Below are 72,089 nucleotides of genomic sequence, written 5' to 3'. Positions count from 1 at the left end.
AGAGACTCTCAATAGGACTTGGAGGACCCCCTATTGTAACTCTTTATAGAGTAGCAAAGTGTGATGTAATTTACACATCCGACCTGGTTCGCGTTTTTCTTCCCCCATTCTGAATTACCATAGACCTTTTTCATATTGCGTCATATAAGAACTGTCAGCAGTTTGACTCATAGATATGAAGAATCAACTGATGGTGAGAAAATGCTAATGTTACTGTCGCCGAATTAGCAAAATTTTTGCTAAAAACAGGCCTTATCAAATATGAATGACTGACTATCAGAAACCACACAGAGCCACCTCACCGACAATATGGCAAAGACTGTTTGTTTATTTTTGGACCGCAATGCTTATATGAGACCATTTTAAGATGATATCAATGTTATTCTCCATTATTCCTTAGAACCGGGGGATGAGCGAGTGACATCATGACTTTGTTACTCTATAAGAGCAACAACAGGGGGTCCTCCCAAATCTTTTTATGATATAAGCTTTTTTTCCACTCCTTTTTCTTTATTAAAACATGAACCCCACTGTCCATATTCTGAAAACTTTAGCCAAAAATAGCAGATGGGGGTCCCTGCTTCATCTCTCTCTCTCTCTCTCGACTAAGGGGTCCTTGGCCTGAAAACCCCTGGTATTAACACCAAGAATGTTCCTAATAGCCTAATTTAAGTACAGTGAGTACTTTTTCAAGTGTTGTTCTTGCATTAAGAACCACAGCTTAAAGTAAAATAGACCTGCTCTATTAATACAATTCTTAGCCAAATAGTCAATCTACAGGCTCTCACATTTTGCAGTTTTTTTTAATTGAAAATCTGATACTTGGGGTTAGTGTTTACCTGAGAATAGGGATGCTAGGGTTCAAGTGGTTAATCAATGAAAAGGAATGGATTCACACAAATAAGTGGAGAGACCCCCCTGTTGTAACTTTGGGGACCACCCCATGGGTTCCAGAAACGCTATTCGACACCCATTATGTTAATGTGTTAGCCTGTGTTGAAGATATAATGTGTTTTAATAGTGTATCATTTATCAATATGTCATCTTATCGAATAATGAAGACCAGAATGGGGAAGTTAGTTAGTAAGGACAATGGAGAAGCATTTAATTAATACATGTTTTTTTCCCCCTTTCTTTTCCCCTCCATTTCAGACCCCCAATTCCTACTGCCCAAGAATGCTTGGATATAGTTGCAGATGTACTTGAATCAGTTGGACGACAACTGTGTGAACAATCAGCAACACTGGATATGGAAAGCAATGACCGAGCCATGGACATTGTGGAGAACATCATTCAGTTGTTGTCAGGCTTTCCAGACCTAGGAAACGATGAACAGATATTTAGAAAGTTAAATGAAGCCCTTGACATATTGAGAGAGAATGCAAATGGGGTCAGATGTGTGACATTTTACACAAATGAAAACGGCAGACAGGCGTTCCACATACCAGAAGAACTACTACAATACTTCATAGAGTGTCGTTTCAGTGTTCCAGAAATTGCCCGCATGTTAGACGTGAGTGTCCGAACCATTCGCAGACGTATGACAGAGTATGGCTTAAAAATCAGAGACAATTACACAGACATAACGGACGAAGATTTAAGAAGGGAGATAGCAGACTTTCATGTCTATTTTCCAACTACAGGATATAGGGTCACGAAAGGCTATTTACTGTCCAAAGGCATAAGGTGATTATTGCTACGCACTCTCATACAAGTAAGCTGTTAAATGAATGTAAAATGATCTTTCATTGTAAATTAGATCCCTTGTTATATGTTAAGTAAGTTCTTTATATTCAGTGTTTCTGGTGTGAGTTCTTTCAATGTCTAAACCAAACAGAAGAGCAGGGAACACTTATAGACAATATTGATAGGACCTACAGACTGTTCCAACGTTGTGGTGTTGTTGGTTTTCTACAGTGTTGGGCATCATAATTATTAGTATATTATTTAGAGCTGGGATGCAATTTAAAGCAAATTAATTACAGGCTTTGGAATTAATCGCATATCAACATTTAACCTTAAAAGTGAAAAGCATTTTTTATGCATTTTGGTATACGAGTGAATCAATTGATAGTGAATACATAATCTTAAGCAACATAACATTGGTTATTTTCTTAATCAAAGTGGTTCAAGGCCAACAGATCAGTGCATTTTTTTGCCTTATAGTGCAGCAATTTTAGGAACATACCAGTAGTTCCCACTAAGGAAAGCAGGCTTTCAACATCTTAAAACTGTCTTTGTTTTGGTGAGAGTGAATGTGTACTGCCTTTTTTTCGCCTTTTTTTTGTTAGACGAGGGACCCTCAGTCTGACATGCATTAGGCTACGGACCCCCATTTAATGGCATTACTATCTCTGGGACCCCAATTCGTTAAATCAATGTTAATTTAACACTGCATGTACAAATGGAACCCAAATGGACATTGGGGTCCATTTGGTTCCATTTGTACACTGTCTCCGAGATTACAGAAAGCTTAAATGGTCCATTTGGTTCCTAACTATCCCCACTCCCCGGACCACACTTTGAGAACCAATGTCATAACATAAAGGAGGAGGACTACTAAAACTGAAACATAATAGATTACTCTTGATTCCAATGTATAACTTATGTAGTAATTGCAGGCGCCCACCAAATGGAACATAAAAAGACTGTAGAACAGGAAACAACCAGAAAGTGTTAAAGAAAATATGGCATATGACTGCTAAATTCCTTTTTTAATTGTATTACAGGGTACAACGGTTCAGAATTATGGATGGCCTGAGAGCAGTGGATCCTTTGGGGGCAGTTGTGCGTGGACTGAAGGAAAGAATCATCCCACGACGAGAATATAAAGTTCGTGCTCCGCTCTCCCTTTGGCATATTGATGGGAACCACAAGTTGATACGGTAAGCACTGTCTGTTTTAACTTTGTTTGCGAGGTACTTGAGTATGTATTGAGAATCTTCAATTCAAAGTGAAGCTATGGTGGTCTATTAGGGATGCAGAGATTAATCGATACATATCGTAATCGCGCTACAAACATGCGCGATACAAGTGAAACGGTTCATTCAGTGTGTATCGTACAATGACGGCTGAAATCGTGTTGGATCGTTCCGTGAGTGTCTGGATCGGTAAATTCCACGGCTGTATCGGTTTTTCATTCTATCTTGTGTTTCCGAGGCGCCTTGAATGCACCATCCACCAGGCCCCTCCCCCAAAGCCAGTTTCGACTCAGAGTCTTGGACATTCTCTGTAGGGCAGGCGCAGGCATAGTGCAGCGTAGTGCGTGAGAATCAACAACCATGGGCGGAGAAGTTTCAATATGCAGCTGGGTGCCTGTCTTTGACCCCGCCCCAGTTGAAGACATGTACTAATATGACATAGGCCTACTATACAGTATGATTAGTTATCAAACAATTCTACAATAGACAGCAGCTTTGTGTTCTCCCACAATACTATGTTGGGTTGTTAGACAGAGCTAGTAGTGAAACAATAAATTGCCTTGAATTTAAATGTAACATATTTTTAGTAGCTACATGTTTTGTGAAATTAATGTGGGATGTGGGCTTGAATCGTGGTGAATCGCATCGTATCGGGAACAGGGGTGAATCGTGATACATCGCATCGTCAGGATTTCAATGTATCGCAAATATATCGTATGATGTACAGTATTTTGTGGTAGTTTAAAAAAGGGTGTCTGTCTTTAATATTCATTTTAGTTACATAACATGCAACACATTAATTGTGCCATTATGCACTTTATGCCCCCCCCACCCTCTTCTCCTTTATGATGTAATTCTGTTTTTAAACTGCATTGTGAGCCTGCATAATTAAGAATTTCACCACACTAATCATGTTGATTGATAATGATCATATTCTTTTAAACCCATAGGTGGAGAATAGTCATACACGGCGGCATCGATGGCTACAGGTAATCCATGCCCTCATTTCATCACGACTTGACTACTGCAACTCCCTCTACTCCGGTCTCAGCAAAAAAAAACTATCCCGCCTACAGTTAATTCAAAACTCTGCTGCTAGATTACTCACAAATACAAAAAAACGCGATATTGGCTTCTCATCACTGGTTACCTGTGAGCTCTAGATGTGATTTTAAAGTACTATTAATCACTTATAAAGCCTTACATGGATTGGCCCCTACCTATATTTTAGATATGCTGCCCTCTTATGAGCCAGGGCGCACCCTTAGATCATCAGAGAAGGCCCTTTTGAAAGGCCACAATACAAACCTAGTTACCCGAGGTGATCGGGCTTTTGCCGCCCGAGCAGCACCCAAGCTATGGAATGCACTGCCAGTGCACCTTAGGTTAGCAACTTCCCTGCCATTATTGAAATCATTGCTTAAAACATACTTATTCACAAAATCTTTTTCTTAATTGTAGTGATGTGATAGTACACATTTTTAATTTATGATTTGTGTAAAATTGCTACTCAGAAGGAACTGGTTTCTAGGGTTAGGACCCGCCGCAGTGGTGTCCGGTAAGAACTTAACCGAGATGCCTTGAATCGTATGAGAGGCTCTGAAGTCTTGCTGGGAGAACTAGCTGAGTATCTTGAGGTGGTTGGAGGTGATGATAAGCTATAAGCTTAGGTGATCCTGGCGATAAGGTCTGAGTCGAAGAATGCTTCTGGCTTCTCCGGTGTCAAAGGCTCCTATTTATAGGGCTTGTTTGTTTATGAAGGTGACATCAGCATGATGTCATCCTGATGAGGTCACTAACTAGACATTTCCATATATGGGCCGCTCCTTTGTGTACGATGTGATATCAGCGTGATGGGTGACATCAGCATGATGTCATCCTGATGAGGTCACTAACTAGACATTTCCATATATGGGCCGCTCCTTTGTGTACGATGTGATATCACCCTGATGAAGTCAGCAGCTAGATATCTCCATATATGGAGATATCGAATGTGAGGTGAGGTGAGATACGTCAGTCATCTCCATATATGGTGATTCAACTTCAAGGCGCAATCATGTCAACTGTCAACCGCCGGTATGACGTGAGAGCAATTGAGAGCCTTCGCAACAATTTGTGTTTCAATTTGTATTGTGTTTTTGCTGTGTTTTTATGTTTTTTGCATTGTTATATGATGTTTTTATTCCTGCCTTGTGCAGCACTTTGTGACTTTGTTTTGAAAAGTGCTATATAAATAAAATTCATTATCATTATCATTACAGCAGAAAGATAATGTTCTTAAAAGCAAGCACCGACAACAAGGCTTCGACGGTTTTACGTGCCTTCTTGGGAGCTGTCCAGGAATATGGTTTGCCATGTCGTACCAGGACGGACAAAGGTATGCTATGAATTTAGTACACAATGCAAAAATGGCCATCTGGGCCTTTAGTGTTATGCCATTAGCAAAAACTTGAATATGATATCTGCGACGCCTGCTAATAAAGTATTCAATCTTAAAGGTGGAGAGAACAGGGATGTTGCACGTTACATGTTGGAGCACCCAGACAGAGGACCAGGTAGGGCTATTATTTATGTTGTCAGGCAGAAACCTTCTCCATATTTCAACTTAATTTTTTTTTGTTGTAAAAGAATGCCATACTTTATCAAATTGGAGTTAAGCTCTAAAACATTGAATATAGCAGATCTAGAAGTTCACAATGCCTCCCGATGTAAGTGTAACAGAGTTGAAAGTTAATGTTTGTCCACTATTGAGCAGTACCAGACAATATTTGTTGTATTAAAGTAATTTGTATAGTACTTTGGGTCACAGCATATCGTACTGTGTCCCTCATTCGACAGGTCACAGTTAACATCAAAACCTCCACCGGCTGTCAGTCACGTCACATCAGACTTTCCCCGACTCATATCTGGTCTCTCAATGGTTCAGAAATAAATCAGCCGGTTTAAATTGCGAGATAGCGAAAATGATGTTGGTGTTATTTCCTCTTGTTCATAGTTCTGCTGTAGAGAGTGGATGGTATGCAGTGGCCTACTCACAGACGAATACTGTATTAGTTTATTTCTCACAGATTCAACTGACAAAAGTGGTTCCTGCTCTCATAATTGCCTTCCAAGGTGTTTCGGTTACATTAGGCACTATGAGCTTGTGGATCGCCTGTTATTTTGTTACATGATCTAAGGGAAATGCTTTGGAACTATAGATGTGCTTATTGATCCCAAGAAAAGGCTCTGTGTATAGTCTTGCCTTTCAGGGCTGTACACATTTACAGTTTGTATACACATTCGTTTGATTGGCTTCAGAGGAGGAAAAAGGGAGAGAAATGTGGCAAAGGGCGTCAGGACCGGGAATTGAGCCGGCGACGCCAGCAGGCATCATAGCCTATGTGCTATCTGCCTGGACCAGTAGGCCAGCGGGCACTTAACATGAAAATCTTTCGTAAACTACAATTAATGTATTTGAGTCTATGAAAATAACCAATATAATTGAATTACTATGGCCAGATAAGTTTGTCCTTTTTTCCTTTCTTTCTACACAGAAAGAAGGAGCCACCTCACAGGAAAGAGTGTGCATAATCAGCGAATCGAACGTCTATGGAGAGATTTATGGTGCATTGTCTGCGGGAATTACTACACTGCATTCCGCCACCTGGAAGCCATCGGTGCTCTGGATCCTGATAATATAATGACGTGGATCTTATTTGCTTACACTATGTTATGCTGTGCAGAATCAACACGCACCTTGACCTCTTTCGAGTTAGCTGGGACAATCATCCTTTGTCGTCTGAGAGGAACAAGTCTCCCGAACAGCTGTGGGTGTCCGGTCTCATGATGCATCAAGGATCTCTTGAGGTAAAGTGAGATTATGACAATAATGTTGTGCGTTGTGTAGGGCTGACCCAAACAAATTAAATATTCAAAGCTTCGTTCGCAAACACAGTATTCGGTTTTGAAAAAGATATTAGAATAATCGGCCGCGGCCGTTTTGTCCTTTGGGGGGGCCGCGTGCCTTAGTTTAGCTTGCTCCACTTCAGCGTGATAGCGTCACCTCCTTCTCGCACACGTGTTCGCAGATGAAAAGAAAAGAGCGCGCTGTCACAGATAAATCCCCAGACACCAGTGTCTGAGTAATATCACCCAATGCAACTATGCGATGCAGTCACACATTTCTGTGTCAAACCAGTGTCTGTGTAGCATCCATGCATGCTGTCGGTTGCTGTCTTCCACACTTTGAAAGGAAAACATCAGGAAACAAACATCGATCGTCTTAAAAGAGGGTTACGTTGTGGTGTTGATGATGACAGGTTTATATCGGATCTGCAAGCTCAGAACTATCGTGACCGCCTAATTGTCTGAGCCTGACTGTCAGCTTTCGGTTAATGAGTGGAACGTTAAATCAGACACACTGCAGTGCAATTATTTACTATAAAATCTACTATTACATATGCGTGTACAGTACACATAGGGACTTGGGAGTTATCTGTTATACAGTATAGGGCTCTTGAGTCACGCTGCTGCTGTTGACTGTTGCAGCCGCAATGTGTTACATTACAGACATGATGTGACTATGTTAATCCTACTGTACTGCAAAAAAAAACCTCTATATTATAGAAAACATTTGTATCATAGCCTATTCTTCTTCCTCGTATTGTTGTTTTAATGTAGTGAAAATAGGGAGCTTTATTATGAGGAAAAACAGGTGTTTCCCCCCCCCCCAGTCGCCGTCACCGAAGCTTCGAATTTCGCTGGATTTTGGGCGAACGAGCTTCGATTTTAATAATTGCAATCGAAGGTCAGCCCTAGCGTTGTGTAACTTGGTGGATCATGTTTTTGGAATTATCACATGAATGCAATTACCAGGTATAAACCGCTTATGAATAGACCGCTTATAGACATATTTAGAGATGTTGGACAGTGTTTGCATAACACCATCGTATTGGACCAGGAATGCATGTGTAGGTGGTTTGAAGACTAAAAAAAACAAAATCTAATGTCATTACAGGAAGCTGAAGATGAACACCTCAGGATCGATTATGACGGACCACCAGCTGATGCATTCGATCCAGTCACTGTCCCTGTCCCGGAATTGACACTGAAGGCTGCGATAGAGACAAGACTGAGAGAGACGGTCGATCCGAATCAGCAAAGCTCATGTTTTGGGTGTGACTTGTACATTCAGGCTAAACAGGAAGCGCTGTCAGTTATTGGACCTTTTCGTTAGTGGGAACACACACATGGCATTTAAACAAAGACCTGGGGCAGTTCCCACAAATGATTTGTAATGTATTATTATGAACATATAGGTGTCATACAGGTGTCAACAAAGACAACGTCAAGCCTCTTTTTGGGGTTGAATGTTTTTCTTTTAAAAGCCCTCAGGGAAGAACCCAAGATGTCACTTCTGTTCACGTTAACACAGTTTCCAGGTGGTGGGGTAGATTTAAAATCGACATTGGCCTGGAGTGTCCTCAATGCGTTTTTGAGTTCCTCTTGGGGGTCTGGTAGCGCACTAGAGAGAGAAGCTGACGGCTCTGGTACAGAGAGAGGAGACACTGAGTCAGGAGACGACACTGGCTCGTCTTGGGGCTCTGGTAGCAAACTGGCTGTAGTAGGAGCAGACACGGAAACAACTGGCCGATCCGAATCAGCAGAGCTCTTGTTTTGGGTGTGACTTGTACATCCAGGCTAAACAGGAAGCGCAGTCAGTTATTGGACCTTTTCGTTAGTGGGAACACACACATGGCATTTAAACAAAGACCTGGGGCAGATTCCTCAAATGATTTGTAATGTATTATTATGAACATATATTGAAAGGATAACCCCTTGAGATGTATCCACTTATTTTCTAGAGCAGGGGACTTCAACGTTTTCAGGTAAAGGACCCCTTAGCTGAGAGAACGATGAAGCAGGGACCCCCACTTCATTTTCATAGATTCCATATAGTTTAATTGTTTGACAGCATTGTCAGTTTATTTTGGATTCATATCAGTTTGTGTTTTCAAATATTTAACCACTTGAACGGTCAATACATAATAAACTTGACCTTTCACTCTTTACTTAGTCTGCTCTTTTTCCCCTTTGCACTAAACCTCTTTGCCGAAAATAGCTGATCTACAATCTTAAAACGTCTCGCAGCACGAGGCATTGTGAGTTTATAGATCTGGTATTTTTGGCTTTATCAGAATATAGATACTGTGGTTCAGATCTTCTAGCTTCTATCATGCAAAGATTTAGAGGACCCCCTAGGGGAACCAGACCGGGGAAAGGATGAGCTTTTCTTTGTAAGCTTCTCTTGACATTCTTTAAGATGATTAACTGTATGTTCTTCCTTTGTTTTAAGACATATTGGGGGAACAACCCTTACTTTGTAGAATGGCAATACACTTGAATGAGAAGCTGTGTGTTATTTATCAAGGATGTACTGATGATAAAATCTCTTTGTACCAGGACTACTATTTGTCACGAGAGTTCTCGATTCTTATGTTTTCTGACTTGTCTTCTTATTTCATCCTTTGAACTCCACATTTCCTTTTTTTATACTACACATTACATATTACGTGTTTCTGCTTTTTGCTGTTGGAAGCACACTGTATCTATAACAAGACGAGCAACATATTTGGGAAGTTAGCTATTATGAATGTAGCTATAATGCATTTATATAACACATGTAAACAGTTGTTGAAAAGGATTGCCGTTCTTTTCTTTTTTTTTTTCATTTTGATGGTGGCTTTCCTTATCTTGTTCGCTATGTAAAGCTCTCATATACAGAACACTTTAATTACAGATGTGACTACATATTTTATTGTGGCTACGATATCATCTCTTAAGACTGTTTCATCATGGTCTTCAAACTTATGTTAGTCAACAAGCCTGAGGGTGTAAAGAACTGTGTTAATATTCACACTTCATAGTATGACAAAGAACTGCTTATTTTAACCACTTGTGTCATGATGAACCAATAGGCTTTCCTTCCAGGACCGTGAATATGTCCTCTAAGGACTTGTGAACCTCCTCTCGTCCCCATTACCAAAATAAAGAGAATGCAATTGACGGAACAATACAAAACTAGTTATTAGTTCTCAAACTGTCATGTCAAGGACCCCCAAATTGAAATATGCATGACATACTCACCGTTTATAACCATGCCCCGCCATCATCACACTGCTCTCGATGTGTGATATTTTCTTTTACAGCAAAATGTGAGTCAGTGAGGTTGTACAGAATATAAATAAATGTAACAGACTTTGGGGCTATATGTACAAAAATGTATTTGATACATATGTGTGTGTAAATGTACTGAGGAAATTGTATGCTCAACAAACGTATGCCTGATGCTTGGTTAGAAGTCAGCCCATAGGACATGTTTGTAGGTTTCTCATCCTGGAAGGAAACACCCATGCTGCTGCTGATAGATGAGGTACAGATGTTGGCCTACAAAGCAGCCAAAGGTATGGCATCCCCATATCTTCAAAGTCTGATCCAACTCTTCAACCCCTCCCACAGATGGAAGCTGGCTGAACCAATGTATAATAACATCAGGAACAGTGCTCAACACACCACAGACTCTTCTCCCTTATGGATCGGAACTGGAGACTCATTCACAATCTTCTGTGGTAATCTAGAACACAGAAAATGTCATTTAGATAGCTAGGGGTTCTGGGACCCCTAGTAAGATCATTCTTTTAAATTAAAAACTTGAACTCTCGCATCCCTATTCTGAGGGGACCTTTAGTCAAAAACAGCAGATCTACAAGCGCTCAACGCCTTGCTGAGAGCTTGTAGATCGCCTATTTTTGGCAAATAAGTTTGGTGTAGAGGGAAAAAAAGAGCAGACCCAGTACAGAGTGAAAGGTCAAGTTGACTAAAAAACGTAATCCAACCTAGAATGACAGTGCTGACAAACAAGTCCAGATGAAATGGATACATTTATACAATAGAGATAGAGGGGGTCCCTGCTTCATCTCTCTCTCAGCTATGGGGTCCTTGGCCTGAAAACGTTGAAGACCCCTGATATAGGCGGATGCTGTTGTTGACTTGGCATCCTATAGTGCAGTATTTTTCAATGCTTTTCATCTCAAGTTCCATTCTTTTTTTCAGAAACTGGGCCAAGGAGTACTGTTTGATGAGATTTACCTTAGTATCATTAGGCATGAAACGTGTATTAGTGTATTGCTATTATTGTATTGTATTATCTTTTTATGAAATCCATAGATTTGATATAATAAATAAAGAATACACCAAACATTTGTATTTGTTATTGTATGACCTGACCCTCCATCCATTTGACCCACATTTTGGCACACTGGCACCATCTACTGGAATACATGCAATTGAAACATTCAGAACAGTGAAGTCATAAAGTAGAAGAAATTAACTATTTTGGTGAAGTTTAATGTAACTTATACAATATGGTTGGCTCGTTTTGTCTCCCTGCTCTTCTGAGACATTAAGATGTAGGCTAACAGATTGTGTCTCAGGACAAAGAACTCACAATGTCTTGTGATACCCCAGCAGGTCTAATACAGATCTAGCAAGTCTGGCCGTATTATTATGTGACATTGCCCCCCACTGTTCATATTAGAGCAGTGCAGTTTGTTTATAAAGAAAGGTGTATTGATGGATGGATGGATTAGCTATTAAAATGATTTTATTTCATCAGTATTTATTGAATAATGGTGGGGCGGGGGTTTGATAATAATCAGATTAATTTAATCACAACAGAGTAAAATATATTTAAAAGCTTAGATCTGCATTGTTAAATGCAGAAACAGAACGGGCAACAATAGTGGATGGTAATGGCATAGAATTGAATGGTTTGGTCTGTATTTGAACTGGAATGAGTTACTGCTTAAAAAGAATACAATGAAAAAAATGATATAAGAATCACAGGAGGCGTGACGCGTACCAAAGACGCGCATGGCATCGTTACAGGAGGCGTGACGCGTACCAAAGACGCGCATGGCATCGTTACAGGAGGCGTGACGCGTACCAAAGACGCGATGCGTCCAGCGCAATCGTGTGCCCTGGAGTGCCACTGGAGCACAACTAACGCATGCATGCACGCACGCATATGTAAACAAAAAGCCATGCGGCACCCGTGCGTCGCTTCGCTTTGCTGGCACGGAAAAGCCGCCATAGTGTGTGTGGGTGTTTGTGTGTTTGTGTGTGTGTGTGTGTGTGTGTGTGTGTGTGTGTGTGTGTGTGTGTGTGTGTGTCAGTATAATGGTGCGTGCATGTGATTGTGTGCAGGGCATATTCTTGCGAGCAACCTCATTCCTTTTCCTTAAACTTATTTGCCATTTTTTACTATTTTGAAAATCATTTTAGAATAGCTCAAATAACCGATTTACAAGCTCACACCGTGTCAATGTAGATCTGTTAGTTTAACTATTTTTTAAATGCTTTTAAGCCGTGACATCATTTTGTAGTCAGACCTCCAAGCAGATTTATTGTCAATATCTGTCCTTCGCTATTTAAACAGATCCGAGACAAAAATAACGACTAAAGTATAATTCTACCACTTTCCTTTCAACAACAAAGAGAAGAAAAATTAGTAAATAGTAAAAATAGTAAAAGGATTCGCTTTTTTGGGGGGCAAAAGTTCTCCTCTGCCTACAAAATGATGTCAGACTTAACAGCCCCTATGGGATAAGGGGTAAGGCGGCTAGCAAGATGGGGCCCATATACAGTATACACAGTATAGTCCTAAATGGAAAATTCTCTATCAGTCGATCGGTGAATATGGCCAACGGTAGTAATATCAATGACAATAGTGTTTCTGACTCTGGAATTGAAAATAGAAATGAATAAAAACGTACCATCCACATAGGAAGCTCCTTCCACTGATGATAACAAAGCAGGCTTCAGGACCACTTTCTATAAGACAAGTTCTTACAGTTATTAAAACTAACAGACAGTGGGAACCACCTTAGGAAGTTATTAACACTAACATACAGTACACCACAGGAGCATCTGAGGAAATGATTTCTAATGATCATTAACTTCTAAAGTCTACTGCACTTCATTTCCTTCATAACATTTAAGGGATAAGACTATTTCACCTTGAAAGAAACCTTTGGTAATTTTATCGTCTAATCAGACCGTGTTGTTTTTTTTTTTTTTTTTTTTTTTTTATATAATTCTTTGGCAAAATGGGAAAAAAAATTAAATACAATAAAATATTATTCAAAATAAATGAAAAACATTATCGGAAAAACACGACCAGCTCATGTACTGTATTAGGAGGGTAGTATGAGTAACCATAAAAAAATAATGGGTGCTTTTAGTTTTAATGTATCTGTCATGGTTAACATTTGAAGTTACAATGGGTGTGTATGGGGAAAGGTCCTGGAGGAGGAGGGCCTGGTAACATTTACATCAAATATCTAAATACTGAATGAAGCAAATTACATCTGTCCAGGTTGTTCATAAAAGCCTGATTAGACGATAAAATGACCAAAAGTTTATTTTTTAAGTGAAATAAGACCGGGAAGACCCATTCATAAGACCAGGTCTGTGTCACGTAACCACTTTAACCATTATTTTGTATACTTTGACTATAAAATATCAGATATACAAGCTTGTATATCTACAATCTCTTACGAGCTTGTAGATATACAAGCTTGTAGATCTGATATTGTTTAAGACAAAAGATTGAAAAATTGTGCAAATCTTTGAATATATATTCTTTAAGTCGAACATTTTAACTGAAATGTTGCTTCTGGGGGGAGTCCCTGGAAGAAAATATTTTGAGATGGGGGTCCGAGGACAAAAACATATAATTCTAGGGGCCCTTGACATTAAAAGCTTTGAGAACCACAGATAAAAAATATTTTTCTAACTAAATAACGCCGTTTTGACGCACGTCATCTGCAGTCGATGTGTTATTTTCCCCTTTACAAAGCACGGATACAATACCCAGCACCAAGTGCTGTTCAGACAGGATGTAAAGGACTTTATAGTAAACCCAGATGGGTTTGGCATCACTACATCATAGTGGGAACACAAAATAGACCTTGATGTGTCAACACATCATATGGAGCCGTGTCCCGCACCCCATTGAATTCCACATCCTCCTGGAACGGGCTTTAATACATGTTACAATTGGATGACGTACTGTAAGGGTCCTGCTTAGCTTTGCACTGTCAGGTGTTTTCCCCCAGCACAGACACTTCTGACTCCAGACTTCATAACAATACTGTATATCGATGGCCAGAACGCAAAACCTCCCATCTGAAAAAATCACTTTGTTGGGAAAATGAAAAAGAAAATGTGTGTTCAACACCAAAACCTCCCATCTACAATCTCTTGTCGACAACATGCAGATAAGAGGTTTTTACCTAGATATAGTTAGGCTATTTCTTTGTTAAATAGCACTTTTTATCCAGACATTCTACAGGTCAGTTACAAGTATTACCATTACATTTTTTTTATCAAAAGTTTCACCACCTGAGTGACCTGACACCAATCATTAGCAATCAATAAGGCAATGCAGATAGGAGGTTTTGAGCTTCATCATTTTGCCTCTTTTCCAAACCTGTCAAAAATAATGTCATGTTCTAGTCACATGAAATTTTTGGCAAAATGAGGGGCAGAAGGATCTTGCAGACAGACTGACCATGTGCAGCATAGCCTGTTGTCCTCATTTCAAGTGAAATCCAAAAATCATGACATTTGCAGAAAGGAGCTTTTGCGTTTTGGCCATCGAAATTATGACAATTGACTTAAAAATTATAGTTATGTTATGTAACATAAGAGGATTAAATAGGATTAAACCTGACTGCCAAATTATTTACTGATTTAAATGCATCATGTTTTTCTTCAGCATAGAACTGTGTTATGAGTCTGTCATTCAATGTTAATTAGAGTAAAAACTAAAATATCTCAATGTAAACAAGCCATGTGCTTTCCTGAGCTTATCCTTTTAATTGGCCTTGCACCAGTGCTGTCGTGAAACTGTTTCCTATGCAAACTACTAATAAATACTGCGATCAATCAATCAAAACACATATTCCAGACTTTGGTAATTTTATGGGCCTAAGGCATAATGGTTTTGTGACTTCATTACCTTCATATCAGTGATGGTCGTTGCGTGAATTTAATGATAAATGATAATTTACTGTACTTCCAGAGTGCACTGTAATCATTACCTTTGTGGTGGAATTCAGATAAATCAATAATCATGAGAAACAGAGGAGACAAGACAATTCAGGCTTTTGCAAATCCCGCCCCATTCTGCCCTGTTACTATGGTGGGACATTTGACCCTGGGCAGATTGTTTTTATAGTGGCAGTGAATGGGATTTTTTTATTTTTTCATAGCCTCATTACAGCTATATAAAGTACCAAAAAAAACACATCTACGTGATATTAATAAAAAGGGAAGAAACAGGTACAGTAATTACATAGCAAAACAGTAGTTTTCCCCCGAAAATATATGTTTTAATTAGTTTAATCCTCTGATAGAAAGAGAAAGCGCATTGCATCTTGGGTAGGAAGAGGACAGCCAGATTATAGTTCTCCTCACATAATAGGCTGGCTTTTCGTAATTCTGCCCATTTAAAATATATGTACCCAATCCTGACTCTTAGTTACATTGATAAGGTCCATGTGAACTAGTTTGTTGAAGCTTATTCATTATGATGAGCGAGATCGCTCTCACCTCCCGCGGCCGTACTGGACGAACGCTGTGTCGCGCAGAGCGGACAGTTGTTGAAAGCCTGAAGCAACATTCTCCACTGCACAAACTCCACCCCCGATAGCAAAAAGTGAATGTTGTTTTCTGGTTGGCCAGTCAGGGAGTCTCAGGGACCAATCAGAAGGCTGACAAACGGAGAATTATATTAGGCGGTGGTGTGGTCAAGTTTATATAACATGATATCATGGACAGAAGTACAATTAACACTCTGGGCAGTGGTAAGGTAGTTCTGCCAAGAAGAATGGTCCGACACTAGAGTTATGCTGTGTGGCTTCAATGCCTCTGGAAAGAGCTGTACCTTTTGGCTTTACCAAAACAATAGTTACTGAGGCCCACTGAAGGCCTCTCTACTCCTAACTATCAGGTATTAGTATCATCATAAAGACCTGATCTACTCTATAACGTCACACATAATCAATCAAAACTCTAATCTACGACACCTTCATATCAGCGATGGTGGTTCCATGGATATACCGGTAATGATCGTTTACTTCTAGAGTGTACTTCATTACCTTCATGTTAGTGAAGGTCGTTACATGGATTTAACCCATTTAGGCCTAGAATAATTGAATGCTTTAACTATCGGTGCCGCGCTGCGAGCTTGTATATCAGCTATGTTTGAAAAAGTTGTGAAAATGTGTGCAAATCTTTGAATATATTGAGCGCAGGAAGTCATGACGTAGCTAGTTCAAGAGGGGCGAGCTAAGGGTTGACAGCGCGCCGGGGGGGCGGGGGCCAGCGGCCTCAGCCCCCCCCTCTTACCCAGAGTACATTAGACCTAGCTGCACAGCTATAGTCAGTTGCTAAGCTCAACGCTGCCACGGAGGTCGCTGCTACGAGAGCTAACCGCTACAAACTTGCCACGTCGTCGGGAGCTGCTACCAGGCTAGCCAGCCTGCGCGGTCGCTGATCAGTAGATCAATGAGGTTCGCTTTCTATTTTGTCTATTACTTATTACTTCTTAGTCTACTCACCATGTCGGGCAGTTCTCAGTCGGATCCGGAAGAGCCCCAGGGTGAGGGAGAGGAAGTCGAGATGATCCCGGACTCCGGGGTCCCACCAGCTCAGCAGGAGGAACCAGCTACTCCTCGCAGAAGCCCTAGGCTGCATCAGTCGCTGAACCCATCGGATTGGCCAGTACATAGGATTCTGGATGAGCTGTATGTGAACGGGTTGTCACCCCCGATGGGGCTCGGCCACGAGGGGTTGTTCCAGTTTATGTGCGCGGCGCGCAAATCAGCCGGCGAAGAGCCCCCGGCGGGCAAGGGGAAAGGGCAAGGCAAGGGGAAGAGGCCTGCAAAAGCCGACACCCAGGCTCCACCGAAAAAGAAGAAAGGCGGTGTACCCAGCGGCGTACCCGGAGGCAGCGGCGTACCCAGCGGCAGCGGCGCACTCAGCGGCAGCGGCGCACCCAGCGGCAGCACTCCTGTCCCCGCCGGCGGCGAGGACGGCTTCGGGGGCAAAGGCGCGAGCGTGGAGGTGCTCCTAGCGCTGGCGGACCTGAAGTCCACCCTGTCGGGGATGAACCAGCGCATCCAGCTGCTGGAATACAGCGGCGCAGGCCCGTCCAACGGAGGTTCAGGTCCAACGGCGCCAGCAGCGGGGTCTCCGTTCATCTCCCCGGCGGCTGCCATCCCCGATGCGCTGAGAAGCCAGATTCTCGCAGGTAAATAGCACCGCTTGTTTGGCTCTATTGCTGGCTGGGGTTAAACCACCGCTAAATATGCTCTAAATGTGTTGGCAGGTCAGGATGTGAATCTGGTCAAGATTCTCTTATGCGCCGCTGAATCCTCGGCAGAGAGGTTCCTCGACTGCGGGGACTTTTCAGTTATTCTGAAGGACAACGATCCTAGATTGTCTAAATCACTGACATTGGCGGAGTTTAATGTGGCCTTTGGGGTTTATCGTGATACTATGTGCGAGTTCTATCAGGAGCGCAGGGCCGAGTTGGACACCTACATGTCCATAATTTCCGACTTAGCTTACACTTATGGGGGAGGACTCTTCTATGAGTATCACAAGAGTTTCTCCTCGAAGGCAGCGATGCACATTCAGCGCTTCAACCAGCGCATCGATTGGTCTGTTCAAGACCTTAGTTTGATTAGCCGACATTTCACGGCGCACCCGCCGCTGTCATGCTCGGTCTGTGACTCACACAGCCACAGGACCGATTTATGCCCCAAGACCGGTGCCCAGAATCCGGCAAGTAAGCCCAAATCCTTCCCGCCCGCTAATCAGCACCCGCAGATGGGGTACGGGCAGTCAGCGAACCCAAGACAGCAGGTGCCGTATGGTCCTACTCGCAATATTCCTTTGTGTATACAGTTCAATGAGAATGTCTGTACATTCCCTAAATGCAGATATTTGCATACTTGCAGCTGGTGCGGGGACAGCCACCCCAAATCTGTGTGTCCCAGGAGGACGAGGCTGGAGTCCAAGAGTGGGAAAAAATAAAAAAGATGCATCCCTCAACTCCAGTGGACGTGCCGGCTCTCTCTGCTGCCTTATCAGATCATCCGAACAAATGCTGGGTTAAATATCTGGTTACGGGTCTGACTCAGGGGTTTCTAGCGGGGCTTTGCTGGTTGCCAAATGTGTCTCATGTGTGCAGAAATCTCAAGTCAGCCCTCGCGGAGCCATCCATTGTGGATTCTCTCCCGGCGAAAGAGATGGGAAAGGGGCATTTAATAGGTCCGTTCGACAAAGCGCCGTTCGGCGTGTTCAGAGTTAGCCCCATAGGGCTAGCCACTCGGAAATACTCGGGGAAAAAACGCCTTATTTTCGACCTCTCCGCCCCGCATAGTGGCACCATACCCAGCATTAACAGTTTAATACCGCTGCCACCGTTTTCTCTCTTTTACGCTTCCGTAGATCAGGCCGCTCAGATGATAAAATCCGCGGGGCCAGGAGCCTGGCTGGCTAAAGCGGACATTGTGGACGCGTTTAAAGTTATGCCTTTACACCCTTCGCAATGGCACCTGTTTGGCATTCAATGGCGTTCCAAACTGTATTTTGCGGTAAAGCTAACGTTCGGGTGCCGCAGCAGCCCCCGCATTTTCGACACGCTGTCGGAAGCGTTATGCTGGATCTTGTATAACACGTTTAAACTCCCCTTCGTTCTCCATTTGTTAGATGACTTTCTAACTATTGATTTTGCTAATGCACCGCCCGCTAGAGGTATTGCTACAGTGCGCAAAGTGTTCAATGATCTCGGAGTGCCGCTCTCCAAAGAAAAAACAGTCGGTCCCTTAACTAGGATCGAATTCTTGGGAATCATGCTGGATAGTGTTCTAATGCAGGCCGCCTTGCCGTTAGAGAAACTCCTAAGAATTAGAGAGATTATTAAGGAAACAGCGGAGGCGCCAGCCGTTTCAAAAAGGGCGCTGCTATCCTTGCTAGGTCACCTTAACTTTGCGATGCGCATTATTCCCCACGGGCGCTCGTTTGTGTCCAGATTAATCGACCTATCAAAGGGGAAAAAGGATCTCTCAGATAATATTGAATTAGACGAGGGGAGCCGGTCAGATCTCAAGTTCTGGTCATTGTTTCTGGCGCAATGGAACGGAATCTCCTTCTTCTACAATGAGGAAGAGGAGGCCTCCGAAGCCATGCAGTTCTTTACGGACGCGGCCCCCTCCGTTGGGTTCGGGGGATTCTTTAAAGGGGAATGGTTTGCCAGTGCATGGCCAAATGAAATGCAAATGCTACCTCGAGAATGTAAATCTATTGCATTATTTGAACTGTACCCCATTGTTGTAGCTGCCTTTCTATGGGGAGACAAGTGGGCCCGGAGAAAAATCTCAGTTAGATGCGACAACGAAGCAACAGTTCAAGTAATTAATAGGGCGCTCTTCAATTAGCATTATTAATAAATTCGTAAGACGCCTTACCTGGCTAGGCTTGCGGGCAGAGTTCATTCCAGGCAAACAAAATCGTATTGCTGACGCTCTGTCCCGTTTAAAGTTCCAGGAATTCCGCACGCTATGTCCGGAGGCCGCAGCCAGAGGCCTGGCAGTTCCACCGTTCGCGGAGATGTCGCTGGATTAATCCCGGAAAGGCCCCTGGTCTCCTTATGGGAGGCCGCAGAGAATTACATGCGTAATGGCCTCGCCCCAAGCACCATTAAATCCTATGACTCAGCATGGTGGTTTTTCTGCAATTTTTGTGAGCGTTTTGCATGTCCCTTGCTTCCCCTCAATATCCCAATGGTGTGCGCGTTTATAGTTCATGCTTTCGAATGCAGAAAGTTACAGGCCGGGTCCATTAAAGCAATTATTTCGGGCATTCAATTCCATCTCCGTTGCCGTGACCCGACGGTACCAAGCATTCTAAGCAACCCAGCCATTCACCTGTTGCTCAACGGCATCAAGAAGGAGCGAACTCAAGGCAATGATAGCCGCTTACCTATCACTATAGCGGTGCTTCACAGGCTGGTGGGGAAATTAAGGGGAGGCCTATTTGCATGGCACATTAATGTCATGTTGGAAGCGGTTCTATTATTCGCCTTCTATGCTTTCCTACGTTGCGGGGAATACACGGCGAGCTCCCTGGCTTTCGACCCATCTGAGGGCCTTTGCTTTTCTGATTTAGTAATGGAAGATACGCATTATACTGTTTTGCTAAAAAAGTGTAAAACTGATAAATTTAGCGCAGGCACGCCGGTAGTGGTGGCAAAAACTAACTCACTTTTTTGTCCTTTCACTTCTATGGCGAGATACTTGGCGGTCCGGCCGATGTCAGCTCCTAATGATCCACTGTTTCGCACCATCGAGGGGAGGCCCATGACAAGAGCCTGGTTCGCCGATAAGCTGAAGGCGTTGTGCCAGAGCGAAGGCCTGGCGCCGGCCCTCTACACGCCGCACTCCTTGCGTATCGGAGCAGCTACTTCAGCAGCCCTTCTGGTGCCTTCGGCTACAATCCAGTCCCTGGGTCGATGGTCATCGGCAGCTATGTCCGTTACATCAGGTTCAGCAGGCCAGAGATTCTCCAAGCTCAGAGGCTCATGAGCAGCCAGGCGACGCTGGAGTGATCGAAGCAGCGGCCGATTAAAGACTGATTGTGCCAAGCTGCGAGTAATCAAGGCGCGTCAGGCGGAGCCATGTATGCTGTGTGAAGTTTTCTTCTCTCGCAAAGCAAGGTGGTCGGGGGTGGTAAAATATTAAATTGGGCTGCATAAATCATGTAAAATATATTTATATAAAAAAAAAAAAAAAAAATTAAATAAAGTATTCTGGGTGCTGGGCGCAAATGTAATGGATGCTTAGATAGGTTAGTTTAGTTATATGCGCTTCTGGTCACAGCAGTGTCCAAGCTGTTAGGTATGCGGAAACAAATCATCCTCACCGTTGATTGGGAGTATTATGGATTCTAAAGCATTGCGTGTTTTGGGGGGGGACCCGCGTGGGTCCTTCTTTTGGGGGTATCGGATCATGTTACCGCGGTGAGCTTAATTCACGATATAGCGTAATATATATCGTGGCCCGCGGTACATTGATTCGATGGTAGAATCCATATGCCACTCTCAGGTTCCGCTTGTAGTTTAGATATTGCTGCATGTATCCATGCTTGCTGCTTATTCTATTATATGCTATCTGCTGCTCATGTCATCAGTTGCTGCTGTAATTGCTGCTTATCTTGCTGCTGTAATTGCTGCTTATCTCTATGTGTTATCTTGCTGCTTGTATGCTTTCATTCTTGTCAATAAAGCCCATTCAACCTAATGGTCGTCCCTCCTGAAATTGAGCGCAGGAAGTCATGACGTAGCTAGTTCAAGAGGGGCGAGCTAAGGGTTGACAGCGCGCCGGGGGGGCGGGGGCCAGCGGCCTCAGCCCCCCCCTCTTACCCAGAGTACATTAGACCTAGCTGCACAGCTATAGTCAGTTGCTAAGCTCAACGCTGCCCCACCGCCATCCCCAGCGTCCACCTCCATGGATTATGCTTATCCCCGCTGGGGGTATCGGATCATGTTACCGCGGTGAGCTTAATTCACGATATAGCGTAATATATATCGTGGCCCGCGGTACATTGATTCGATGGTAGAATCCATATGCCACTCTCAGGTTCCGCTTGTAGTTTAGATATTGCTGCATTTATCCATGAATGCTGCTTATTCTATTATATGCTATCTGCTGCTCATGTCATCAGTTGCTGCTGTAATTGCTGCTTATCTTGCTGCTGTAATTGCTGCTTATCTCTATGTGTTATCTTGCTGCTTGTATGCTTTCATTCTTGTCAATAAAGCCCATTCAACCTAATGGTCGTCCCTCCTGAAATGTATTTTTAAAGCAAATGTTTGTAACTAAAATTTTGCTTCTGGGTGGTCCCTGGAACTAAATATTTTGAGATGGGGGTTCGTGGCCAAATAAATATCATTTTGGGGGGCCTTCACATGAAAAGGTTTGAGAACCACTGACATAGTAGTCTCTCAAGAACAGACTAACTGAGCTCCATTTAAGTGAAAAGGACCTTTTCTTTGACGATGGCTAGCCAGATTGCTGACATAGAAGACACTTATAGAATCAAACAATTTTTCAAAAATAGCAGATCTACAAGCTCGCAGCGCGGCACTCGGTGCCGCGCTGTGAGCTTGTAAATCTGCTATTTTTCAATAGTTAAAGCATAAAATAATGATACACAATAATGTGTACCTGTTCTAAATGGATTTAATGATAAATGATAATGTACTGTACTCATTACCTTCATATCAGCGATGGTGGTTCCATGTATTTGTTCCATCTGTTTTGCCAAATCCTGCATCATGCAGTTAAACGGCTGGCTGTAGTCGTATGAACTGTAGTGCTGCAGAGTGGAGGGATGCCATGTGTTCTGGAAACACACAGCACAGAGGTCAGTGTAGTCAATGGTAAATGGTGCATTTACATAGCGCCTTTATCCAAGGCACTCACAGATTGTGCATTACATTCACCCATTCACACACACATTCATACACCAGTCACAGTGGAAACCATGCAAGGCACCAACCTGCCTTGCAACCTGCCTATGTGCACCAAGTGCAGATAGTGAAGTTACAATGTAGCGATGGAGGTGATATAAGCATAGTGAACTTACAATGTAGCGATGGAGGTGATATAAGCATAGTGAACTTAACTTACAATGTCGCAGTGGAGGTGATAGAACAGAGTGTAGTGAACTTACAATGTAGTGGTGGAGGTGATTATTAGTGAACTTACAATGTAGCGATGGAGGTGATAGAACAGACCATAGTGAACTTACAATGTAGTGATGGAGGTGATATAAGCATAGTGAACTTACAATGTAGTGATGGAGGTGATATAAGCATAGTGAACTTACAATGTAGTGATGGAGGTGATAGAAGCACATAGTGAACTTACAATGTAGTGATGGAGGTGATAGAACAGACCATAGTGAACTTATACAATGTAGCGATGGAGGTGATATAAGCATAGTGAACTTACAATGTAGTGATGGAGGTGATATAAGCATAGTGAACTTACAATGTAGTGATGGAGGTGATAGAAGCACATAGTGAACTTTCAATGTAGTGATGGAGGTGATAGAACAGACCATAGTGAACTTATACAATGTAGCGATGGAGGTGATAAAAGCACATATTAGTGAACTTACATTTAGTGATGGGACGATATGAAAATGTCATATCACGATTATTGTGTCAAAATAAATCGCGATTTACGATATTATCGCGATAATCCAAATCCATTATCCTGGGGCCGAACATTTTGCCAAAAAAAGACGATCTACAAGCTCACAACGCGCCGCAGTGCGACGCGTTGTGAGCTTGTAGATTGGCTATTTTTTGGCAAAGACATTTGATAGAGTGAAAAAAAAAGACTGTATCAAGTATGTATATTATATTAAGTACCTTTTACCAGTTATAGAGGGTTTAAGTGGTATCAGATGCTGCTCGGCAAATAAAAGGTGAATTGATCCCAGTGCTTGACGGAGGACGATATCCCAATAAATTAAATCTCCACGATACGATTATCGTGAGTGTTTTTTATCACAATATACGATAATATCGCGTATCGTCCCATCCCTACTTACAATGTAGCGATGGAGGTGGTGGAAGCTGAGCAGATGTTTGATGATCTTATCGTGGCTCAGAGTCAGTTTACAGACGGTGCAGAGATAGAATCGTCTGTCAGTCTGATCCTCACAGCTGCATTCCACCAGGTGCTCCAGGCCTGCAGGGAGGAAAAGGTACAACGGAGTAATAAGAAAGGGAACGCATTATTACTTTAACCATTATGTAATGCTTTATCTATTGAAAAATAGCAGATATACAAGCTCACAGCATGTTTATGTCAGTGTTTCTCAAACCTTTTTCAAGTCAAATACCCCCCAAATTAAGTATTTGGCCGCGGACCCCATCTCAAAATATTTAGTTCCAGGGAAAATTTCAGATAACAGTTAAGTATTGATTCATTGATTGATTGAAGGAAGGAAGACTATAAGAAGTTTGCAAAGGAAAACTGCACAGTTTCAAGTAAAAGGATTTCTCAAAAAGATGTTGGGCTTGTTTCAATCGGGGTCCTTTTTTAACTCATATAACATTGAATGACAGACAAATAAAACACAATATGCAGAAAAAAAAAATATATACAGGTATATAAAAAAAATTGTGATTATGTTGCCTTCAGACAGTCTTATTATTCTGAGACTACAAAGCACTGACCTAGAAGAGGATGCTTCCTGTCGGGGGTCCCCAGGTAGGTCTGTGCGCTCATCCTGGTGGTCCTTGCATCTGTAGACACATGGGTGACACATATTGGAGTTGTGACGACCCGATAAAGCAGGGGTTTTCCAACTGGAATGCTTTGGAAGACTCGCAAAGCATTCCCGTGTTAGGGCATTCACCAGATATTCGAATATTCGAATATTAAAGTCACTATTCAACGTTGTTCACTGAAGTTAAATATTCGCTTTTTTTTCCCTCTTTAAAAAATCTATAGTTTATAAAGCTCGGCTAGATAGGAAGTCATAAGAATGAGTTGTCAATGCCCCTGGTGGATGAATTTGTTAATGCTCTATACCAGGGGTTCTCAAACCTTTTTAGCCTGTGACCCCCAAAATAAACATATTTGAACTGGGGACCCCCACCCTGACAAGCACTTGGAATTGTAGGTATTACATTTAATGTGACTCGGTTCCGCAGATTAATATTGTGAAAATAGCCGATCTACATGCTCACAACGCCTCGCAACAATGTTCGCCTCTTGCTTACTCGATATTTGACAGTTTGGCCAGTCCTGTCAAATATTCGACTATTCGAATACTCTGTTGTCGAATCATTCGAATACTAAAAATCACTATTCGTGAATGCCCTATCACGTGTTAGTTATTCTGAGTGTGCAGGCTGGGTTATGGGTTTGGATCAAGTCCTGATTTTTAAGAGTGTGCCATCACACCCTTGACTGCCGTGTAAGGCCAACACCAGGGCTGTGTACAGTATGACCGGAAGCCAACGAGGGGAACAGAAAACATAGCTAAATGATGAGGGGACCCATGGAAAAGCCAGAGTGTTCTTCAATTGACCTGTGGTCCTCTTCAGTCTCTTCAGGCAGGGGGTGTGACTCAGAGTTTGCATCGCTGTCAGAGAGAGAAGAATGGTGAATATGTGTATCGCTGTCAGAGAGAGAAGAATGGTGAATATGTGACAGAGTGTATCGCTGTCAGAGAGAGTAGAGAGAAGAATGGTGAATATGTCCACTCAAGAATTCAGGTTTGGGTTCTGTAATTAATATAGGCCTGTCCTCTAAAAATCGGCGCGTCGTTTTAAGCCCCGGGAATCGACGCCAATTGTTTGAGTCGAGGAGTCGAAAATATATATTTTTTTATATCACCAGTTAGCCTACTACTGCGGTGCACTGCTAGACTGGTGTCATGTACTTCCAATTGAGAGATGTAGCAATTGGCGAACAGTTATTTATTGTCTCGCACCAGCATAGGGGTGAAAGTGAGACGGAACGGCCAGAACCGCCGCTTCGTTAAAACATTCGGAGCCAGGAGGGTGTTCCGTTAACTTTTTTGGTGCCATGATTTTTTCTCTTCAATGTCCCGCGATGCCATGGTCTCCATAGACTTCCATGTAATTTATAGTGCACGGATCGTGCACGCCCATGCCTAGATGATGCACCACGTGTGTGCCCAGCTTTCAAACAAAAAAATGGAAATCCGTTCAGGCATTCATGATTTATCAGCCATTATGTTTTCTTCAGATGTAAACAAACATGGCTGCCATGTTTGAAAGAATGGGTTGGTATGGGGGTTAAACATGCAATTTCGCGATCGCGATCATGCCTAACACATTTCTGGAGGTCCAAAAAAAAGAAAAAAAAACGTTTTTTTTTTTTTTTTTTTCAAAAACGGCCCAAACTCGGGAAACTCGGGGTTGGCACAGCGGTGGTACCAATACAAACTCGGGAAACTCGGGGTTGGCACCATATGTGTTAAGAGGAGAAGCACGCTGTCAAAATCCCATATTAAATAACCTGCCACAGCACACACGCACGTCCACAAAGTAATTAAACAATCTACTAAAGTCAAATTAACATACACAAGTGTAGGCTACTTGTTACATTTTCTAATTAAAGTGCTTCTGAATTGTTCCAGTGTTGTAAGTAATCCATGATGATGTTTGTAGTTTGTTTCGCTGTGTTTGCGTCCATGACATGTCCACCCCACTGAGCACGTCTATTAGACCACTTTTAGACGGCGTGCTCAGTGGGTACACTGAGGGCTCTTAGCTGGGAGCTGTGCCTCCAGCTATTTATGATCCGTTTCTGAAATGAATCCGTTCTCGACACCGACTCATTACTCTGTCAGTGCTCGGTGTCCCGCGACTGCGCACTGGATCCCATTGTTCATTTAAAAGAGCCGTTCAAGAGAGCGGAATCGTTCGCGAATGTCTCATCTCTACTGCACGGCAGTGGATGCTGCCGAGACGGAGCAGAGTTGATCAGCGGAGATGTTTTATTTGTTTTAACGGTGTGTTGTACATTGCTATGCAGATAATGTTTGTGCGCGCGCACCGATATCACCGAAAACACTGTACATTCAATTCATCTTAATGTATTATTGTGTTGTGTTGATGAGGACGTTTAAAGCAACACTTTTCTTTTTTTTTTTTTTTTACACAAAGTAGACTATAAATTATAAAACGATTCGTCGACGCGTCGGAATGAACCCCTCGACTCGAGTCGATTTCAAAAATCCCGAGTCGAGGACAGCCCTAGTAATTAACATGTCACAGTGTAAACTAATCCATTTGGCCAGATATCTTGTTCCATTGTGCCGTTTTTTTTATTTATTAATAATCAAAAAATCACTGTACAAAAAATGTGCACAGTGAAACGGCTCTTTTTTTTCATAATGAAAATTCTCAACTGATTCAGCCATTTGTGTGAGCAAAGTGAGCTTGAGCTTTAACATTTAAGTAATTTGAAGTGGAAATCTGAGATGTGTGTTCTAAATAACTTTAGACAGTCGTGCCAAAATGATGTACAGTAGGCCCGCGAAATGAAATATGCATGTATTTTACAGTTATGCAGTTTCTGACAACGTCTTGTTGCGTTCCATAATATCCTAGGTCACTAAAGTATGCTTTTTTGGTAAGGACTTCCCCATAGAGGTAAAGTAAATCATAAAACAGAGGGGCAGCAGCAACAGCACAGTACCTTTGACATAACTGCTTCCTTTCACCTTTTCAAACAAATCTGGAGGGAGGTCCAGAGCCTGCACAAAGAGAAGATGGAATAAAACAGCTCATATACTGTATATTAAAAGCCTAATCCACCCTGTTCCTTCTGGTTACAACATGATGGGCGAAAATACATTGAAAAGTATTTTGATACAAAATACAAATACTGGGTCAAAAAATGTATCAAAATACAAAATATAAATACAGGCCAGAGAAATGTATTTGAGATTCAAATATGTATTTCGTATTTTGAAAATACATGAAAATACATTTTATAAAAATGTATGCAATGATTAGTAATTAAGTGTGCCTGCTATGCAATAGCAGAACACTTATTGTAATCCGCCATACTTAAGTCAGTCAGTCAGTCAGTCAGTAAGTAATGTTCTACCACTTTTTCGAGTCACGTGTTCAAATACTGGATTCTGATTGGCTAAATTCCGGAGGTTATGAGACAACAACTGCCGCAAAGTTGTCACATTTTCCAAGATCACTCCGCACATCCGGGTACTTTGTTTCCTTCCCCGGTAAGGAAACAAAGTACCCGGATGTGCGGAACACCTTTCAAACCCAGTGCCACAACGACAACAACAATGAGTGACTTCACGATTAACTTTGATTTACTCGGTGGATTATCTATGGATGAGTGGTTGGATTTACAAGATGAAGAGAAACCCAGTGCCAGTAAGAGACACTCGGATATATCCGAGAAGGAATTAGATGCGCTCGAGTTATGTCGTAGTGAGCCCGGTACCGTCAAACAAACTAACTGGAGTACGCGGTGTTTCCAGACCTGGTGCACACAGAAGAAAATTGTCACCGATTTGACAACCATCGGCAAAGAAGATTTAAATAAGATACTACGAGAATTCTACGCTACAGTCAGAAACGCTAAAGGTGATGAATATAGTGTCAGTAGTTACGCTGGTCTGCGAGCAGGAATGAATCGTTACATGAATGATCCGCCGTTGTCCCGAGGCTGGAGTATAATATCTGACAGTGAGTTCAGTAGCAGCAATTCTGTTTTTGTCGCTGTGATGAAGAAACTGCGTAAGGAAGGAAAAGATACCTCGACCCACCATCCATCCATAACAGAAGCAGACTTTAATAAAATCAAACAATCCAGTGCTCTGTCTCCTGCAACACCCCATGGATTGTTACATAAAGTGTGGTTCGATATACAGCTACATATGGGGCGACGCGCAAATGAGGTTTGTTTATTATTATTATTTGTATTATTACTTTACTACTGACTTGTGTATGCACCTTGTGGGACTGGCTCTAATCTCGTTGTTCACTGAACCTGTTCTGTGTAATAATGACAATAAAACTATCTATCTATCTATCTATCTATCTAGGGAAACCGTGCGCTGAAACCAGAGTCATTCGTCATACGTAGAGATGAACAGGGTCTTAAGTATGCAACGCTGACGTTCAATGAAGAGACCAAGAATCACAAAGGTAAGGTAGTTATAACAGCCCCTGAACTGTAGTGTAGTGCAGAATAAGGCCACGCAGCATACTGAGATCACGTAGAGTTGTTTTATTTGCCCCACGGGACCACGTGAAAACTGTAAATGAATTCACATAACAAACACACATATTTTTAAACAAGAAATTATAAACATGAAATCTTTTTAACATCATCGTCCTTGTCTTTTTAAATGTCCGTTTTTAGTGTTCTTTTTAATGTCCATCAACCATAAAATGAGTGAATGAAATGTCCAGATCACAATGAACTTCAAGGTCACATAAACATAGAAATGAAATTAAAACAGTACAAACAAACAAACAGGTGGGTAACATACCGTGTTCGCCTTCTGCCAGAACACATTCAGGAGTGTTAGTTCTTCTTTTATTATTTTAAATTATTATAGAGAGACCCCCTCGCGGGACAGACTCCCTTCCTCTTCTGCAAACAGAGCAGTTCTGACAAACCCAGAGGCCGACAGGTGGAATAAGTAAGCACTGATTGAGTAAGCAGTGATTAGGGCACCTGGTCTGCACCCCACAGACCAGTGCACCTACAGATGGCACTATTTCACAGACAGTTACCCATAAAATAAACAACAATGAATAACACATCAGAACCTTATTCAAAAGGTAAATAAAAATACCAAAACCACAACAGCCTTACAGCGACCGTTACAGTAGTTACAACTGTGTTTTCTTTCGTGTATATGGTAGATGTGGTAGAACTATCTATCTATCTATCTATCTATCTATCTATCTATCTATCTATCTATCTATCTATCAAAGATTACTCTGAGAAAAACAAAGAAAGGCTGCGTGGATTCATGTATGAAGAAGCCGGAAACCCACTGTGTCCAGTGGCTTCTCTGGAGAAATATCTTTCACTGTTGCCACCTGGAGCGCCTGCGTTCTACCTTCATCCAAAGAAGGATTATTCCAAGGGTCCATGGTAAGTTCATTGCCTTAATTTGTCTATGCTGTTTTTTATAAATAGTCCAGTTTTTCACTGCCCTCTAGTGGTTGCTGTATCAACGTCACTATGCGATTGCATTATGTGTAGACTACACTTCATTGACTCAAATGTTTATTTTTCACGGTTTATTGTTCCTAGGTATGCAAAGAGACCCCTGGGTGTACACTACCTTGGAGAAATGCTGCCTAGGATTTCTAAATTGGCTGGAACGACAGTGTACACTAACCACTCCTTAAGAGCAACAACTATCCAAAAGCTTTCAGATGCAGGACTTGAATCGAGAGAAATCATGTCAGGTATATACTTACATTTTCATATTTTTTTCTTCTTTTTTGTTAAATGAAACTAACTTTTTCTATTGCAAATCTTAAAATCTTCAGTGACAGGGCACAAGAATGAGAGCTCTCTACAGTCCTACTGGTGTCCAAACATGAAGGAGAGGAGGAACTGGAGCACAATCCTGGCAACAGGAGCTTCTGCTGCAGGATCTTCTGCTGGGGTTGTTGCAGGATCTTCTGCTGAGGTTGCTGCAGGCCCACAAAAACGCCCTCTGCCAATGGACTCCCACACACCAACAGCAGCAAAACGACTTACCCCTGACAACTACTTTAATAACTGCACCTTTTCAGGAAATGTCACCATAAATATGAATGAACATCAGGACAACAAGTAGCCTAGGCTATGATGTATTTTTTGTTTTTGCAATCACTGGGAGTGGGGCGGGAGTGGGGCTATATGGTGTTTAACAGCACAAGGCTCTGGTAGTAGGTACTCCTGGTTTACTCTGGGACGGGGTTCAACTCCCTGCGGTGCCCTGCTGACTTATTCACCTTTTGTCCTGTTGTCTGATTCAAACTTGTGGGACTATATGCTGTGGCGGATGTATATGTGCATTCTGAAACAATTAATGATTGTAAACTAAAGAACTTTGCAAGTTACAACTATGTGTTTTCTTTCATGTATATGGGAAAAAGTGGTAGAAAAGCTATTTACCACTCGGGGTCGGACATTATGCTCTGATAATGTCCTGTGTTAGGGGGTTATCGGACTCGGCTTCGCCTCGTCCGATCACCCCCTAACACAGGACATTATCAGAGCATAATGTCCTCTCACTCGGGGTAAATTGCTTACTTCTTGCAAATTTCTGCTCGTAATAACTGCCGCACAATTTACGCCACCGCCGCAATATATACATCAAAACGTGCGGCTCGGCCGGGAATGGTGTGCTATTACTTTTCTTTCCGATCCGCGTTACCATTGCAACGTAATTCGCAAAAAACGACGCCAAAAAACCCCATTGACTTAGAATGGGGGAAACTTCGGCACGTAATAACTGCCGCACAATTTACGCCACCCCCGCAATATATACATCAAAATGTGCGGCTCGGCCGGGAATGGTGTGCTATTACTTTTCTTTCCGATCCGCGATACGATTGCGACGTAATTCGCAAAAAACTACGCCCAAAAACCCCATTGACTTAGAATGGGGGACTCCGAAAAAAACCCAGAAACTTTGGCGCCACATAACTCTGCCATACTTTTGCCTAGCAACGTGATTTAAACTTTAAAATGCACACACAACTTTGGTCTTTTTCCGGCCAATAGGGATGAGCTGTCATTGATTAAGCCCCACCCCCTCTTTAACAGGAAGTGTCCTTCGCCAAACAGGAAGTGCCTCTATAACTCATGAACCGTTTGTCGTACAGACTCGCGGCTGGTGTCATAATTTTTTTTTTCTCAAATTTTTTTTCTCAAATTTTTTTTTCTCAAAAAAAAAAGTTTTTCTCAAAAAAAATTTCTCACAATTTTTTTTCTCAAATTTTTTTTCTCAAATTTTTTTTTCTCAATTTTTTTTTCTCAAATTTTTTTTTCTCAAATTTTTTTTTCACAACATTTTTTTTTCTCAAATGTTTTTTTCTCAAAAATGTTTTTTTTCTCAAAAATGTTTTTTTCTCAAAACATTTTTTTCTCAAAAATTTTTTTTTTGATTTAAACTTTAAAATGCACACACAACTTTGGTCTTTTCCGGCCAATAGGGATGAGCTGTAATTGATTAAGCCCCGCCCCCTCTGTATTCCTATTGGCTGGGTTTTAAACAGCCACTACTCCAGTTCACAGCATGGTACCGTCTTGAAACTTGGTGTCTGGACTTAAACGGCCAATAGGGACTTATTACTTAAGCCCAGCCCCCTCTTAAGCCCCGCCCCTATCTTCCTATTGGCTTAGCTTTAAACAGCATTATCTCCAGTTTGCAGCATGGTACCGTCTCGAAACTCGATGTGTGTACTTACATGGCAAATAGGAACTATCTGTAAATGCTTAAGCCCCGCCCCCTCTGCCTTCCTATTGGCTGGGCTTTAAACAGCCATGTCTCCACTTCCCAACACGTTACTGGTCACAAACTCGGTGGGTGGTCCCACAGTCCCAACGGCTTACCGCTAATGCTAATGCTAATGCTAACAAATGCTAATGCTAACACATGCTAATGCTAACAAATGCTTATGCTAAAAATGCTAATGCTAATGCTAACAAATGCTAATGCTAATGCTAACACATGCTAATGCTTACAAATGCTAATGCTAAAAAATGCTAATGCTAACATATGCTAATGCTAACGAATGCTAATGCTAGCAAATGCTAATGTTAATGTTAACAAATGCTAATGCTAACATATGCTAATGCTAACAAATGCTAATGCTAATACATGCTAATGCTAACAAATGCTAATGCTAACAAATGCTAATGCTAATGCTAACACATGCTAATGCTAATACATGATTATGCTAACAAATGCTAATGCTAACAAATGCTAATGCTAACACATGCTAATGCTATGCTAACATATGCAGATGCTAACACATGCTAATGCTAAAAATGCTAATGCTAACAAATGCTAATGCTAACAAATGCCTAAATGTTTAAAGGAAAACAAATCTATGATAATGCTAATGCTAAAAAAATGTTAATGTTAAAGCTAATGATAAAAATGCTGATGTAAAACTGCTATACAAGGTTGCACACACTTAGCGAGCTGCAGGCACACTTAAAATTTCTTCGAAAATTTTCTTTTCTAGTTTTATAAATTGATTTCCAAGTATTACATTAATTGCCTGTCAGAATTTCTAAGAATAAATTAACCATACTATGGTGTTTGTCTTTGGAGCCTAAACCTTTACCACTGTGTGTCAGTGTGTGAGAGTGCAGGCCAGAGTTATCATTATCTTCGAAAGCTAGACAGGAACTATGGCATATGAGACTGAATTTACAGCTGCCAGTACTCCATAGAATGCAAAACCGCTCTGCCAGCCTTAAAACTGCACTCTGTTGAGGTGCAACTTGCGTCTTGTGCACAAGTAGGCCATACATGGCCTACTTGTGCACCAGCAGGGCGCGCCATGAGGTGCGCTCACCACTGGTGATGCCAGTGACATCACCTCTGTCATCACCAGGAAATGCTGGTCCCTCATTGGCTGTTAATGATGACGTTGGCAAAAATACTGGTCCCTGATTGGGCTACGGGCTTAAGCACACACAGCTACCTACCTACCTACCAACATACATACTGTACGCAACCGAACAGTACTTGCACACTCTGCTGGCGCAAGTAATTAGAAATTGTAATCATAACGCACATTACATTTGAAGAAAATCAATGTCAAGTGCTATTGGTTGATCACACACACACACACACATGAACCACCAGCAAATTAGAATAAATAAACCTTTGTGAATGTTTAAAATTGCATTAAAAAAGTATTTTGTATTTGAAATTCAGAAAATACTAGACCTGAAAGTATTTTGATACAAATTACATCCATTTTTTCCCATCCCAGGCATTTTGTAATACAAATTACAAAATACAAAAATTTATTTCAAATACATGCATTTCAAATACTGCCCGTCAACATCAAGGAATTGGCTCAGAAAAAGGGTCAAATTCCTTCTCCTGCTATGGTGCAAAAATGTGGAACGCCTTACCGAAGGCCTTGAAGGAGTGTAAATCCCTACCTTCCTTTAACACTTGGGGAGCCAAACTCGTTCAGGGACGAGTTAAGGCCACTAGATGTCACTGTGCCAAAAGGAAGTTATCTCGTTTACAGACGAGGCAACAAAGAGTTAACTCTACGAGCCTGCAGCTGCCCTCTGAATGACCTAAGTCCATTACGTCACCCGGCAGCTGCTGGCAGCTCTTCTGGGGGAGAAATTGCGGAAGCACTTAACTCTTATACTGCTTTGGACGTTCCTGTTCGCCCCAATTCTCAAGAGACCTCCGCGCCAATACGGCGCTCGTTCGCGTTCGTTCGTTCGTTCGTTTACCTTGTTGAAGCTGATGAGGGGTCGCGCCGCCGTGTACTGTAAACACATTTTCCGCGGTGATGGTGTAAAAAATCCATTATGCGTTAACATCAACGGAGACCAATTCACTTCCTTGTTGATTTCCTCTGGCTGTAAGGCTCTGTGGCCAGTGACTGGTCTGAATGTACGGCAACACATAACAGGCAAATTCACATTCATTCTCGCATGACGCCGCCCTCTGCTGCCTGGCAGACCAAAGTGCACTATTGCACAATCAAAAAAATTAAATAAAATAAATAAATAAATGTCTGTCTATCTACTATAACGTCGCAAAGGTAAGCCGCTTTTTGATGGCACCAGACCCAATAAATAAATAAATAATCTGGCAGTAGGAGAGTTAACATTGCTTTAGATTCTACTTTGAAACATAAGAACGGCTTTATCTAAGAATGAGATGAAAACAGCCCCAGGGAAGCAGAGAGCTGATTGTTTTCACGGCGACACTTTACCGCGATGGTCGGTCCCGGTTTGGATTTTAGTTTCGCGAGCGTTTGTAAACAAATGGATTATCCTCCTCAATCTTCTCTGAACACGCACGTGTCGTGCACACGCACAAAGCTTGCGAGGCACGTCAAAACAAAGCGTAAGTCAATGGTGGCACCAGCAACAGCTATAAATGCTATAAACCTTAGCAGCCCATGTGTTAAAACGGCATTGAAAAGCCACGTATACGCTGCTGCTACTCGAAACTGGTAAAAGAAAACGAAGCCTATCCTTACCTCCCCCTGAACTTTCTATCGTAAAAATACCATTTATTTTGCATCGTTTTTTTGACTTTTTTTATATATATATATTTTCTGCATAGTACTTTGTTTTATTTGTCATTTGCCTGTCATTCTATGTTATGTGAGTTTTTAAAAAGAATACCATAATTGAAACAAGCCTTTAGTTAACCTTGTACCAGTGAACTGTACTGTCATGAAACTGTACCCTTTCCTATGCAAACTTCTAATAAAGTCTTCAATCAATCAAAGGACATTATTTTGCGACGTGCACCACATGTCATTTGCATTTCTGACTAATAAAGTATAAAATCAATCAATCAATCAATCAATCAATCAATCAATCAATCAATCAACTTTGTGACCTGCACGGTCCCAGTGTGCAGAGCCCAGGTCTTCTGGGTCTCCATGTGGGCCTGGGTGTCCACACAGAACTCCATACGCTGGCTGGGAATCCAGGAGAACCTCAGAACATTTGGATTGGTGTAGCTCTGGGAAACACAGGAGAGAAACATCTCTAAGTACAGAGAGCATTTATCCAAGCTGATGTCCAGTGCCGCTAGCCATTTGGGTGCCCTACGCCAGTGGTTCTCAACCTGTGGGTCGGGACCCCCAGGGGGGTCCCCAAATGATTAAGTTAATGTGCAACATTGTTTAATCTCACTCAACAGTAAACAAACCAACTTAAAAGTTTAAGTGTGTGTTTCAAAAGTGACAATTTAAGGACTCTAAAATGACAAATTAAACATTGGCCAAATTGTCAAATTGAGAAAGAAATTGTGAAAATAGCCGATGTACACAACGCGTTGTGAGCATGTAGATCTGCTATTTTCACAGTAGAACCTGTTATACAAAATGTAATGCCTCAACTCTTAGTGCTCGTCAGGGTGGGGGCTCCCCAGTTAAAATATGATTAGTTAGGGGGTCACAGCCTGAAAAGGTTGAGAACCACTGCCCTACGCAACAACTGGCTTTCGGCGGGTGTCCCCCGCACGTACACGCTCGTTTTTCCTCGGTTAAACATTATTAAACGCACATTGCAGATTGCTTCTGCATGCTGGGAGAGCACGGTAAACAAGAGAACATAAGTGTTAAAATGTTTTCATATACTGCTTTCTATTGATTTAGCCATTTTAATGATTTTGAATTCAGTGGGTGGGGCAAGCGTACAAGTGGCTAAATATGTCTTTTTAGACACAATAAGCCCATTCCCAAGAGGCACCACAATCTTTCATGGGCAGATGTGGGGGCTAGTAGTGTTACTGTAAATAGTAATAAAGCAATTGATTCTTATCATATGTTTAAAAGGACATATTTAGCCAATTGTGCGCATGCCCCCACCCACTGAAATCTAAATCGTTATAATTGCTAAAACGACAGAAAGAAGTAAATGAAAACATTTTAACACTAATATTTTATTTTCTCTAATTACAATCTAAAATATGAACTTTATAGTTGATATTTAACCACTTGAACCATACCATCCCTCTTCTGGGGGGAAGGTTCACCAAAAATAGTCGATCTGAGTGTGAGTTTGTAGAACTGCTATTTTTGAGAATTGGCCTTAGATGGAAAAACTAGAAAAAAGAAAATTTATACGAAATTTTAGTCTGTGCAACCTTGTGTAGCAGTTGGTGTTAGCATTAGCATTACATTTTTTAACATTAGCATTTTTTGCATAAGCTTTAACATTATGGTTCTTCATGTGACACCACCCACATATCTGTACGACAAACGGTTCACGAGAAAAAGGGTCACTTCCTGTTTGGTTAGGGGCACTTCCTGTTTGGCGATATAGGCCCCAATTAAGGTTAAGGACTCTTAATCTTGTCATTTGACGCAACCCGCGCGTCTGTACGACAAACGGTTCACGAGATCAAGGGTCACTTCCTGTTTGGTGAGGGGCACTTCCTGTTTGGCAAAATAGGCCCCAATTAAGGTTAAGGACTCTTAATCTTGTCATTTGACGCAACCCGCGCGTCTGTACGACAAACGGTTCACGAGATCAAGGGTCACTTCCTGTTTGGTGAGGGGCACTTCCTGTTTGGCAAAATAGGCCCCAAATAAGGTTAAGGACTCTTAATCAAGTCATTTGATGCCATCCACGCGTCTGTGCGACAAACGGTTCACGAGGTAAAGGGTCACTTCCTGTTTGGTGAGGGGCACTTCCTGTTTGGCGAAATAGGCCCCAATTAAGGTCAAGGACTCTTAATCAAGTCATATGAAACCATCCACGCATCTGTACGACAAACGGTTCATGAGATGTAGAGGCACTTCCTGTTTGGCGAAGGGCACTTCCTGTTACAGAGGGGGCGGGGCTTAATCAATTACAGCTCATCCCTATTGGCCGGAAAAATACCAAAGTTGTGTGTGCATTGTTATGTGGCGCCAAAGTTTCTGGGTTTTTTTCGGAGTCCCCCATTCAAAGTCAATGGGGGTTTTTGAGCGTAGTTTTTTACGAATTACGTTGCCATGGTAACGCGGATCGGAAAGAAAAGTAATAGCACACCATTCCCGGCCGAGCCGCACATTTTTATGTATATATTGCGGGGGTGGCGTAAATCTTGCGGCAGTTATTACGTGCCGAAATTTCCCCCATTCTAAGTCAATGGGGTTTTTTGGCGTCGTTTTTTGCGAATTACGTCGCAATGGTAACGCGGATCGGAAAGAAAAGTAATAGCACCCCATTCCCGGCCGAGCCGCACGTTTTGATGTATATATTGCGGCTGTGGTGTAAATCGTGCGGCAGTTATTACGTGCCGAAATTTGCAAGAACATTAATTACTTACTTACTTACTTACTTAACTCATTGACTGCGCCGCCACGAGTACCCCGAGTTATTCCCATTGTCTGAGGCTGCGACGCCCGAGTTTCACGAGTTGGGGCTGTTTTCAAGGTTTATGCAAAAGTACACTTTCCCCTAGCCTGTTACAAAATGTCATGTTTCTGGTTAAAAATCACACATCAAAGTCAGCTTGTTTGAAAACAAAGGAGAAATCGACCTCCCCAGTCCCCATGACCCAAAGTGAACTCATTTATCAGGACACGGCTTCAGTTCTGCCGACACAGTGCGGCACGGCCGCAGCAGTGGTGAAACAAAACTAGCAGATCTTCAAGCAGACCATTCTGCATGAATCAAAAACATTTTCACTTGAAAAGCTGTGACCTGCTGCACTGGGTCACCCTAACTCTAACCCACACACAGCTCCATACCCACACAAAAAAGTTCAAAGTTTCTACAACAAAAGTTTACCAAAACGGTAAGACCCAGCAAGAAAACAATGGCTACATCAGAGCCTCGTAGCAACCGCCCGGCCTCTCAGGCCTCTCTATACCAAAACAAGCCAACACAAACACATCAACAACACAGCAACACCTCCCAGATGAAAGCATTGACAAATCAACACTCAAAGTGTTATAAAGGTTTCAACATAAACTTACCTCAGTGTGATGAGGAGAGCGTTGGTGTAACACACACACACACACAGAGAGAGAGACAGATAAGTCCAGTGCCGTTTAGTGTCAGTAGATCAGTAATCCTATAGTTTCATTCGTGTAGTTTTCTTTTTCTGTTTGTGAGCGGGTTTCATGCCCTCACCGCGGCACAGCAAGCGCCCGACGGCTAGCCATGGTTCGCCGGTCGCCTCTGATTCTGGTTCCCGTCGCGAACCAGCCCGATCCCTGGACGCGGGCGAGGGGCTAGAGGCGGATGAGGCGGCGCCGCCGTCCCAACAACACACACCGCGGGCAGACATGGCTCCACTGCCCGCACTCCTCACGCCGGAATCGGTGGCTTGCGTGAGGCCACGCGAAGAACGCTCTGCCATGCCCATGTCGCCGAGAGATAACATCGAGACGCTCTCCCAGTCCCAGAGTGAGATGTATGTATTATCCATATCATTGATCCATTCAAAAACAGCAGATAGCAGTCAGTGCAAGTTCACAGCGCATCACTTTGTAGCCTACTTTCCTGACTAACTAACTTTCGCTAAATTATTCACTCGATCAAATGATGTGTACACTGTACAGGTCCGTGTCCGATGCAGATGATGTCATCGGCAGCACTGATGATTGTCAGAGCAGTATAATCAGAGAGTGGTGTCACCGCGGGGTCAGAAACAGCGCTGGTCACGTGGTTCATTGTCACTTTACACCTCATAGACTTCAATGCATTTTGTAAACTTCCGGTTGGCCGTTTATCACTATACGCCAATAGATGTGTGCGTAGAAGACCTGGCCCCATGAAGTGAACGGGAGTGACGCAACTCTCCATTCTAGGGCTCTGATGATTGTGAGTGGCACCCCCGGAGAGCAACACGCAACCGCAAAGACGACACTTTCTATGCGCGTAAGTTGTGCACATGCAGCACACATTGCGCGCGCGTGCACACACACACACACACACACACACACACACACACACACACACACACACACACACAGTATATTCTGTATAATGTATTTATTTATTTAGATGAGTAACTAATCGCTCTGGGTCTACTAAATGCCTAAAACATTTCCCATGTCAATATGTTCAAAATAAAACAGCATAATGGCAAATATAAATGTATTTTTCTGTTCAAGTTATTCTAGTCAAGGTATTGATGTTTTGTCATTACCCATAACAGTAAAATACATATTCCCATTTTCACCATGCAGTACCCCTGCATACCCATAGTACACATACACCCACAGCAAACCTTTATGTATCTCATATAGCATTGATGCTTTTCACACACACACACACACACACACACACACACACACACACACACACACACACACACACACACACACATGGAAACAGAACTTTTCATTCAATTTGAGGAGTAAATAATGTATTTTATTTTGGTATGCGTTTTCAGAAGCTGATCAAGGAAGTGCTTCTCTGTCAGGCACTGGGACACAGAGACCTTCAAGCAAAGGAACAGGCAAAGGTAAGATAAAAATAATGATATTTTATATATATATATATATATATATATATATATATATATATATATATGTGTGTGTATATATCAGTGGCGATGCGTGCCCCAAGGGACCAGACCTTCGGGGACGCACCACCGCCCCCCCCCCCCCCCCCCCCCCCCGCGCGTGCACATGCGCGCAAATTGTATGCCTTTTTCATTCTTCTTTTTCTTTTACAAAACTGGTTAACAATGAACAGCAGACTGTGTACAAGGCAAGCACGCTGGGTAGGCTTAACCTAATTAGCCCTACACACATACTCCAAACCAAGACTTCCAAACCAATGCCAATATAAGGATTAAATAGATGTGCGCTTCTGACAGACAGAGCCACACAAGACACAACCAGCGCAACCAATCGAAACGTCCATTTAACATAGCGCGCTTTACAAAGCAAAACGCACTGTCCACCATCATGTAACAACACCAGCTATCAATGCAAAGAAAGACCACGTCAAGAAAGACCCACATTAAATAGACAAAAACAGGCCTAAGTGTATCAATCTGTCTTTCAATGTTATATGAGATACATAAAGTGGTTCCTGTGTAAATAAGCTGTAAGGTTTACTAGGATCTCCTTTTAGCTGACCAGTGATTTGTACTGTCATGAAACTGTACCTTTTCCAATTGCAAACTTCTAATACATTCTTCAATGATCAATCAATGGAAATTAAATGCACAGCGGCATACCCAGCAATATAAATTAATTCAGTTTCTCTCACCAATGAAGTTGTTCACTTGAAGAAAAGAAAAACATCCTCCGGTCCTTTTGGGTGAATTTCTCAAAGATGGGTTCATAAAGCTATCATTCCTTTTAAGTTCTGTCCATCTTTTCATAAAACAGTCTTCTTGAAAAAGGCAACGATAATAATAAATCCACAGCGTTCACTCCAGCTGCAGCCATGTCGCGTCTGTTTACTTTACAAGTTTCACGTGTTGTGCATAGTGAGTGTGAAACATGCTTGTTGTTCCACTCCAAGTCCCGGAAAAGCCGTGTTGTGATTGGCCAGTAGTCACTTGACTCATTTTGATTGGTGGTTGAACGTGGGTGTTCCGTATACCCTTGACCAGAGCCCTCAAAATATGATTGGTTGATCAAACTGTCAATCCACACCAAGGCTTGTATTATGGGGAACTGGCTCAGGGAATTCTAGAAGTACTGCGAGTGAGAGTAATCTGCGCAGAGACTCAGTAGAAAAAATCTCTCATTGGCTGTTATTTTTCCCAGCACACAAGCACTCCCTATGCACAGAACTTGGGGAAGAAACAACTACAACGAGTATAGCGAGCGAAACAGTGCAGTTTAACAGATTACCAACACAAATAATTGTAATTATTTTAATAAAAATAATAAAAAATAAAAATATATTTTTTATTTAAAAATAAAAATATTATTTTCTTTCTTCTGAGGATCCCTGGGTCTTCTCTGAATACCCTGAAGGTCCTGAAAATTCGCCACTGGTATATATATATATATATATATATATATGTGTGTGTGTGTGTGTGTGTGTGTGTGTGTGTGTGTGTATATATATATATATATATATATATATATGTGTGTGTGTGTGTGTGTGTGTGTGTATATAGGAGCTCCTGAGCTTCACCGAAGCCATTGTCGAAGCCTGGTGCACCCCGCGACCCACCCAACCCCTCTGGCCCGATCCTCGGAGTGTGAGGAGGTCAGCCCATGTCCCTGAGAAGATACCGCCCAGACCACGAAGGAGAAACCCTACACGGGTCTGCTACATCTGCAGCAAAATACATAAGAAAAGGAGTGAGACCTCATTCTACTGCCCTCTGTGTCTTGTGCCTTTGCACAGGAGGCTTTGTTTCGAACGGTACCACGCAGAGATTGACTATGAGCATGCAAGCGGTGCTCGACGTCGACGATAGACAGACACATTTTGATGACATGAGTGTAGACATACTGTGTACCGATTTGTGTGATTTTAGGGCAAATTCTGTAGGAGCAGTGTCCAAAAATGTGTTTGAAAAAATCGGCCTGATGGTGGCGCTATATGGGACAGATCCATTTTGATGACATGAGTGTAGACATACTGTGTAGCGATTTGCGTGATTTTAGGGCAAAATCTGTAGGAGTAGTGTCCAAAAATGTGTTTTGAAAAATCGGCCTGAAGGTGGCGCTAAATGGGACATATCCATGTTGATGAGATGAGTGTAGACATACTGTGTACCGATTTGCGTGATTTGAGGGCAAATATTGTAGGAGCAGTGTCCAAAAATGTGTTTTGCAAGAATCGGCCTCATGGTGGCGCTAGAAGAGGGGCATGTGAGAATTGTGGGTGGAGGTTGTAGGTTGGCAGGCAAGGAGTGTGTGTGCGAAATTTGGCATGGATCGGGGCAACGGTTGCGGAGATACGATGTGACGTGCAAAAGTGTGACGTGTGACGGACGGACAGACAGACAATGTGCCCATTACACTGTAAGAAAATATTGTTTTTGTTTCAAATCATAAAGTAAGCATCTGATGTAATAAATAAAGAGCTGTGAGTAAAAAAAAATGAGTTGTTTGCTTGAAAAGAGACCATTCACAAAAACTTCTTTTTCTCCAGTTGTTATTCTGAGAGGGCTTGGTTTTGGTGAAACAAGGGTTTTCAAATGGCTATAACTAAAGAAGTGTACATGATAAAAACATAATTATTTTTTCTGTGGAAACTAGAAGTTATCCTCTTTCATCTGGGCCATGGCATGACATAGTCATCATTAGACAGAATTAAAAAAAAAAAGGTAAACATGGTAAAAAATCAAGAAATGCTTGGCAACCTAGCTTGATAGTTCACTTTTAATGGTGGCAGTCAATGAGTTAAGTATGGCGGATTACAATAAGTGTTTTGCCATTGCGTTGCATGGCAGGCACACTTAATAACTCATCAAAGTGTTTTACTAAGCATAGTGAAGTGATATAGGTCTCTCAATTTATACAGTAGCTACTGTACACTATGCTGGAGTTAATGATGAAACCCGACGTTCCACCTGTGCCCACAGCTCACCATCTTCCCCGTGGAAGCCGTGGATATATTTTTGCCACCCAGAGATCGGAGTTAGAACCATCCCCTCATACAAAATAATAGCAGCTGGCACTCAACACCAGCCAGCAGCTTATAGCCTATTTCATTCTTCAACCACTGCATTCAGATGACCTTTAGTTTCCAGGTTCTGTCTGTCATTAACGTGGCGAGCCCGTGATATCATGGCCATGGGGAATTATGATATCTTGTAACCAAATGAACACGCTCTGTCAGCGCACGGCACGGATATGGTTTAAATTAATTAATCCAAAAGGTATGGCAGTGACTTGTATCATTCATGTCGGGGCGTTTCAAGAATATTTAAGGATGTGTTATTTAAATTTCAGCCTGCACATTTATCAACGCTGGGATCAAATGTACGCCAGGTGTGTCTATTTAGGACGTGTTCGTAAATGCCACTTGAACGATGTCCTACGCAAAATTTGGGTGAAAAATACAGTGTTTTTTACACAAGGGCCAGTGCGTGCTGTGCATGCGCCTAGCTTAGTAATTGAAGTGTCTCTCTGTGTGTAGCAAGGCCATTCTTTGTCACAAAAGGGTGGGGATACACTTGCCGGAGAATCACTCCGACCAATAGCATTTGTTCACCGATCTCTGTTTTTTTTTTTTTTCAGGAGCTGGCCAGAGCTCTTAACTGCTCCCTTTGAACTTCAAAAGGGTTTGTGAACTGAGGTCATTGATTGGTCCATGAAAGTGTCAAGTGTTTGTTAGTGATGCCTGGATCCCGAGGCCAAGGTGGTGTCAACACTGACCTAGTAATTGAAGTGTGTCTCTGTGTTAACACCTTGCCGTCCGAAATAGAATGGTGGTTGGTAGATTAGCCGTGAAATTTCTATTATTGTATTGTGATCTGAGACATAATATTATGTTTATAAACATGACCCCGCAGCCCCTCCATCTTGAACAGCGCCGCTGTTTTTTCTTTTTTTTTTTTCCCCAGGTAACTCACCATGATTTTCTCGATTTCCGTTGGGATAGAATGGGGGTTTTGGCCGATCGTCGATGTCCCCGTGCGTTTCACGTGCGCGATCCTTTCACGTAAATGTCCCCGCAAATAATCCATGTGTGACTGAAGAACAAAACTGAAAAGTTTCGCTAGCATAGCCCCAAGCATGGCTGCTGTAGGAGCTCGAGTGTGCAGACAGCAAACGTATGGGCTGGGAGTAGCCTTGGTGAAGGAGAGGCGCTGACGTCACCTCTGCTTCATGCACGGTCTGCATGAGCTATCAATGCACGAGTGGTGACTAGGGAAGGTTAGACGATCGCCGATTTTCGGATCAAAAGCTTTTATTCCGGTTTTAAAGACAAAGTCCGGGAATGTACGACGTGGCTGAGAGTCCCTGGGGGGATGTGCGATATAGTACGGTTTTAACATTAAGGGGCTCCCCGTGGCTTAGAAGGTGTTAAGGTGGAGTCAGAACTTACATAGTAATTGAAGTGTGTCTCTGTGACAGGCGGTGGTCAGAACTTACGTAGTAATTGGTGTGTGTCTCTTAGAACTTACGTAGTAATTCACCGTTTGTCAGCCTTCTGATTGGTCCCTGAGACTCCCTGACTGGCCAACCAGAAAAAAAATCATTCACTTTTTGCTATCGGGGGTGGAGTTGTGCAGTGGGAAAATGTTGCTTCAGTCTTTCACCGCGGTGCGCACTGCGGAGCACGGCGAGCGTGCAGTACGGCGCCGTGAGGTGATAGCGATTTCGCTCATTATAATGAATAATCTTCAACAAACTAGTTCACATGAACAATATCAATGTAACTAAGAGTTTCGATTGGGTACATATATTTTAAATGTGCAGAATTACAATTAAAATACATTTTATGTTGACAGCCAGCCTATAACTCCACAACTTCCTACCCAAGATGCACTGCGCTTTCTCTCTCTGTATCTCTCCTCCGATTTTTTCAGAGGATTAAACTAATTAAAACATGTATTTTTGGGGGCAAACCCCTGTTTTGCAATGTAACTACTGTACTTTGGTCTTCCCTTTTTATTAATATCAAGTAGATGGTTTTTTTGGTACTTTAAATAGCAATAATGAGGCTATGAAAAATCGTTTTTCCCCATTCATTTCCAATGTAAAAACAATCTGCCCTGGTGTTTCTGTCCCACTGGGATTAAACAAATTAAAACATATATTTTCGGGGGTAACCAGCTGTTTTGCAATGTAACTACTGTACTTTGGTCTCTTATTAATATCACCTAGATGTTTTTCCTTTGGTACTTTAAATAGCAATAATGAGGCAATGAAAATACCCCCTCCCCCCATTCACTGCCACTATAAAAACAATCTGCCCTGGGTATTTTGTACCACTTAGTAACAGAGCAGAATGGGGCGGGATTTGACAAAGAGTGAATTGGTGTGTGTCTCTTAGAACTTACATAGTAATTGCGGCAGTGCTCGGCGGAGCTGAAATGTCCACTTAGGTCAGAGACGGAGTCCTCACAGGCGTGACACAGGTAGAGCAGGGAGCCACACTCTGAGCTCAAGACCAGAGAGACCAGAGACGGAACGCCTGGGAGGAGAGAGAGACCAGGAAAGAGTTATTACTAGGGTTGTAACAATACATTTTAATAGCGATTCGATACATATCAGGATACATGGTTGACGATACAATACATGGACAATATTTGTTCATTCATGGCGATACGATGCGATTCGATTCAATGATTTAAAATCGATATAGTAACTATTTAGCAAAGAAATTCAATCTGTGTGAAAGGTGTGGATAGTGCAGGTTTTTTTTAAGGGAAACATGTATTATTATGGATATAAATAAGTAAACACAGTGATTATCTGCCAAATACATGGACATTGTATATTGACAAACCTGCACCTTGACATGAACCCAGAGATTACACACATTTATCGATAGACCAGTGTAGCTATATGGAAAGGAAAAGTAATTAAACTACTTCCTTTTCTTTTTTTTTTCTTAAAAATGCTAAATTAAGTAGGTAGGTAGTAGGTAGTATCGATACAATCGATTTGTTACACCCCTAGTTATTACGTTAACCATTATTTTATTTTTTAACTATTTAAAAATAGCATCTGCTATTTTCTATGTGTGTTGTGTAGCTATAAGGGCGGGGTCTCATATTATGATGACCATTACTGACACATCTGCATAATCACTAGAGGGCGCTGCAAGCAAATGCATCAGCTGTTAATTAGATAGATAAGATACCTTTATTATCCTAAGGGGGAAATCAGTCGCCCGGAGGCAGCACAGCAGTTATTTACAAAGTTACAGAGAAGATATGAAAAGAAACTTGCACAGTGTACACAGTAAAGAGCAAGGCACACCAAAAAAAAGAGAACGAAGAATATATTCAGAAAGTGTCAAAACAGTCAACGCTCATAAGTGTAATAGCAATACTTAAAAAGCAAATAGCAATACTTAAAGCACAACTTATCAATGCAGTGCCAAACAAAAAGTGCCCATAACAGTCAATGCTAGTCAGTGCTACATCTCACTGCCATGTCAATACTCAATACTACTAACACAACCTAATAGTGCAGAGCCAAACAAAAAGTGTCCAATGGTCAGTGCAACAAAAAACAAAACAAAAATTAACAAGCACACGTTGCTTTGCACACGCTCACACGGGGAGGGTCCTGAAAGTGATTGACAGGTACGTCACTGGCTTTTTTTATTTTTTTTTTATTTATCCGCTTGCTGCTAAAAAACTGTTGGCCAGCAGCCATACTTAGATCTGACCGTGCACTGATGCAGTATTTTGTCTAAACAGGTCTACTCGTCCCAGTAAACTCTAACAGAGATGTCTCCTTATCTTCTTTGTTTACATTCCCTGCTCCCAGACACCAGGGGGAGGGCTGAGGCCAAATTGACATGGTGGGCGTTTGAGGTACTGCAGCATTTTTACAGATGGGGCCAGAAACATGAACACATCTATGCTCCTTTGAATTGACTGCGCGTTCATAGCGGAAGTGCTCGTTCATGACATGGAGCCCCAGCGTGTCCATGAACAAACTCTATGACGCAAAACACGTCACTTGGGCCCCATTACGTCACATTTTACAACTGGAAGAAGGGCTTCATGCGCTGGGTGAGCAACTCAATACAAGTGGATGGGCAGGGATATCTGGTGCCCTCTCTATATTTATTATAACTCTATGGCTAGGACACTTCAGAATAGGGGGGGCGATAAGGTGATAATTATCATTGCGACGATACAATGTCTCCACGACATGCCTTTTCAGAGGTATCGTATATATTGTGATACAATTGAGGGACCCTTGTAAACAATCCTGTTTAATCGTTAATACAGAGATTCTAGCAGAATTTAATTTAAACCTGCATTTTGGTCTAAATTTAAAGTTCTCAAATTTAAAAAATGTCAAGGTCTCCCCTAGGGTGGATCTTAAATGACCTTTTTCTGATTTTCTTGAGTCTCACCCCCCAATTATGTTCCAAAGTACAAAAAACTGCTTTGGTTAAAATTTGGTTGAATTTCAAGCATATTTAGAGGTAGCTCAATCAAGTCAAAGATTGTACATTTTATTGGTCAAAATCGAATTGCACTGCAGGCACATTTAAGTTATACATTACACATTATTCTTATACTAAGCACAGAAATTATATTTTTTAAGCTTACAAATCTAAACACAAATCTGATTACATGTTTGTCATATGTCAAACCAGAATTAATGTATTGTAGGTAATAGCAAAGCAAAGAATGACAATTTGCAATTTTTCATTTAACGTGCACAATGACATGTCTTTATTGCACACTCTTCAATCATACTCACAACACACAACAAGTACACAGCCCCACTTCCTTGTTTACCCCCAAAACCCCCGAAAGTCACTGCAGTATAGCAATTCAGTAGTTACTGATCAATTAAAGTTTGTTTACGGCTATCGGATAGTCCTGCACAATTTGCAGCAAGTATTGGAGTTGGGACTCATCTTTAGTAATGAGACCACAATATTCTTGTATTAGGTCAACCCCACACTCTGCATGATCATTAACAACATTCATCGCCTTCACTACAGCCAGAGCTTCTTGGTAGTCCTCCCTGGGCTCCCACTCAAAGCACCTTGGAAAAAATCTTCAATGTTCTTCCTTGCAATTGTTCCAAGGTCAACAGTAATTCTCTTCATATGCCCCTGTTCACCATAAGTGATTGGAAAACTTTTGAGAAGCAGCTTTAGACACCTCAGCATTTATTGATGAACCGGATACCTCGCTGCTCGAGGTATCCGGTTCAGAGCTCCAGGAGCTACCCATCATGCCCGTTGGATGGCAAAGGTTATTTATTGTATGAAGATCTGGATGTTTCATGGCCAATTCAAACTGACTAAGGTGAGGTGTCTAAAGCTGCTTCTCAAAAGTGTTCCAATCACTTATGGTATTTTGCTCCAGAGATTGTCGGACTTGCATTGTTTGACAGTCAAGTGAGCGCGCAAACGAAGAGGCTGATGGTGAGAGCCATGAAAGATGGAAATGAAGATCATGAACTGAGAATTACTGTTGACCTTGGAACAATTGCAAGGAAGAACATTGAAGTGCTTTTCAAAATGATGGATCTCCCAGATGACTTCCTTGACGTTGATCCCGATGAGTGGGAGCCCAGGGTAGACTACCAAGAAGCTCTGGCTGTAGTGAAGGCAATGAATGTTGTCAATGATCATGCAGAGCGTGGGGTTGACCTAATACAAGAATATTGTGGTCTCATTACTAAAGATGAGTCCCAACTCCAATACTTGCTGCAAATTGTGCAGAACCATCGGCACAAGTATCCCGATAGCCGTAAACAAACTTTAATTGATCAGTAACTACTGAATTGCTATACTGCAGTGACTTTCGGGGTTTTTGGGGGTAAACAAGGAAGTGGGGCTGTGTACTTGTTGTGTGTTGTGAGTATGATTGAAGAGTGTGCAATAAAGACATGTCATTGTGCACGTTAAATGAAAAATAGCAATTGTCATTCTTTGCTTTGCTATTTCCTACAATACATTAATTCTGGTTTGACATATGACAAACATGTAATCAGATTTGTGTTTAGATTTGTAAGCTTAAAAAATATAATTTCTGTGCTTAGTATAAGAATAATGTGTAATGTATAACTTAAATGTGCCTGCAGTGCAATTCGATTTTGACCAATAAAATGTACAATCTTTGACTTGATTGAGCTACCTCTAAATATGCTTGAAATTCAACCAAATTTTAACCAAAGCATTTTTTTGTACATTGGAACATAATTGGGGGGTGAGACTCAAGAAAATCTAAAAAAGGTAATTTAAGATCCACCCTAGTCTCCCCTTAACTCTGACAGTATACAAATGAAACCAAATGGACCCATAAGGGTCCATTTGGTTTCATGTGTATACTGTCAGAGTTACATACTTGTAAAGTTCAATTTAGACCTCCTAAAAGGAACCCAGAGAGTCTTGTTTTTGTCAAGTAACTTGAAAAATAACCATAAAAAACAATGTGAAAAGGAATCGTGATGAAATCGTGTATCGTGATACAGCTTGGGAAAATATCGTGATATTGTATTTTTCCATATCGCCCACCCCTACTTCAGACTCAATCACAACTGTGCAGTAATAACTGGAAAAAGCGCCTCTTGGTAAGAGTCCGCAAATTCTGCCCGAACCCGATCCTACCCGACCTGACATTTAGGGTAGGGTAGGGCCTAAAATGTAGGCTAATTAGTCAGGCCAGGCCGGGCCAAGGGCTCAATGAAAAAAGAAAATATATATTTGTATTATTTATATTACTTTTACTCTGTGATAAGAGTTCTCAAATTCTTCCCGAACCCGACTCTATACCCGGCCTGGCTAAAATGTATGCTAATTAGTCTTTCATTTTCAGGCCCGTCAATTAAATCAACACTGACACGCACGGGCACGCATGCACGCACGCACGCACGCACGCACACACACACAACTAACCTAAATATGGGTCTATCAGGGACTTCCGCAGAGAGGGAATGTGGTTCAGATAAACTGGAAGAGAGAGAGAGAGAGAGAGAGTCAGACAAGGAGAAACATCAGAAATGCACAATATTAAAACAATAGACTGTTCCTTGTATCAATATGTTTGTCATTAATCACTTAAAGGTAGTGTAAGTGCTATTTGTGGGTTAAAACAGTGGTTCTCAACCTGTGGGTTGGGACCCCCAGGGTAGTCCTGAAATTATTTTGGGGGGTCCCCAGATGATTATGATGAACTTAATGTGAACATTGTTTTCTCACTCAACAGTAAACAAACCAACATAAAATGTGAGAGGGTATCTTCACATTTCCAAAGTGACAATTTAAGGACTTTTTAATACCTCTAAAATGGCAAATTAAACATTGGCGAAATTGTCAAATATCAGAGGCAGACATTTTGAAAATAGAAGATCTACAATTATGTTGTAGATCTGCTATTTTTACAATAGAACCGTGTTATACGGAATGTAATGCCTCAACTCTTGGTGATCGTCGGGGTGTTCCAGTTCCAATTTTGTTCTGCTCGTTTCTTTGTGTCATTACTTCTACAATTGCACTGGTTTCATCTGTACCCTGACTGACTTCTCTAGTTCTTTAATCCTGATTTCAATCTCCCTGTGTGTGTCATTGTAAAGCACCTTGGATAAAGGCACTATATAAACGCTAGCCTGGCTCCAGCCAATAGACCCGCCCACTCTCTGAGTGAACTGCTTCTCTTGGTCTGGATATGTCATATGACGAGTCTCTTGATTCGGTTCAAAGCCGTATCTTGGCGAACCGACCAATGAATTCAAAGCAAGACGGAAAAAAATCTACAGAAACAGTGGAGGGAGGGGTGGCTGCGTGGCTCACCAGAGTTCTTAATTGCTCCCTTTGAACTTCAAAAGGACTCCGAACTGCAGGCATTGATTGAGCCATACAAGTGTCGAGTAGCTCGTTAGTGATTCTCTCTAATCAGTGAAACATCAAAGACACTGACCTGTTGGGTGCATGTCATTGAGGGGAGGGGGAGGAGGGATTGTTTTGTGTGCAAAAGTCAAACACAACCCTCCCACCAGATCGCTTGTGATTGGGAATTTCAAATTTTAAATCCCCTCCCCTTTGAAATCTCAACACAATGGCTCAGGCTCAGACTCTTAAGCCCCAGCGTAGAGTCTTGAAATCAGGCTATATAAACGCACCCATTTACCATTTACGATCATGTCTCTCTCTCACTTAGGGATGGGACGATAATCGTTATTATCGTTTACTGTGATAAAAAAACAAAAACAACACTTGTATCGTGGAGATTTAACTTCATTGTGAAATCGTCCTCCATCATGCATTGGAATCGATTCTCCTTTTAGTTGCCAATATGCATATCCGGTACCACTTAAACCCTCTATAATTGGTCAAACAGACCTGGAAATAACGTACTGTACTTGATACAGTCTTTGTTTCACTCTTGAGTCGAGCAAATCTCTTTGCCAAATAATAGCAGATTTACAAGCGTGCAACGGTGTGAGCTTGTAGATTGGCTATTTTTTGGCAAATGTTCCGCCCAAGGTTAATGGATGTTGGGGATATTTTGATTATCGTGATAACATCGTAAATCACAATTTCTTTGCTCACAATAATGGTGACATGAAATATTCATATGGTCCCATCCCTACTGTCTCTCTCATAAACAACGTATGTTAAAACCCATTCAGAATGGGTACACATTATTGTGTATCATTATTTTATGCTTTAACAATTGAAAAATAGCAGATATACAAGCTCACAGCGCGGCACCGGGTGACGCACTGCGAGCTTGTAGATCTGAAAAATGGTGAAAATTTGAATTTTGACCCGATTCTATAAGTGTCTTTTGAATCCTTCTAAGGTTTTTTGAAAAACCGTCAGCAATCTGGCTAGCCATCGTCAAAGTAGAGGTCCTTTTCACTTAACTGGAGCTCAGTTAGTCTGTTCTTGAGAGACTACTATGTCAGTGGTTCTCAAACATTTTCATGTGAAGGACCCCCAAACTGATATTTATTTGGCCACGGACCCCCATCTCAAAATATCTAGTTCCAGGGACCACCCAGAAGCAAAATTTACAAACGTTCGCTTTAAAAATACATATATTCAAAGATTTGCACACATTTTCACAACTTTTTCTAAAATAGCATATCTACAAGCTTGCAGCACGGCACCGAGTGCCGTGCTGTGAGCTTGTATATCTGCTATTTTTCAATAGTTAAAGCATTCAATAATTCTAGGCCTAAATGGATTAAAGGGATGGTTTTTATCTTACCTTGGCCCCGAACAAACCCTGCATCCAGAGAGAAAAACAAACAGATCAGAGGTGAATTCAAACACATCTTGAGCTCAGTAGAACTCTACCTGACTATAGCAGTGGTTCTCAACCTTTTCAGGCCGCGACCCCCAAAATAATCACATTTTAACTGGGGACCCCCCCATCCTGACGAGCAAAAATAGTTGAGGCATTACATTTTGTATAACACGGTTCTATTGTGAAAATAGCAGATCTACATGCTCACAACACCTCGTGTTGCGAGGCGTTGTGAGCATGTAGATCTGCTATTTTCACAATGTCTGCCCCTAATATTTGACAGTTTGGCCAATGTTTAATTTTTCATTTTAGAAGTATTAAAAAGTCCTTAAATTATCACTTTAGAAATGTGCAGATACCCTCTATACACTTAAACTTTATGTTAGTTTGTTGGGGGTTCCGACCCACAGGTTGAGAACCACTGCTCTAAAGTAAACGCCTCCTTTAGTAACACATCTAACTCATCTAATTTCTAAACACACACGTTATAAACCAGATTCAACTCATTTAGCTGTGTTTAGCATCATACGTATCACAGATGTTTCTTTTTTAATCATTGAAAAGATTATGGCGATTATGCAATATATATATATTTATATATATATATATATATATATATATATATATATATATATACACATACATACAACACACACACACACACACACAAACACACACACACACACACACACACACACACACACACACACACACACACATGTAATCATTGTGGTCTAATGATGACATGTACTGCATACAGTAAGCAAACAGAGCTCTGTATTACAGTTAGCCTGCAGCATTCCTTGGGCTGTATAATGCATCAAGAGATGTAAAGAGTGTGAATCATAAAACAAGAGGCCCTCTACTGCCAGCACTGTGACCTTGGCTCCCTCCCTACACTCCCTACATTCTAACCTTATCTACAACTGCTGTTAGATCCAACTTCTCAGCGCTCACACTCAAACTAGCAAATATATTCAGCAATCCAGCATAATAATATAATTTCACCTCATCAATGTTCTGATAAAAAAAGGCTGAACTTTTTGCCTGGGCTCATTCTAACTGAGAGCTCTTACACTGTCTCCTAACAGATTCATTGTGTATTTTACCCCTGCCTCAGTATTGTGTTTGGTTTGGTAGAAGTTGGTTGAATTGTACTTTCACCACATCTCCTATACGGCTCCAACTGATACACCAAAGCCCTCGGTTTGCTGACCTCAGGCAATGATGAATGCTCTACGTTTGAATGCTCCATCTTTAAACATCTGTTGAAAAGAAATTATGAAAGCTCCTTCTTCTCCCACCCTACCAAAACACATCATCAGTCAGTCAGCCAGCCAGCCAGCCAGCCAGCCAGTCAGCCAGCCAGCCAGTCAGTCAACCAGCCAGCCAGTCAGTCAGCCAGCCAGTCAATCAATCAATCATTATCTTGAAGGCAAACTGGCATAGTATTGCCCCGCCCTGCATTTTTTAGTTGTTATGCCAACCGATTCCTCCCCACACCCATTTGTGTGTTGTCACTACTGTCGTATCCTACTGGCTCACCTGCCAGTGAGGAGCCCCCACCGGGAGGACATACTGTTGTATCCTACTGACTCACCTGCCAGTGAGGAGCCCCCACCGGGAGGACATACTGTTGTATCCTACTGGCTCACCTGCCAGTGAGGAGCCCCCACCGGGAGGACGTACTGTCGTATCCTACTGGCTCACCTGCCAGTGAGGAGCCCCCACCGGGAGGACGTACTGTCGTATCCTACTGACTCACCTGCCAGTGAGGAGCCCCCAACGGGAGGACGTACTGTCGTATCCTACTGACTCACCTGCCAGTGAGGAGCCCCCACAGGGAGGACGTACTGTTGTATCCTACTGGCTCACCTGCCAGTGAGGACTCCTCCTCCTACTCCTCCCACCCAACCCTCCCTGCTGACAGGCTCCGCCCCCAGCCTGTAGGAGTATGTGTCGTGTCAAATATCACCCTCCTCGCTCGGCGTCCCTCCCCTGAACACGGGCCAATTGTGTTCGTATAGATAGAGACTAGACACAGGACAAAGCCAGATGCACTTAGGCCTGTCACAATTATTACAAAATCGTCTAATCGCAATTATTTGAGATAATCGCAATTATTTTGCATAATCGTCATAATCATTTCCATGTTGACATTTTTTACAAATAGCAGAAATAGAAGATTTACAAGCTTACAACGCATCATGAAGTGACACATTGTAAGCTTATAGATCAGGAATTTCCGCTATCTTCAAAGTATAAAATTATTAAATCTGCCCTGTGCAGTTTGTGATTATGAGGCCTAAATGACAAACAGAAATCAATGCCAAGAACACAATTAAATTGTTAATCGCAATTATTTGAGTGACAATTAAAATGTATAATCATGACAGCTCCAGTCACACCGTGGTGGGTTCCATCCTCCAAACTCCACAGTGGTGGGCAGACCCTTTAGCACTGCACCACCCCAGTGGAGTGCCCCTAGTATAGTTTACAAAATATAAGAGAGGGCCTTACCTTTCTGAAATAGTTTAGCCTTGTTCTGTGGGTAGAGAACAAGAGACAGCTTTAGTAATGACTAGCTGAAAAAGCTCACAACATGACACAGCTGAGCATATCAGTATTGATGATGGAAATAAAGAATGGAAACAAGAGCTGTCTTTTGGTGGTTTATTCAACAAGTAAATGAGTGTGCACGTTTGCTTTCCGGACAGAAGTACAGAGTTCTCTCCGGAAAACAACAAAGGAAAAAGAGAAAACAAGCGAATATATAAGATGTGTCTGAGGAACAGGACGGGAGGGGCCTCCCCGAGCTATCAGTCCAGAGCACCAGAGGTGCGAGTGCGTTGCTATGCCAATGGAATGACCTTGATGCTTCACAAAGACTTCTCAGTGGAAAAAACGATACTGCCTCTCTGATATCACAAGACCGGAGAGTGGTCAAGTGAATCGTACTATTAAATCAGTGACCATCAACCTGTCACAGCAGAACGCTAAAGTTGACATATGTATTATCATTCTAGCATACGATTAGACACAGAAGCAAATATACTGTATACATATGACCTAAACATGAACTGAGGCTATGGTGATGGGAGTCACAATGGTGCTTTGTAAATGTACAGTCCAGCAGTAGGCACAGGTCAAATAGCCCAAAGTTCCCTTCAGTGGAGACTTACACAGATTATATGTAAAAGAAAGAGGTAGTATTAGATAATTAGAAAAATCCATAACAGTATTTAAGCCAATTACAGGCGGCTGCTATTCGAAACTGGTAACAGTAAACGTAGCCCATCCTTACCTCCCCCTGACCATTCTATTGTAAATACCTTTTTTGCATTGTGTTTTTCACGAGTACTTTGTTTTATCTGCCTGTCATTCAATGGTGTATGAGTTAATAAAGGGATCTCAATGTAAATAAGCCATGTGTTTACTTGATCTTATCCTTTTAATTGACCGTGTACCAGCACAATTTACAATTAATCAGATGGATAGAGCATGTGTCTGACTGATCAGCTGATCAGGGTGGCCCGCTGCCCACGCAAGCCACGCCTCATTTCTCTTATCTCTCCCTGCCCGGGGAGGCTGATTACATACCTGTTTATGTCTCTTTGTTACCAGATGTTGATGGAAGTTATTTGAATTGGGATGATTCCAGTCCAGAAGGCAAATCTGACAGGAAACAAACAATGCTCTGCATCAACTTTACAGGAACAGGAAACCAGTAAGACCCCCTAAATCGGGAGAAGCGGCCGTCAGGTCGCATACACAAACTTTAGAAGGCAATGGTAGCCAATCAGGAGGGAATATGGGAAATGGGACAGATCCATGTTGATGACATGACTGTAGACATACTGGCCCTCATTTATCAACGTGGTGCAGAAGTCTCGACATTTATCATTTCAACTTGACTTTGACGTTGGCGTAGGGTAGGGTAGGATCAAATCTCACGTCAAGTCCAGAGGTGGTGTAGGATTCATCCTACACCACTTTGTTCCATTGTAGACGTGCGGAGCAGCATTGTGTAACTATTTGACAGGCAATGGACACATGTATCCATCCACTCGAAAATGTATATCCAACACAATAATAAATAATCCTGTGAAAATATAACATTTTATAAAAGTATATTATAGCCAGCTACATCATGGACATGCACGCCGATTTTATTTCCAAGTTACAATGACAAGCAATCAAAATCTAGCAACATGGAAGCAATCTACTGTTAAGTGCTTTAACAGTCTATATTTTAAGATTGCAGACCTGGCTCAGAACAAGCACATTATAGCCTACAAAGGCATGCGAGAGCATTTTCGGGACCAGCGCGGCGCCGCTGTGATCTACCGTGAGGCGTGAGCCTCCAATTTATACAGTGACGCGAGTCCTTTTAAATATGGATAAAACCCGAAGCTCCAAACCTGGCTGTGCCCAGCCCCGCGCACGCACGCTGCGGATGATTTATTTGGGGGTCCACGGCCCACCTGGGAGAACCAGCCCGCGCAGGAACGGTACATGATCGCTAGTTCAAGCACTCAAAAGTGCATTGCGCTCGTCACCGAAATTGGGTTAAATTAATATCCAAAACGTAACCGTGGGGTCTCTCAATTTATACAGTAGGTACACTATGCTGGAGTTAATGATGAAACCCGACGTGGCGAGCCTTGAGATCATGGCCATGGGGAATATGATTGCTTGTAACCAAATGAACGCGCTCTGTCTGCGCATGCACGGCACGGGTAGGCAATGGTTTAAATTAATATCCAAAAGTATTCATGGCAGTGACCAGTGACTTGTGTCATTCATGTCGGCTGCGGTGCTATAGCCTCCTTGTCAAAGATTGTACCGTTGGTTAATCCCACGTTTCCACTGTCAAAGACTGCTGTGTAAACCAAAATGCTGCTGTTCCAAGTAGCCTAGTTGCGTGTGTAGGTGTGTGCGTGTGTGCGTGTGTGCGTGCATGTGTGCGTGGTCTGTGTGGGACGCGGACATGGCTTTTCTTTGGTTGTTAGGTCGTATTCGGGTTGTTCTGGTCGTAAAATGGGGGCGTTTCGAGAATAATTAAGGGCGTGTTATTTAAATTTCAGCCTGCGCATTTATCAACGCTGGGATCAAATGTACGCCAGGTGTGTCTGTTTAGGAAGCATTGATAAATGCCGTGCACACGTTGCCCTACGCAAAATTTGGTGAAAAAAATAGACCATTTTTTACACTCCATTGATAAATGAGGGCCACTGTGTACAGCTTTGCGTGATTTTAGGGCAAAATCTGTAGGAGCAGTGTCCAAAAATTTGTTTTGCAAGAATTGGCCTCATGGTGGCGCTAGAAGAGGGCCATGTGAGAAATGAAGGGTGGAGGTTGTGGTTTGGCAGCCAAGGAGTGTGTGTGTGCAAAGTTTGGCATGGATAGGGGCAACAGTGGCGGAGATATGAGTAGGGCAAAAGTGTGACGTGACGTGACGTGATGTGACTGACTAACAGCCGGTGGAGGTTTTGATAGTAACTGCGACCTGACGGTCAACTTTACAGGAACAGGAAACAAACAATGCTCTACACTACGTTACAGGAACAGGAAACAAAACAACATCATCTCTACATTAGATATACATGAATTATATGGCAGTGGCTCTCAAAATGCGGTCCATGGACCCTCAGGGTATGTAACTCTGAGAGTGTACAGATGGAACCAAATGGACCCTAACCCCGTAAGTGTTTTACAGCATCTTGCAATGGGCCTGGTGTCACGCTACACAACTAAGATACCCATGTACCTGACAAAATACTTCCAACACGTCAAGGATGTTCACAATTACAACACCAGAGGCAGCTCCACAGATCATGTCCAACCCAGATTGGGCACAAAAGCCTCACCCTGACCTTTTTATTGTAAATACCATTTATTTTGCATTGTTTTTTACGTCTGTTTTTCTTATGATAAATAGTGCATAGTATTTATTTAAGCTTTTTTGGGTGTTTCCTTTTAGTTGACCTTGTACCAGTGAACTGTACTGTCATGAAACTGTACCTTTTCCTATGAAAACTTCTAATAAATTCAATTAATCAATCAATCAATTTTACAGGGCATTTGGTTCGACTCAGAAGATGGAGTGCTTGAAATTAAACCTCCAATAGAGCCTCTGCGCAGTCTGCGGTGGTGTAAGAAGAACTCAACCCCAGTCAGGCACGTGCACACATAGACATCAAGGGGGGCTTGAGCCCCTGCCCCTTTATCCGTCTGTAAAAAGTGCCCTCTCCAGGCTATGATGAAAGACATGCAAATGCCCCTCTTTCCATGCCATACCTGAAAGCTACAAGAGAATTGCCTTGTCCAAACTCTCCTGAACTTGAATGCAGCATCTTATGTTGAAAGAATTGCGCTCTCTGTGTAGAAATCCAGGCCCTACGCCATCTCAAGTATTCACTTGATTATGCTTAGTTCAGTGTGGTATCAAGTACCGAAAATAGCCGACCTCCAAGCTCACAACGCATTGCAGCACGACTTATTGTGAGCTTGGTCTGCTATTTTTTATATTTTCACCAAAAGGCCCATTTAGAAATGTCAGACCCTGCCTCTCTAACATTCTCTGCACGTCCCTGACCCCGGTCCAGATAGCCTACTCCAGTTAAAATATTATACTAGTCTACAAGTAAATGTTGCTTGGTCAAATGTGTATAAAGGGTATGCATAAAGTGAATGGCAAATTGAGTGGCAAAGTCAGTGGCAAAGTGAGTTTAAAGGAGTAGTTCACCCCCAAAATGACTTTTTTTTTCTATGGATTACTCATGCCATGGAGAGTAGAGTTCAATAATATTTTTTAGTTTTTGTCGCATTCCTAAGACAAAAATGTGATAACAATAAATTTACCCCCATTGATTCCGGATGGTGACCCGTTTCGAAACGGGTCACCATCCGGAATCAATGGGGGTAAATTTACTCAAATCAAATTTTTGTCTTAGGAATGCGACAAAAACCAAAAAATATTATTGAACTCTACTCTCCATGGCATGAGTAATCAATAGGAAAAAAGTCATTTTGGGGGTGAACTACTCCTTTAACGTTGTTTAATGAAACCAGATTAGTCATTTTGGATGTATGGGCTGTCAAGGCCAGAACGTATTATTTTGCCACTCAGTAGGCGTTCCCACATAACTTCTGGGTATGATGATGATGTCACACGCATACTCTCTATTGAAGTTAAAGCACTGGAGCATTGGTGTTAAAGGACAACTTTAGTTTTTTACAACAAGGGTTCATATTTGAGATTGTAATCAAAGAATATAAAATATGAGTGTTAAATTGATTTAATTTACTTCTTTCTATTGTTTTAGAGATTCTTATTTCAGTGGTTGGGGACATGCGTACAAGTGGCTAAATATGTCACTTTACACAGAATAAGCCCATTCCCAAGATACAACCCAACCTTTCATGGTTGGATGTGACTTATGGGGGCTAGAAGTGTTACTGTAAATAGCAATAAAGAAACTGCTGGCTTATTGTGTCTAAAAATACATATTTAGCCACTTGTACGCATGCCCCCATGCGTATGTCTTCGCCCGTTAATGAAGACATTACCAAGAGCGCTCTAGTCTTATATAATAAACTCTGCTGACATCATCGCCAGGAATACTGGTCCCTCATTGGCTGTAGGGGGACACCTACATACATACATACATTCCCAGAATCCCAGCCGTTTTCAGGGCTCATTTAGGGGGTCTTTGACTTGACATTGATTGATTGATTGATTGATTGATTGATTGATTGTTTGATTGAAGAATTTATTAGAAGTTTGCTTAGGCAAAAGTATAGTTTCATGACAGTACAGTTCACTGGTAGTTTGGTACAAGGTCAACTAGAAGGAGATCCTAGTAAGGTTTTCGGCTTATTTACACTGGAACCACTCTATATATCTCATACCAGTAAGACTCCCGAATCGGGAGATAAGCGACCGTCAGGTCACAGCGTGACCGTCACGCTGTGGACCTGACGGTGATGTCAGCGAGTTGTTGTGACATCACTTCCTGTACAGGGCGGCTACACGAAATGTGGATAACACTATATATGGAGTGTGACGATTCAAGGCATCTCGGTTAAGTTCTTACCGGACACCACTGCATCGGTTATCTCCATATATGGAGGGATGTGTTGGTTATATTATATCTCCATATACGGAGATGGCCATATATGGAGATACGATGACATCACAGAGTCCACAGCTGATGATGTGGCGTGATGTCATACAATACACAAACAAGCCCTATATAAAGGGGCAATTCTCAGCAGGGAAGAGAGCATTCCCCACTAGCTGAGTATCTTATCACATCTTGGATGTGATGATAAGCTATAAGCTTAGTTGATCCTGGCGATAAGGTCTGAGTCGAGGAATGCTCTCTTCCCTGGTGAGAATTGCCCCTTTATATAGGGCTTGTTTTTGTATTGTATGACATTGTATGACATCACGCCACATCATCAGCTGTGGACTCTGTGATGTCAGAGTGATATCAGCTGTGGACTCTGTGATGTCAGAGTGATGTCAGCAGTGTGATGTCATACTGATGCGGAGATATGAGCAGGGCAAAAGTGTGACGTCACACGTGTCACGTCACACGTGTGACTCAGGGACGGACTCAGGGACGGACGGACGGACGGACGGCCGGTGGAGGTTTTCATACTAAACTGCGACCTGACGGTCGCAACAATAACATTCAAAGACGGACAGATAGAACACAGTACTACTATGCATAGGGAATTGTCAGTAACAAAAGGGGGAGAGAGTCATAAAGAGTTAAAATAACATGGGAAAAATAAATAAGGTGAAATAGGAGATATTTACAAAGGAAAGGGGGAGGTAGTTATGGGCTTAATTTACATGAAAAACTTTGAGAAGCAACCACAGCTCTGGAGAAAGTAAAGGGACAACAACCCAGTAGTTAAAAGTGTGTTAAAGTTCATACATAGCGCATATATACCTGAAAGTAGTTAATATAAAGTGTGTTAAAGTTCATACATAGTTCATACATACCTGACAGTAGGCCTAGATATAACGTGTGTTAAAGTTCATAGTAGTTCATACATACCTGACAGTGGAGTCCTGGGGGTTCCATGATCAAACCCTAGCTCTCTGAGCTCGTGTCCTGTGTTGTGACAATAAGGATTATTCCCTGTTTTATACCATTGATCTGTAGTTTAGGAGAGAGAACCATTATAAACCGTTATAAACATCTGTGTGTGTGGTGGGAAAGTGGTTTCCTTCTTCTTCTTCTTCTTCTACTTGTGTTTCTCTGCACCCTTCTTGTTTTGCTCTTTAGCCGCAGGTTCTTGTGCGGTAAAGAAGTACAATGCTGCCCTCCACAGGAAGGCTGTGGTACTGTTTTGGTTTTAGTATTCTCCAATACTAATATAATAATATTATAATAATATTAATAATATTGATACTTTTACTCCACTACAATTGTTTGAAAACTTTACTAGTTACTTTGTAGATACCGGTATACATTATAATTGTCTAAAACATACATAAACCACTATTTCTATACCATGGCTATTTGAAAATATCAGATCTACAAGCTCACAACACGTTGCATCATGACACTTGTGAGCTTGTAGATCTGCTATTTTCAAACATGTTTTATTACTTTTGTAATTTCAAGCAAATGTTCAAAAAGGACACTAAATATACCGGTAGGGTTGAATAGTTGGATACAGCAGATATGGTTAAGAACTGGAACGTCATTTTGAGTATCTGTTAGGCTTGATTGCTTGTTTGCTTATTTGATTTGTTTTAATGTGAATAATAATGGGGCAGAAAGCCATAATATGTATCTGATGATATTGATTAAGTTATGTTAAACAATGAAGGGGTAGGACTTGATACATGTTTTTTTAAACTTCTTCCTACTCCTTTTTTGAACATGAACTATAATCCAAGGATGATTTAAATATAAATTTGTCACTGTTCTTTTTTTTTATCTTCCTTTTATTTCCTTTGTCTTTTAATAAATTAAATGAAATGAAAAATGACTTTAACTTTGTTTTTACGTTAAGTACTCATTGGTGCCAAGTACATTTTGAATATCATACAGAGTATGTATTGCAGTATTGATACTTTTGCTTAAGTAAGACATGTCACCCTTAAAATGACTTCTTTCTATTGATTAGTCACGCCATGGAGACTTTAGTTCATATTTTTTGTTGTTGTATTTGTCACACTGCTAGTGACCTGTGACCTAGGCTACTGTGTTCCTATCAGTAGGCTACATGTGGTAGATAGGTAGGCCTATGGAGACTTTAGTTTAATAATATATATATATTTTTTTGTATTTGTCACATTCCTAGTGACCTGTGACCTAGGCTACTGTGTTCCTATCAGTAGGCTACATATGGTAGATAGTTAGGCCTACCATGTACATAAAGTATACCGGTAGGTACATGAATAGAAGGTAGATAGGTACCATGTACATACAGTATAGGTACATGAATAGCTACACATATGTGTCAGTACAGATGGTAGATGGATATAAACTAGTAAGACGCCTCAGGGCGACATGTCACGCAAATTCTTGGCCATCTGGCCAGTGATGTATTCATGGGTTGCATTTGTAGTCCTAAACGGCCATGTTGAGGACCAACACAGGTGTTTCAATTTGTCTGATTGGCATAGAACTAATGTTCTTCACCATTCAGAACACCTGTGTTGGTCTCAACATGGCTGGTGTAGGACTACAAATGCAACCCATGAATATCGGACCAGTTACCCATATATGGAGACCCCTGCATGATAGTCAACAATGTTATGTCAAAACAGCCCATATATGGGCATTACCAAATATGGGCATTCCCAGATATGTCCTTAATATTGATGACATTGGGACAGGGATCTGTGATGACTAAAACTAAGACTAAATATATTGACAATTCCGTCAACAAAATAAAAACTAGACAAAAAACTAGGAGTTGCATACTGAAAATAGCAGATCTACAAGCTCACAACGTGTTATGAGCTTGTAGATCTGCTATTTTGAGCACACAACCAAATCAGTCATTAAGATGCCATCAAGGCCTGCCAAAATACATTTCAGTTGACTAAATCAACGGTAGATTAGTCGCCTAAAATCTTGTGATATCGACTAAAATTAGACTAAAACTAATACTTTTCAGGTGACTAAATTATGACTAAAACTAAATCAAACTTTTGCTTTCAAAAACAACACTGCATCAGTGATATCACCTGTGATGTCACAGTGACAAGGGAACCAACCCATAGACTGTAAAAAATGTGTAGGCCTACTGACTGACTGACAACACTATGAATATTAATACACCGGCAGACTGTCAACAATCAATTTATTAAACAATTATTACTTCTACATATGATCATACAATAACAATAACAATATTCAATGAGAGAAAAATAATGGTTTGAGTCAGGAAATAATTATCTAATAATAATGAATCAATGAATAAACAAAGATTGATTTGAGTTCATTATAAACACATTTAGTAGATGTTTGAATCCAGAGTGATTGACAAAGTCCGAGATGAGAGACATGAAGTCTAGTCAACCAACAACATGCTCACAGCAGTAGAGCAGACATTACTGGAGAGGCAGTCGCTCTTCCGCTCACACATCATCTCCGTCTGTGTCCACTTTGTCGTCCGGGACGAAGACGAGACGAGTGAGCGGCTCTTACTGTCTAGTCAACCAACAACATGCTCACAAATGGTTAAGGAGAACATACATAACTCCTGTCAAACTCCATCATATGTCCGCCAACATTCCAGATATCTATCTGTACCAAGTGCTCAATTGAGAAAGGTACCTTATTTCACTGTATGTGGGAGTGTCCAAAGATGCAAATATTTTGGAATGAAGTCATAAAGTGTATGTCAGGAATCTTTAAAATTATCGTTCCACTAAGTGCTAAGCTCTGTATACTTGGAATTCACCCAAGGAACTTTATACATTTAGCAAAGCAAACTAAAATCTTTGACTTTGGACTTCTCAATGGAAGGTTGTTTGGTTTTTTTGTCGTTGCCGTGTCTCTAGCTCAACCACAGCCTGTCTTTTGGCCAAGAGACACGGCAACAACAAAACACCAAACAACCTTCCATTGACAATGCATTAGTACGGCGCCCCCAGTGGCCATTCTCAGACGATACAGAGAAGATGTTTCACGCATATGTGTGTGGCGCCGCGCGCCTTATGTATTATTATTATTATTATTATTATTACCCTTATTGGAATAGGTGTGCACTTGCAGCAGTTTCTATGGCCGGTGTTCATGGCCAAATTCCGGGTCCCACTGCGCAGCCTGTGGGGGCGTGAAAATTAAGGGGACAGACTCTACATGTCCTCTGGGCCCATCTCTGCGCGTTGACACCACTTGTTCGCCCACCAGTCCTACAGATGACCCACACTGATTCTTTTTCCTTTGTTTACATTTTTAGGGTACTACTTGCAGTTCATGCATGCTCCCACAGTGTGGCAGGCTACTATTTTGCAGTTCATGCATGCTTCCACAGTGTGGCAGGCTATGAGCCAAAACTATTAGACATGTGCTCTGTGAATTATGTCATTTCATTTCAACTTTTATTTAGTTCTCAGTAACAGACAGAGGGATGGTACCCTCTTTTTACAACAAATTAAGGCTGAAGACACTTTCCAGCATAGTGACATGCAGAACAAACTGTCCATATAGTATGGTTTACATAAAAGTCAGTTGTCTTTCACACACACACACACACACACACACACACACACACACACACACACACACACACACACACACACACACACACACACACATATATATATATATATATATATTTCATTTATTTATTTAATAAATATTTTTCATCACAATTGGGTTTGTGGGGAGCCATCCCTGCTTCAAGCTGTCACAGCACGGCACCAACACTTCAAACTAGTTAAAAAACCCAATACAGCAGATCTACAAGCACCCCACAGATCTACAAGCACCTCACACATGCCAGGGACAGAGTTAGGTTGGCCTGCATAAGCCTTGCTGTCAACACACTATACTACACCACTCAGGCCACCAAGCCAGGTGTGGTCAATTAGTGCCTTCTTTTGATCAGTGGCTTCTGCTTGATGAGTGGCACCAGTCTGTCTTTGTTCCCTGGTCAGTCAAGTTCACTGGGAGAGAATATGTTTCAGATCAGTGCAAGTGTATTTGTTTTCCATTTGGACTTACTGTGTTTTGTTGGTACAGTATGCGTGCGACTAACATATTTCTCATAATTCCAATTTGTTTGTTGTTTAATTAGCCGGATTGTGAATGCCCTGCATTTTTCTTTCATCTTTAGAACCACACATGTGTAACAAAACAGAGTGGTGATCATTTGGTGTGGGTGAAGAGAAGAAAAACATTTCATTAAAGGAGTAGTTCACCCCCAAAGTGACTTTTTTTCTATTGAACTCAAGTCTCCATGGCGTGAGTAATACATTGAAAAAATAAGTCATTTTGGGGGTGAACTACTCCTTGAATGTCAGTTTTGTGGTGTTTTGACTGGACACCCTGAGGATATTGCCAGATAGACAGACAGACAGACAGACAGACAGACAGACAGACAGACAGACAGACAGACAGAGAATTGTAGGCCTTGCATTTATTTGACTTGGTTCCACAGATGGCGAAAATAGCTAATCTTCAAGCTCACAATGCCTCACTGTTTGGACAAAGAGTTGAGGCGTTACATTTTGTAAAACACGGTCTTGTGAAAATAGCAGATCTACATGCTCACAACACCTCACAACGCAGGGCGGCGTGAGCATGTAGATCTGATATTTTCACAATTTCTGCCTCTAATATTTAATTTATCATTTTAAAAGTATTAAAAAGTCCTTAAATTGTCTCTTTAGAAATGTGCAGATAGCCTCTGTACACTGTTGAGTGGAAAAACAATGTTTCACATTAAGCTAATCATTTGGGACCACCCAAGATCATTTGGAGACCCCTCTAGGGGTCCCATAGTTGAACCACTGACTTATAAGGGGAGTATGGAGACCCCTCTAGGGGTCCCATAGTTGAACCACTGACTTATAAGGGGACTATATGAGGCTGGATCCGTCTGGAACACTGCACTAGGCTCTCGCCAGCTCTGTAGCTCTCCACACTTGAACAGTTGTGTCCTTAAATTCAATTATAATAATTAACCCTAACCCTGTGTACACAGCCAATAGTTTTACATGAACATGTTCAGGCTTTAGTACTGTACTGTCTCGTGTAGCCCAACAGAGCCCAGCACAGCACAACACGGCCCACCAGAGCCCAATACAGCCTACCAGAGCCCAATAGAGTCCAGCAAACCTAAGTCCAGCCCAGTCCTGCCGAGTAGGAGTATAGACCGGGGAAAGGGGGTAGTTAGATGACTCCACCAGGCCATTACTGTCCAGATCTGGCTTGAATAGGCCAGACCAGGGTAGACAGGACTGCACCAGACTCCACCAGGCTGCTCCATCATCCAGCCAGCTCTGTAGATCCTTGCACATGCGATTAACCACTGTGTACACGGGCAATAGTTTTACATGAGTTTGTGTACACGGGCAATAATTTTACATGACTTTGTGTACATGGCCAATAGTTTTACATGACCATGTCCAGGCTTTAGTACTGTACTGCCTCGTGTAGCCCAACAGAGCACAGCACAGCCCACCAGAGCCCAATACAGCCCACCAGAGCCCAATAGAGTCCAGCAAACCTAAGTCCAGCCCAGTCCTGCCCAATAGGAGTATAGACCAGGGAAGGGGGTAGTTAGATGACTCCACCAGGCCATTACAGTGACTGTAATGGCAGACCAGGGTAGACAGGACTGCACCAGACTCCACCAGGCTGCTCCATGCTCCAGCCAGTCTCTCCGACAATTTTAACCCTTTATGATTGCGAAAAAGACACGAAATTTGCACGCCACCAACACGATTACACATTCTTTCGGATAAAAGACGCTTATTCTGACTTACTTTTTGACGCTGAATCCAACGAACCTGGTCTCGTGTCTCTACAACACTCCTAGCTCGAAAGGTCAAGCAAAAGGTCAAGGCAGGCTTCAAAAGCGGCCTTCTGTCCTTAAAATCAATAAGAAATTCAAAAAAAATCTGTTTGTTTCAAGCAGGACATCAATTTCATCGTTGAAGCATGCCCGATCCGATGGAATTGGTTTCGTGTCTCTCCGACACTTTAAAACCTTTAAAACTGCGCCAAAGTCACTCTACCTCGGAGTTTGGACCTTAAAATCAATAGAAAAATAAGAAAAAAACATTCTGTTTTAAGCAGGCCACTTATTTCATATTTGAAGGATGCCCGATCCAATGGAATTGGTTTCGGGTCTCTCCGACAAATTTAACCCCTTCCGTTTGCGAAAAAGACACGAAATGCGGGCGCCACAAACATAATTTTAATTTTTTTTTTTGATAAAAAACACTTATTCCGACTTACTTTTTGACGACAAGTCCGTTGGTGCTGGTGCCGTTGTTTGAAAATCTTTCGGTCCGTTTCTAACACTTCTAGAAGGGCTAGCTCGGGTTCTAGAGACAAACGGGAAACAGATTCTTGATCTGCTCACCGAGACGGACGCACTGATGTGTGTTTCATTTCTGAGCGACCCATAGGGGGCTAACCCTAATTCCAACTAGGGTTACGTTTTACTCCACACAGAAACGTCGTAGAGAGATGATACACACATCAGTGTGTTCGTATCGCAGAGACGAACAAGCCTATATAACTGTCCTCGCACACAAACACTCCTGTGAGTTGATTGGTAACTTTGGTTTGCTGGCCAAAAGGCTCTAAGGGGTATACACTCTATGAGCCTTGTGAAATTGGAAATCCCAGGGATAAAAAGGCCGTAGAGGGACATATGAGATATCAAAATGTCCGTCTCGGAGAGCACTACAACATATCTCAGAACCGAGTTCCGGTCTCGTGTCTCTACAACACTCCTAATTCGAAAGGTCAAGGAAAAAGCCACTGTGTACACGGGCAATAGTTTTACATGACTTTGTGTACACGGCCAATAGTTTTACATGAACATGTCTAGGCTTTAGTACTGTACTGCCTCGTATAGCCCAACAGAGCCCAGCACAGCACAGCACAGCCCACCAGAGCCCAATACAACCCACCAGAACCTAATAGAGTCCAGCAAACCTAAGTCCAGCCCAGTCCTGCCCAGTAGAGTATAGACCAGGGAAGAGGGGTAGTTAGATGTCTCTACCAGGCCATTAAAACCCATATCCAGCTTGAATAGGCCAGACCAGGGTGCACAGGACTGCACCAGGCTGCTCCATGCTCCAGCCAGTCCTGTAGCTCCTTGCACATGCGATTAACCACTCTGTACACGGGCAATAGTTTTACATGACTTTGTGTACACGGCCAATAGTTTTACTTGACTTTGTGTACATGGCCAATAGTTTTACATGACCATGTCCAGGCTTTAGTACTGTACTGCCTCATGTAGCTCAACAGAGCACAGCACAGCACAACACAGCCCACCAGAGCCCAATACAGCCCACCAGAGCCCAATAGAGTCCAGCAAACCTAAGTTCAGTCCAGTTTGCCCAGTGGGAGTATAGACCAGGGAAGGGGGGTAGTTAGATGGCTCTACCAGGCCATTAAAGCCCATATCCGGCTTGAATAGGCCAGACCAGGGTGCACAGGACTACACCAGGCTGCTCCATGCTCCAGCCAGCCCTGTAGCTCCTTGCACATGCGATTAACCACTGTGTACACGGGCAATAGTTTTTGTGTACACGGGCAATAGTTTTACATGAGTTTGTGTACACGGCCAATAATTTTACATGAACATTTCTTGGCTTTAGTACTGTACTGCCTTGTATAGCCCAACAGAGCCCAGCACAGCACAGCACAGCCCACCAGAGCCCAATACCGCCAACCAGAACCCAATAGAGTCAAGAAAACCTAAGTCCAGCCCAGTCCTGCCCAGTAGGAGTATAGACCAGGGAAGGGGGGAAGTAAGATGGCTCAACCAGGTCATTACAGGCCGTATCCGGCTTGAATAGGTCAGACCAGGGTGCAAAGGACTGCACCAGATTCCAACAGGATGCTCCAGCCTCGAGCCAGCCCTGTAGCTCCTTAAACATGCAATTAAAGACTGTGTTCACGGGCAATAGTTTTACATGAGTTTGTGTACACGGCCAATAGTTTTACATGAACATGTCTTGGCTTTAGTACTGTACTGCCTCGTATAGCCCAACAGAGCCCAGCACAGCACAGCACAGCCCACCAGAACCTAAGAGAGGCCAGCAAACCTAAGTCCAGCCCAGTCCTGCCCAGTAGGAGTATAGACCAGGGAAGGGGTGTAGTTAGATGGCTCCACCAGGCCATTACAGGCCAGATCTGTCTTGAATAGGTCAGACCAGGGTAGACAGGACTGCACAAGACTCCACCAGGCATCTCCATGCTCCCAGCCAGCTCTGTAGATCCTTGCACATGCGATTAACCACCGTGTACACCGGCAATAGTTTTACATGGGTTGTGTACACGGGCAATAGTTTTACATGAACATGTCTTGGCTTTAGTACTGTACTGCCTCGTAAAGCCCAACAGAGCCCAGCACAGCACAGCACAGCCCACCAGAGCCCAATACAGCCCACCAGAACCTAAGAGAGTCCAGCAAACCTAAGTCCAGCCCAGTCCTGCCCAGTAGGAGTATAGACGAGGGAAGGGGGGTAGTTAGATGGCTGTACCAGGCCATTACAGGCCGTATCCGGCTTGAATAGGCCAAACCAGGGTGCACAGGACTGCACCAGGCTGCTCCATGCTCCAGCCAGCCCTGTAGCTCCTTGCACGTGCGATTAACCACTGTGTACACGGGCAATAGTTTTACATGAGTTTGTGTACACAGGCAATAGTTTTACATGAGTTTGTGTACACGGCCAATAGTTTTACATGAACATGTCTTGGCTTTAGTACTGTACTGCCTTGTATAGCCCAACAGATCCCAGCACAGCCCACCAGAGCCCAAATGCTTCCCACCAGAGCCCAATAGGGTCCAGCACAAGTCCAGTCCCATTTGCCCAGTGTGAGTATAGACCAGGGAAGAGGGGTATATAGATTGTTGCACCAGGCCATTACTCTATCGGGCTTTGGCTGGCTGTACTTTGCTTTAGTGGGCTGTGCTGTGCTGTGCAGGGTTCTGTTGGGCTATACGAGGCAGAACTGTACTTAAGCCCAGACATGTTCATGTAAAACTATTGGCCGTGTACACGAACTCATGTAAAACTATTGCCCGTGTTCACGGTTAATCGCATGTGCAAGGAGCTACAGGGGTCCACCGCTAGGTGGCGCTCTACGCACAGCTGTCTCCGTGCCACCACTCCCGGTCGCTCCTAGCCCGAGTTACAGCATTTTATGTGCGCTGCAGTGGCAGGGGGTCCTCCACTAGGGGCTGCGAGCACTTTTGCATCCGTTATTGAGCACCAGGCGTCGGTGGTCCCCGGAATTCCCCGTGAGCAGCCCCGTTGGGGTGGTCATTTGGTCATTTTTGCAGTTTTCGGCAGCGGCACCAGGGGGTCCCTGGGTGTCCATGGATTTCCAGGGGTCCCGGAAACTTTGGGACCAGCCATGGACCTCCTTCGAAACCCCTCATGGACCCCCAGAGGTCCCCGAACCACACTTTGGGACTAGCCATGGCTGTCCCAGGCTGTTGTGAACCAGCCATGGAAACCCTGGGGGTCCCCAAACCACACTTTTGGAATCAGCCATGGATCCCCTTGGTAACCCCTCAGGGACCCCCAGAGGTCCCCAAACCACACCTTGGGAACCAGCCAAGGCAGTACTTGGCTGTATGAAGCTCAACCATGCAGTAGTAGGCTAGACTATGGCTCTCTGCTGCCCCCCATTGAGAAAGGATAGTCGCACAGAGACCGGGCTTCGTGATCGTGAAGCGTGAACACGAGCCTTAGGAACTCGAGCAAATGATCGCGTCGTGTACACCGGCTCGAGTGTGTACACCGGCCACAGGATTTTGAATTGAAACTGCCTGAAGTGTTCGTCAGAATTATTGTTATTATTATTATTATTATTACCCTTATTATTTATTTTAGATTTTATCCATATTGTATCCATTGACTTGACTTGACTTAGGCCTTTATATTCCAAAAAGAAAAGCAAAAGACAAGAAAAGAGAACGGGCCAAATAATAAAAGATGGAAAAAGATATAATCAAAGAATAATCTGTATGCCTTCTGTACAAACAGATAGGGTGTCTAGTAGCAGGTTATGTACATAGTGGCTCTGGGGTAGAGTGGCCCGTAGAGTGGCCGGATGGGAACTGCGAGGTTCCCAGTTCAATCCCGGGCTCCCCCAGAGTTAGTGTCGAAGAGTCCTTGAGCAAAAAACACCTAATTGCTCCCGATGTGCAGGTTGGTGCCTTGCATGGTTTCGTCCGCCATTGGTGTATGAATGTGTGTATGGATGGGTGAATAAAATAAAATTGCATAAAAAGTGCTATAGGCTATACAGTTGTGGGTAAAAGTATTGGCACCCTTGCATTTGTTTAAAAAAACACAACACACAATTGTGTAGATTGCGTACAGTGAAGGAACATCAAGGTCTCTGGAGATACTCTACGGAGCCTTCAGATTGTCCATGTTCGGCTACAATCTAACCTCTGACCTCCTGACAATTCTCTCCTTTTTTAATTGGTCCATGCTCAGTGTGTGAGCATGGACCAATGAGGAATTTACTCCATATAGTCTTCATTAGTGGTTACTAAAGATTAAAGTCAACTTGGACTCATCACATGTGAGTTCCAGGTGAATAGCCTGCTTGAAATTCAATTACAGTGTATTTAAAGGAGCTATAGTCAACTTTTCATTGTAGGGCCGACACTTTGTTTACATCCTAGTCTATAGACTAGAATGTAAACAAAGTGTCGGTCTGACAATGGCCAAAATGATTATTTTATCATTATTTT

The 72,089-nt window shown here is 42.3% G+C and overlaps 1 protein-coding gene and 1 long non-coding RNA gene across 2 annotated transcripts; one reads left to right on the top strand and one right to left on the bottom strand.

The window, feature by feature from the left end:
- Positions 1–28,336: 28,336 nt before the first annotated feature.
- LOC308293293 lies at positions 28,337–29,810 on the top strand. The gene is made up of 3 exons (XR_013962448.1): positions 28,337–28,523; positions 28,671–28,773; positions 29,572–29,810. It is a non-coding gene; the product is annotated as an uncharacterized lncRNA (long non-coding RNA).
- A 5,370-nt stretch (positions 29,811–35,180) lies between these two features.
- Positions 35,181–52,230, bottom strand: LOC308292340 (uncharacterized protein; the record flags this gene model as incomplete). Its single annotated transcript, XM_080734653.1, has 4 exons — positions 52,101–52,230; positions 49,784–49,837; positions 45,240–45,373; positions 35,181–35,327 (listed from the first exon to the last, which is right to left on the bottom strand). Exons 1-4 carry the CDS (start codon positions 52,165–52,167, stop codon positions 35,181–35,183), a joined length of 402 nt encoding a protein of 133 aa, XP_080590779.1. The 5' UTR covers positions 52,168–52,230.
- Positions 52,231–72,089: the final 19,859 nt, after the last annotated feature.

The sequence above is a fragment of the Nannobrachium achirus genome, assembly GCF_963921795.1.
Source record: "Nannobrachium achirus genome assembly, chromosome: 10".
NCBI classification, from domain to species: domain Eukaryota; kingdom Metazoa; phylum Chordata; class Actinopteri; order Myctophiformes; family Myctophidae; genus Nannobrachium; species Nannobrachium achirus.
The sequence above is the reverse complement of the archived record's forward strand: the minus strand, read 5'-3'. Positions and strand labels throughout refer to the sequence as shown.